General features: G+C 46.2%; 1 long non-coding RNA gene across 1 annotated transcript; it reads left to right on the plus strand.

Moving 5' to 3' along the window:
• The first annotated feature begins 16,789 nt into the window (after positions 1-16,789).
• On the plus strand, positions 16,790-60,247 carry LOC142586941 (uncharacterized). Its single transcript, XR_012829306.1, has 3 exons — positions 16,790-16,896; positions 50,421-50,462; positions 60,086-60,247. It is a non-coding gene; the product is annotated as an uncharacterized LOC142586941 (long non-coding RNA).
• The last annotated feature ends 11,842 nt before the right edge of the window (positions 60,248-72,089 follow it).

The raw sequence follows: 72,089 nt of genomic DNA on the forward strand, positions 1-72,089 counted from the left end.
CCCGGCTGCTGCATGTAATCTAATTCCCGTTTCGGAATCGCCTGACGCTCAGCGATGTGGCACCGCGGACGAACAGCGACGCGTGGACAACGCTTGACAAAGTGCTGGGTTGGATTCTACTTGGGCTGCTGGGGTGCGATTTTGTAGGAATGCCTTTTTTCATGCCAATGACTTTTCGCGTGACGTCATCGATATTGGAAATTGTGTATACATAGGCACGACATTTCTTGGATAGTCCAATCAGAAGCTCCTTTCACTGGCCGGATGTTTCTTTCGTATTCTCTTCTCTTTCTCTGGGACTGTATAGCAAATTTCTTTTGTAAAACGGCACTTAATAAAAGCGGACTTCCATGCTGCGTAAAGTAAATTGATTTTGTTACATTACAACGCAAAAGCTGCCGCAGTCCAAAGAAATGCAAACGCCAGTGCTCTATTTTTGAAGCCGTAGCCACATAGTAGTCGGATGTGCATCCAATCCATGCCGTTGAGCGCACGCAAAATGGCAGCTTTTGTTTACCTGTGAACAGCTGAAAGCCCCTAGCGGGTCTGTCTGAACAGCTGACAGCCCCTTGCGTGCCCGTAGTTGCGGCCCCGCCCCTGTCAGATACTGATTGAGGTGAGTAACTATTGCTCGTGTAGTGTTTGCATTGTCGTGTGGTTTTCGCTGCATGTCTGACGTGTGATAATTTCTTCTTTAGGAAGGGCCAAGAAGAATTATCCGTAGCCCCCGAGGTCTAACTTTGCAACATAGTGGATCGAGAACTGTCAAGGCATTTTCCATAGGGCACCACCATGTCAGAACGATAGCTTCGTCAAAGTTATCGCCGCATCGGTAATACTTCCTGCACTGATACGCTCCGAGAAAGAAGCTGCTACAACCTTAAATGTGAGTAGTGACTTCACCTTTTTTTTTACATTAGGGGTATCAAAAGGCAGAAATGAGTCGTAGTGAGCACTCTATGCAGGCGCTTAGCCTAGACAGAATGTTTGCCTCTAAATTTCTTACAGTGCTGCGGGCCGGCTGAAATTCCCAAGTTGACAAAGAGAAAATGGCAGCAAAAGGGCCGCGGGTGTCGAAAGAGCAGGCGGCTATTCTCGTGCAGTTCATCCAGCAGGACCCATACCTGGCGAGAGCTTCTACAGAGTTCTCACCACGTATGACTGCTGCTCGAAAAAACGAACTGCGGGAGGAGGTGGCGGCGGTGCCTAACCCACAGGGGCCAGCCGTAAAGACCACCAGCCGTTGGCGCAACCATTGGGCCAAGATGGCCCATAAAGCGAAAAAAGAAGCGGCCAGGGCCGCGAGCGAGAAGAGGTGAGCTTCTAATGATGCTGACAGTAACGTCGTTTCACGTTGTTGTTCTTGCCGTGTTTGCAGGGCTACTGGAGGTGGCAAAGTGGGTGGCGTCGACGGCCGCATCCTCGACGTCCTTATGAGGACAGGAGCGGTCCTTGTTTGCCCCCCTGAGTATTTCGCCGATAGCGAGGTGCGTACATTGGATTTAAAGAGTGTTGTTTGTGTGACCTGCTGTGACCTCACAAATTTTCAGCATTACATTACAACACAATATTGCAAAATTTTTAAGCCCTTTTTTGTGCAAGTGACAATATAGGTTACGTACTCTGAGCAGCAACTTGTGTACGTGATGCGCATTGCACACACTGCTCGCAATGTCTGAACACTACTCTGATTGCAGGACGAGATAAGTTCAGAGGAAGCGGCAGGGCCCAGCGGTTCCCGCAGACATCCACCAGCGACAACTGCCTTCGTGGTGTCGGGCACTGCAGCTGTTGCTGGGCCAAGTGGCCTTACACGTAAGGCAGTGACCTAGCTTTTGTAGTAGCATTGTTGTTTGCAGTTGCTGTATGATCTTGCTATGAAGTAAAGTACGTCACTGTGCTGTTATTACCTCTGTGTCCAGCATCCAGCTCTTATTCATGGAGGAGAAATGCAAGACTACAAATGACATGATGTTGTAATAGAGATTCCTTGTGCATGTTATAGGTTACTGCTACCAGCAACTTTCTGTGGCACTTTTGCTCTAACTACCTGTTTTGTGTATCATTATTGTAGCTATGCAGCTATGACATTTCAAAGTGACTGGTTAGGACAATCAATTGGTGTAGGTCGGATAACAGTGAATGAGCAGTCTTTGCTTTTGCCTTGCACGAAGAGCCACCGGCTACTCCCCAGGTGCTGCGGCCAACCACCCAGGTGCCGCGGCCTACCACCCAGGTGCCTCGGCCAACCCCGCAGGTGCCGCAGCCAACCCCCCAGGTGGCGCAGCCTACCCCTCGAGAGCCACGGGCACCCCGTAGACAGCCCAGGCAGCAGGAACTCGATGGTGCTGTGGTGACGGCTGCTGCCGCATATGTTTGCCAGAGCCAGTTGGAGGAAGCCACAGTTCAAGAGGACACCCGCTTCCGCCAACAACTGCGGGAGCAAAACCGGCAGGTGTGTGTAAGGCCACAGATGTATATTTTTCTGCGTATGAAATTGATGAGCATGTGACCTCTCTAAAAATTATATTAATCAGTGAACAAGCATAATGTATGCGTGTAGTCCTGTGGTGATATCTTGTACACATTCGCGTGATATAACATGTGTAAATATCTAAGCTATTATGTGGCAAAAAGAAAAAAGTGGTGTTGAGTTCAAGGAAGCAGATATAGCAATGGAACACATCTTAATGGAATGCGACGGCACAAGTTTGATGGGCCAGAAAGATATTTCCAGTGTTTGAATATACAATGACAAGACAATAGCCTGCAAATGCGGATAAATGCAACACACGAAGGCCTTGTTACTGACCTTCTGTAATTAAACTAATTACACGTCTTTACTAACAGCACCACGAGGCCCACATGGAGAGCCTACGGCACCTCGGGGAGGAGGTGGCGGGAATGCGGGAAGTGCAGTCGCAGCGCCTCGAAGTGCAGCGGCAGCGCCTCGAAGTGGCGCGTCGGTCGCACGAGACCAACGAGCGCCTGCTTCAGCTGCTGCTGGCTGCACTGGGGCATGGTGGCAGCCAAGCCCCTCCCCCCTCTCAGGCCCCACATAATTAAAGGATGCAAAGGTAGCATAGGCAACGAATTTGTAACTTATCTTAAAATTTGCTGATGTATTAATGATATGAAGGGCAAATATTGCTAGTTTGCAAATAAATAATTGCTGAAGTCACCCTTTAATGCAACCATAAGTAGCATAGCCATTGCAGCATAAATTTTTTCTTGAAGGTTTACTTCAGCCATAAGAGCGTGCACACCATCAGGCTCACCTGCAAAAGTGCCTGTAGGCCTGGTGTGTGCGGGCATTCCGACTGTGGCACTGCAATCTTGAGGTGCCTAGTTATTGTCATGTCAATTTAAGCACGACGCCACCCTGCAAGTGTTCTACAATTTAATCCTTGTCATCGAATGATGAAAGTTTCAGGCCTTACTACAATGTCGAAAGCAACCTGTCAATATACACAGCAAAAAAGAAAAAAAAAAGTTATGAAAATTCCTTGCCTATGCTCCTTCTTTTCATTTGTAATGTTTTTTTTTGTTTGTTGCATATTTGTTTGTGTCACTACCTACTGAGCTGGAATTTCTCTTTTCTTGCACATCTGTCTCATTATCAAACATTTTGTTGTCATTCAGTAATGTTTCAGGTTGTGATACATTGCATTTTACCCTTGTGGTGCAATTTGTGTGCAATATTTATGCAGTTTGTCTTACTGAATATCAAAGTATGGTGCTATGGCTCTTTCAGTTTCAGAGCGCCACAACAGCATGTTCCTTTCACATGTAGTGATGTACCTATAGATTTCGCTGTGATAAATATTCGGTTGGCGTGTGATTTAAGCACCTGTTTATTTCTGTTTCTGGTGCAGTTTAAGCCAGTTGTTATTACTGTGTACTTGGCTGTGTACAACAGTTTTCTTAAACGATGCATGTCGTTACCTGTGATATATTATGATGCAAGAACAATGTGATCCAATATTTATTCCAACGTGTCTGTGATATGTTGCATGATGTCTCTACTACTGGGTACTCACACTTCTTCAATGTAGAGACTGTCGCATGTGATGTGTACATAAACAAGTGTACGTTGAAGGCTGAAATACAGAAAGGTGCAGTTTTCCTCTAGTGCTTTTATTTACACATCGCAACCACATTTCTAGTGCTAGCTTGCACTGTACAAATATTACTGTATAACATTGCTGTGTTCTGCTACATACAAGTGAGGTCACTTTGTTGAAATCTATCAACTGCTCGTGCGTGCACACACTTCGCGGGAGCCACAGCGTTTGACGTGTCGGATGACCAGTTGGACGGCATTTTCGTCACTCGAAAGGAACTTTGCCGTTGTTGCGAGACAAAATGGTGGAGGACCTAGAAGCTGCGCGTGCAACAGCACGTTCCATGGAGCGGAAGGTGTGACGTGCACTGTACATCTTGGCTTCTGTGAGCTTCTCTGTGCTAGTAGATTGTGAGGAGACAGGTGCTTATGTCCATCAATGCGTAAGGGGATACGAGTTAGAATCAGGCTGCATGCATCTAGATGACGACAGCAGCAACAAGCAAATTGTGGCAGACACTTTGAATATGTACTTATTTTGAGCTTGCTTTCAATCTCATATGTCACCACTAATGATACTGTTTTACTTACTATAAATGCAGGCTTTACATAACCCTTCAGTACACAACTTTTATGTACCCACCGTGGTTGCTGAGTGGCTATGGTGTTAGGCTGCTGAGCACGAGGGATCGAATCCCGGCCACGGCGGCCGCATTTCGATGCGGGCGAAATGCGAAAACACCCGTGTACTTAGATTTAGGTGCACGTCAAAGAACCCCAGGTGGTCGAAATTTCCGGAGCCCTCCACTACGGCATGCCTCATAATCAGAAAGTGGTTTTGGCATGTAAAACCCCATATTTAAATTTTTTTAACAAGTTTTACATTTCTCAACAAATCATGAATGCTTTGCATTACGCAGACAGCTACTACAACTTAGCACGGGAAATGTATCTGCAATTTCACAGCAAGAAATGCACAATGGAATTAATTAAAACTGTGTGCATGCACCTAGCGATGCCGACGCTGGTGTTGACGTCGCAGCTGCCGCCGCACACTCCTCAGATAACGCATGTGCTGCGCACAGGTAGTGCCAAACATGCCAATGACATTGTCACGAACAGCCCGCCCTCTCAAGTAGTGCATTCTAGAGCCCGTGTTTCGGGGCAGACTGTGTGGCATGGAGTCGCTGTTATTGTCAAGCTCACTACTACTGCCGCTGCTGCTGTCGTCATCGCTGTCATCGCCTGATTCGTCGCCTTCAGAACGGCGAAGGTTGTGCAACACAGCACATGCCGCGACAATGTTGGCTGCACGTTCCGGCTCGTAGAGGAGGGTGCGATATCGCTGAAGACCGCGGAAACGGCTCTTTAAGAGCCCAATACACCTCTCCACTACGGAACGCATGGCGGCATGTGCTGTGTTGTACTGCCCCTCGGCTGTGTGCACTGGAGGATGGCCAGGAACCGGGGTCAGGAGCCACGGCTCCAAGGGGTAGCCACTGTCACCTGCACAAAGATGGAAATCGTACATTGAGTACTCCGCTGACGAGAGGCAAGTTGTCAATTGAAGAAAGCTACAGCATCATTCAACAAAGGTAGACTTCAGGGTTGCAAGTCCCAAGTAAAAGCATGAGTTGAGCATGTCCATAACCGACACAAACTCTTAACCAATTTACAAGTGCACTACTCGGTGCCTGCCACAAACAAGAAATCAACACTTGTTGGTGATATCAGTGACAGTAGCAGCAGTAATGTGTGTTCATTTCTTCTGCTTCTGGCAGTCACTACGTGCAGTGCGCACTAATACGTGTTGCTTTCGTCAGCTCCTCGCATACATATAATGTGCTTGTAACTTAACACTTCGAACATTGCCAATGGTGGCAGTCAATGTCTCCATTTTCTTTTTTTACTCCGGACTTACTCATGTTCTTGTGGTTTGGTTAAAAGTTTGGGTTGGAGCGGACATGGCGTTCTGCGCTGCTGAAGCGTGACTGTGCCAAAAAAAAATGTTTTTCTTTTCTCACCGAGGAGGTATTCCCCGGCATTTACGATGCGCCCCGCATGGAACCGCCGGCGCAACCATGTCGTCCGCCAGCCGAAAGCGTCGTGGTCCGACCCCGGTCGCAGAGGGTCCAAGGCCAAGATTTTCATGTCCGCGTCGCAGATCTTAGGTAAAACGTAAACCAGAGAAAGTGCCCGTTGGCGAGAGCAACGTAACTTTCAAAAAGGATCGCTGAAAACGTGAGTTTTACTTACGAACATGCAATTGAGGGCGTAGTATCCCTTGCGGCACATGAACACAGCCTTGCGCTCACCCTTGGGTGCAATAATGGCTATGAGGCTGCCGTCTACGCATCCGATGACGCCAGGGATAACGCCGCGGCGAAGGAAACCCTCCTTCATGGCTGCCTTTTCCTCAGCTGTCTTTGGAAAATGGACCCACTTGTTGCGGGCCCCTGCGTTCACGACAGCCTCTGCCGCACGTCGCAGGCACTCGCTCACCGTCGACTGCGACACACGGACCGTCTCCTCGCTCCCGACGGACGCTTGGAAGCTCCCGGTAGCAAAGAAGCGCAGCGCACACAACACTTTCCGCTCCACCGACAGTCTCGTCGCTCGCTCAGCTTCTAGTTCCCCCGCCAGTTCCTCGCACAACAACCGCACCGTTCCCTTCGAGAGGCGAAAACGCCGTCGAAAATGGTCATCCGGCATGTCAAACGCGTCGTCTGGCTCTCCCTGTTCACGTCGGCGACGGCGAAGAGCTACGGCCATAGCGTTCAGAGGGGCGGCCATTTTTTTATGCCTTCGGAAACGACTGTGCCTCTGGCCGTGCCAAAAATCCGTGCCTTTTGCTCCGCATAGTGAGTGCGTCAACGTCACGATGACGATTACACTTTTTGCGGGTTCCTGACGTCGCCTGATTGACAGACAAAATGGGCGCGGCCCGGTCATTTGCGACCAATGGCTGCGCAGTGATGGCGGCAAAAGGCATAGAAAAAGTAATAGAATTCCTACAAAATCGCATCCCTGATTTAAATCACAGGGTCTCATGACCTCAGCAAAGCCTTCGGGCATTCTAACGTAAGGACATGATGGGATGAGCATGCGAATGCCATTGGGAGCTACAGCCTACAGAATACCTGGAATGAAGGGGTGCGTCTTGTTGTCAATCAGGCAATGGCCGTGTGTGCTGACATCGAGTTCGACATGAGTCGGACTCGATGTCGGCACACATTCTGCTATATATATTCTGCTCCGACATGTCGGAGCAGAATATAGGCTGATTTAAGCCGGCCAAGATGAAGTCGTAGAGGAATGTGTGGCGCAGGTTGTTATTGAGTGCGGATCTCACACCATACGTCGCGATGGAGGGGGAGTTAGCGGCACGCAGCGTAGGTCCAGGTCCCTTAAAAGTGCGGTCACGCTTGGAGGATGGCAGTACCCTGATCTTATCAGCCATGTATCCAAGGAAGCGTAGGCACGAAATGCAATCCATCAGTAAAAAAGCAGTGCGGTTGTAAGGCGAGATCCCGTGCAACTGTCAGAAATCTGACGTCGCATTTCACGACTACTTGCATGGGGACTTGCACTGGCGGGTGCAATGCTAGAAAGTTCGATGATACGAACAAATAGAGGATCTTCGAACACTGCGCGAGGGGGGTCTGCTCGGAGAAGACGAACGGTGGCTAGCACTTCAGGGGGAGGAGTCCTGCTGCTCATGAGAGGACGTACGTAGGGCGTCAAAGGAAACGGCAAGCTGCTCTATCCGGGCAGCTGGCTGAAGACTGGTGCTTTGTTCTGTGAAGTTCAAGAGAGGTTAACCACCCAAGGAGAAGTCGCGTCATGGATACGAACAGTGAGCAGGGAAAGGCAGTCAAGGGCCAAGTCCCCTCAGCCGGCCAGGACAAGACGGGTGTGCAGCGGCAAGTGCTGTAGGAAGAGCTCCCTCAAAAGCTTACTGTTCTATTCAACGTTGCTTTTACTCAGGAGCTGCCCCTTATTGCTGAGAAGCTGTGAAGAGCGGCGACACCAAACTCCTCGAATTTGAACCGGTGCTACAGGCACGCGCTCTCTAACGCCATGGTGCGATTTAGAATAATATGCTGGTACGGGCGGGGCATCACCCAAAAGTGCAGATATTACTCAGGAGGCAGGTTGAAATATAATGTCGAAACGGAGAAGTTTTCTAGGTGATATGGTGCACATGGAAGATTGCTTCGACCTGGGCGAACTATACTTTCTGGTTCTTGCGCGACAACATGGGCAGGCGGGGCTGGACAGCTCTGACATCTCGCATGCGCGAGGTGGCATCGAGCAGAAGGTTGTGCTGGGTTCTCGCATGCTTAACTGCGTCATATCTTAGGCCAGAGTCAGCACTGTCGCAAACAGGCTTGTCCCAGGGGTGTGCTAGGACGAGTACACCAGCGTACCAGACTTCTAAGACGTCAATGCCTATCTCTTACATGCCTATCAAGCACGCTCCGCCCAATTGAATTTTTGTTGTCTTTAGCAGCCGGCGACAATGCCCCAGCCGAAAGCGCTCATCTTCGCATTCTGGCCTGATGGCCTCGGTGGGAGCACATTATCTTGATTTTATAGGCAAAACTAACCATGCAAAATAAATGAAAATCTAGGAACTGATCATCAGCTGGAGATGCGGAATGAAACCACATCTAAGCACAGCACTTGTACTGTTTAACTTAATAGGCTACCACAGCGCTATACATCTGGCATCTTGAATGGATACTTATCTGCAAAATTTAATCCGTGGCGTCCGCCGCTGACCAATGCATCACAAAAGCAACACTATCATTGCCCGCGACAGGATTAAATTATTTGCGCATTGCATGAAGGCATACCGCATTTACTACATGCCATTTAGGTTTTCTCGTGTTTTCCTGGTTTACCGGCTTTAGATGTATTGGTTTCCTGATTTACTGGTCATGTACGTAATTGTGTCTTCATGGTTGATGTCGGTATGCATGGGGTTGTTTGGGGGTACAAGTACGACCAATTACGCAAGTAAACTTTCATTGTTGTTAGTTAGTACATGTTTTCATTTTTGTTTCTTGCTGTTTCCTTGTTTTGTTGCTCTATCCAGATACCTTTCAATGAAGTATAGTAGCCCTCGAGGTCAATGCATGGGTCAATTTTGGCATTATTGTTTAATAATTCCCACATTCATCGACGCCTGATCTATGTCAGTAAGAATCATGACAAATAAAGAAACGGAAGCGCAATGTGTTTCGTACTAAACTATCCTACTAAAAAAAGTCGCCATTGCCACCCAAAAAGCTGTGAACCCACTCGCTACCTGGACTTAGCTTGACCAGTGCGAGTTGGCCACGATATTTACACATTATTCCCAAATAGTCCTTCAATTTCTCTGTAAATAATGCGTACTAAACACCTTGAAGATATTTACCTTGGGCTGATCATCAAACAAGGTCAGGTGATCGAAATAAGGTCATGTGATCGAAAACATACAATTTGAATCTTCGGTTTGCTGCCCCTGTAACATGACAGTATACACACATTACCTTAGCAGAAACGTTAGGGTGCGCATAGCAGTGTACCTTAACCCTCTTCGGAGCCGCAAACGCAGAACGCTTCATTTGCACCGCTACCGATGTGATAGAGCGTAGTGTCGGCGGAGCGCCAGCATCGCTTCATGGTTTTTACGGCAGAAAGTACTCCGCTTGCCTGGAGGGCCTCAAGAAACCACATGATAGCCGAGCATACGTTGTCGAGCCAGTCAGCACGACAACTTTGATGGGAATGCCTACGGCGTTATTGCACCTCGGGCATCCGTATAAATACCATGGAAATAAAATGATCATGAGCAAACAATTGCTACTCCTCGCTGTACCAGCTGCTAGACAATAACTACCAGCTGCAATTGCAAGTGATATCCACCCCCGTCGTTGTATGTTGCCATTAATCTGGGAAGAATACAGCCACAAAAGGCGCCATGGCTACCATAGAGGAAAACAACAATGGTGCCAGCTTGCATTTGTCCTTATTATCGGCGTAGACGTAAAACTCTCTTGCGTCAATATTCCGCTCAGTATGTTCTCGGTATGCGTACGCGGTACTTATCATAGGGCATGTGCAGCTCTTCTATGACAAATATTACAGCCGATCTTATTATAGCTAGGCTTCCGTTCATGTCTGTTCTGCGTCTGTACACTATCATCATGAGCAATAGCTCATACCCCCCTCATCCCTCTCGTAATGCAGAGGATATATATATACATATATATATATATATATTTATTTTCTCACGAGCTCTGTTATGATCCACGGCTGCCGCGCAGACAACGATGTGGAAAAAAGAAGAGCCCGACTTGAGTCAAGCTGCCTCGGCACCGATGAAAACGCGACAGTCAACCCGATTCATCTAGTTTTGCATTAAACACCTCGTGTGTAACCTTTGGTGGAGCTGTGTGGGGCAACTCCATCGACCTACAACGTACAACATCAGCACAAGAACTACGTCGAAGCCGTCGCCTCGCCGGACTTTCGCCGTCGCGCTCAATCATGGCCACAGAGCACACTACACTCACCAGCAGTGCCTTGGCGAGGCCAGTCCCTATCCAGCACCACCGAGAGCCACGCACGTTCTCGGCGAAGGCAGAGGAAGATGTAGATGACACGCTAACCCATTACGAAAGGGTAAGTCAGTACAATAACTGGAACGCTGCCACTCAGCTTAGGTACGTTGTTTTCTTCTTGGCCGGCACGGCGTTGGTGCGGTACTTCAACCACGCGGACATGCTAACTACATGGCCACGCTTCGTTAAAGAGCTCAAGAAGTGTTTCAGTGACTCGGACGCAAAGAAGAAATGTGCAGAATTCACATTAGCCCAGAGAGCTCAGGTACCCGGCGAGACTGGCACTACCTATATCGAAGAAATTTTGAAGCTGTGCCGAACCGCCAACATCAAAATTATAGAGGAGGATGAAGTGAGGCACGTCGTAAAAGGAATTGCGGAAGACGTGTACAACTTCCTATTGGTAAGGAGAACTTAAACACTGTCTCACAACTGATGCGGCACTGCCGCACGTTCGAGGCACTGCACACGCCGAATTACACCAACGTTTGGACGGCTGGCCAACGTAATGACCATACCAAGTGTTGATATGAGTCCTCCGCACCCAGACCTTTCGTCCGCCATCCGACAGATAGTCAGCGAGGCGCTCCAGCGGCATGACGAACAGGCATGTTATGCGGCGCCACTTTGCAGCTCCTCCGTTTTCCGAGACACTCTCTGGGAACCCCCTTCGGCTAGTTGGGACCACCCGGTGAATGTCGCGGCTCTTAACAACTCCAAAGACGAACCGCATTACGCTACGACCGAACCACCATGCAATGATTCACCCCCACAACGTGTTGATCCACGCCCACGCAACTTTCGTCCACGAAGACCTGCCGCTACCAACGACTTTCAAGGGGAAGAGCTTCGTTACCCCAACCGATGCGTTCCGCAGAATATCCAATCCGCATTCTTAAGTTCGCCCTTTGCCAGTGTGCTACTTCTGTGTGATGCCTGGTCATATGGCTAGGTACTCTAACCGACGCCGAGCATAGAACTACGGACCGTCAATGCCGCCTATGCGGTCTAGCGTTCCCACACTGCGCACTCAATGGCCAGGAGACTCCACATCAGGAAGCCACTTCCGAGAGGACCGATGCGCCGCCCAGGAAACCTACTCTGGACAAGAAAGAACCCGGAACCGCTACCGCTCCCCTGCCTCAGACCTTACTCTGACGCCACCACCAGCCTTCCGAGCCTCCCGATCACCATCACCTCGGCCGCGATTCACGTCACCGTCGCCTCGGCGCCGTTTCGTGTCGCCCCCGCCGGGAAACTAGCCAGCGGGACCGATGGAGGTGAGGTCGCTGAAGAATAAGGTTCATGTACTAATTGATGGAGTCTCCATAATGGCTTTAGTCGACACGGGAGCAACTGTCTCGGCCATGCGTGTGGGGTTTAAAGGCCTTCTGGGACGCAAGGTTATGTTTCGTTGAGACCAGTGCACAAGTTTCCGTGAAGTCAGTGTTGAATCATTATACCCGGTTGGTGTGTGTAACGTGGATATTTCTTTGGATGAGAAAGATTTTAATAGAGTTTACTGTTATTCCTCGCTCCTCGCATAACGTGATTCTGGGTATTGACATTATGCAATTGCGTGGTGCTAATGTTGACTGCCGGACGGGAGAACTCAGTGTCGACACCAGTGTTTCGCCTCTGCTCTTTGAAGGTGCAGCTTGCTCGGGGAGTGTTGTGCGTGTCTGATGACGCAGTTGTGCCCGCTTTATGCGCGCTGCGTGTTGTCGTCGCCTGTTCATCTCCGTCTCCTACCTCGTTCGGTGCTGCAGTGGAACCTGTAAATCGGAATTGCCTCAAGAAAAACGTGTTAGTTCCGCACTGCGTGGTCTCAGTGACTAATGGATGCGCGGGGCTGTGGGCGCTAAACTGTTCCACTGAAGCGGCAGTGCTACCTCAAGGCCTAAAGATTGCGACGTTCCAGGGAGACTCGCCCGCATCGGTGGCAGTACTTACAGAGCTACATGATGGAGGAGCAACCAGTGTATCGAGCCCTGAGAGCTCGAAGAAAGACTCCGTGATTGATAAATCACTCAGTGATCACGAGCGTCAAGTGTTGATGGCCCTGCTTGCGAAACACACCTCGCAATTCGACTTTGCGCATCACGATGCCCCGCCATCAATTCCTGCGTCCAGAACTCGTCACAGCATCAACGCAGGAGCCGCCCAGCCAATCCAACAAAAGCCCTATCCTGTGTCTCCGTCAGAACCCAAGATACTCAGCGGTCAAGTCCAAGAAACGCTATGCACAGGCGTCATTTGAGAATCATCTAGTCCTTGGGCAGCCCCGTGATATTGGGGAAGAAGGAAAACGGTACATGGCGGTTCTGCGTTGATTATCTTCGCCTAAACGCCGTTTCTAAGAAAGATGTATATCCGCTCCCACGAATTGACGACGCCATCGACTGTCGCTTTGCGGCATCTTACTTTCCCTCTATGGATTTGCTGTCAGGTTACTGGCAAATTCCTATACACAAGGACGACACAGAAAAGACAGCATTTGTAACGCCCGACGGAATAATTGAGTTTAACGTGACGCCTTTCGGGTTGTGTAACGCACCCGCAACGTTCGAAAGGTCCATGGACACGATATTACGCGGCCTAAAATGGGAAGTTTGCATGTCCTACTTGAAAGACGTTGTGATCTTCGGGCGAATGTTTAGTGAGCACAACAAACGTTTAGACTTAGCCTTGAACTGTTCGGAGAAAGCGGGTCTTGTACTCAATTAAAAAAAATGCCGCTCTGGGGAACGACAAACTCTTGTGCTAGAACATCTGGTCGCTAAAGAAGGCATCTGTCCAGATCCACAAAAGACTGCGGCCATAGAAGCATTTAGGGCACCCAACTCTGTCAAGTCGTTACGAAGTTTCTTGGGAGACTGCTCTTACTTTCGCTGACTCATTCCCCGGTTGGCTGACTTGGCTCATCCGCTTACACGCCTGCTCCAAAAAGCGTTCCTTTTGAGTGGACTGCAGAATGCGACTCATCGTTTCGCCAGCTCAAGTTCCTGTTGACGTCCCGACCAATTCTTGGCAACTGTGATCTTTTATCATCAACTGAGATTCACACCAATGCCAGTGGCCTAGGCATCGGTGCTATGGTAGTTCAGCGTGTTGGCGACAGTGAGCACGTGATCTCGTACGCCAGCCGGGCCTTGAGCCGGTCCGAACGCAACTACAGGGTCACCGAACAAGAGTGTCTGGCGGTCATCTTCGCAGTGCGACGGTTTCGTTCATACCTCTACGGGCGCCCCTTCACTGGGATAACAGATAATCATTCGCTATGCTGGCTTGGGAATTTTTGGGATCCCTCACGACGACTAGCGCGCTGGGCCCTCCATCTACAGGAATACCATTTCGTTATTCGCTACAATAGTGGCCGGCGACATGCTGACGCTGATTGTCTGTCCCGGATGCCACTTCAAACAACTGAATGTGATGCGGACAACTTTCATGAATACGTCGCTTTTGTGTCCCCGGAATTTCGGGATATGGATACCGTCATATCGCAGCAGCACAAGGACGAGAGCCTACAACCGCTCTTCGCGGCAGCGCAGGAGTCACCTGCAGACAGTCGCTTTCGCCTACGTGATGGTGGCGCACTGTATAAGAAGAGATATTCGATCATCAGTGCACGCTACTTTTAGTTATCCGCAAGAACCTTCGCAGCCAAGTATTATACGTCATGCACGATGACCCAACTTCCGGTCATCTTGGTTCCACGCGTATGCTCTACCGGGCTCAACAACATTTTTACTAGCCTAAGATGCGTAAGGATATAGAATGGTACGTCGCCAGCTGCTCTAAATGCCAGCGCTACAAGCGTCCGCCACAAGCGCCACATGGCCTCCTTCCACCAGTTTCTCCTTCTAGCATCACCTTTTAGCAAGTTCGTATAGATCTTCTGGGCCCTTTCCCGCTATCCTCCAATGGCAATCGTTGGGTTGTCGTATGCGTAGATCCCGTTACCCACTATTGTGATACCGCCGCGTTGCCATCGGCCACAGCTACAGAAGGTTCTATCTTCTTGCTCGCTCACGTTATACTACGGCATGGACCTCCTCGCATAGCAATCAGCGATCGTGGGCGACACAGTTTACCGCGGACGTAGTTGAAGAAACCCTTCGTCTGTGTTCATGTAGCTTCCGCATTCTACGCCCTACCATCCACAAACTAATGGTCTGGTCGAGCGCACAAACAGAACGCTTGCCAATATGCTGTCCATGTACGTCGATTCAGAACACAAGAATTAGAACAGTATCTTGCCTTTCATTACCTATGCCTTCAATACCGCGAGACACGAGACTACTGGTTACTCACCATTTTTGCTTCTTTATGCTTGTCCGCCACGCTACACCCTTAACACCATATTCCCCTACTTCGCTCATGACAACGAATCGATTGATGAGATCCTCTGTCGAGCAGAAGAAGCGCCACGCCTCGCTAGGCTATGCAACCTGGCATCGCAGGACCGAACCAAGATACGCTATGACGAGCGTCACCAACATGTTTACTTCGACCCTGGTGACCTTGTGTGGCTCTGGACGCCGTTGCGGAAGCGTGGCTTGTGCCAGAAGTTTCTCGCCCACTATGTCGACCCCTTCGTTATTCTGGAGCACCTCGGCGAATATCGCATTGCGCGTCTCATGAGCAGTGGACGACGCTCGGCCAAGGCTGAAGTGACACACGTTGTACGTCTGAGGCGTTACAACCCACGAGATGACTGACTCACCCGGCGGGCTTCGTCTGCCAGCGGGGAAATGTCACGGGCTCTGTAGTGATCTACGGCTGCCGTGCAGACAACGGTGTGGAAGAAAGAAGAGCACGACGTGCGCCAAGCTGCCTCGGGACCGATCAAAACGCGCCTATCAACCTGAACAGTCACATGTAACAGCTTCACAGAGTGCAATGGCTCGTGGTTTTTGCTTAATATTTCTGTGTGGTAACTCGGAATTAAACCGGCCCTACGTATATATGTATACAAGTTTACCCGAATAATTGTTCAAACATTCACCGGGCGCGGGCTCTGTGGCGGCAGCGTTAAATGTAACAGCGCGTCCACAGGCCAACGGAACAGTAGTCGGGCTACATTCGCGTCTTATACATGACGTGTCTATGTGATCGCAATATGATTTGCAGCTCTATTGTATCAATGGTAGTCGCATCAACGTCGACATTCGTTGTGATATTTGTTCTCCCAGAATTTTCCCCTGCCCTAAAGTCACAACACTGTTTAGAATTCAACCTGGAAAGCAAATAGCTTTCGTCGCACACCATTATGTCTCCAAGCAAAGGTGCTGGGATCGTTGTGTGTCCAGCACTCATGCATAGGCGAATGGTGAGAGTATCTCAAAACGATCAACGATTTCTTAAAGTGTTGATTGTTAACCAAATTTGACATTTTATCTTTACCGGCACCACCTGACTACTGTATTTAACACAGCCAACCGGCAGCATCATGGTTGAAACATCTTTGCACGCTTTCAGCGCACGCGACGCCAACTTTGGTCATTTGACTGGCAAGAACAGCAAAGCGCTCGTTTTCTCAATCACTGAGGTTTGTTAGGTTTTCCAGGCATAGTTGATAAAGAAACGCCTATTGAGAGGTCCAATAGAAAGAGCCATTTGCCTTCGCGAACATGCTGAACTTCGTGTTCGTACAGTGACACTTGATATTCATAACAGCCATGGTTCGCCTCCAGATAAGGTCGCTTAAAACGCCAAGTGCTGAGCCACCGGTGATGGCAAGTAGGTTTGGCACTAGCCTCATATTTTCTGACATATTAATGCTAGATTTAGTTGGTTGTACACACCATAGTTTTGCTTCGTCTGGCAACGGTGTCCATTTCTTTTTATGAGCGCAAATGGCGAGCGACCTGCTTCCGCCACATCTAGCTCTTCAGCAGAGCGATGATGGCCTGCTTTTCGAAAACTTGATTTGCCTGTATCTGGGATGGTCCTTCCTTTCAAAATTGACTGCTGGAGTTCGCTTATTTTTTGTTCACATGTACTGACTCAAATGGTGCTTCTTGTCCTGATAATGACCTCGCCTTTCTGGAGCACCAAAGCAGAAGATGTAACACTGACTAATAACATGTTAATACTGTGTGTAATGCTGAATTATCTCGCTGATTGTTGAAACATTTTGACCGTGCAACAAAACGCCCTAGTTTTTATCTCAATTGCACATTGCAGTTGGTGGAGGAAGATCAAAACATAAAGGTGAGTAGATATTTTATCATGGCGCAAATTTTACATGAATACAAACCGCCTAAAGAGTGACAAACCACTTCAATAACGGTAAGTTTGCTACAATCTAAAATGTACGCTTCATTTATATTCACAAAGTTGTCCAGCCCATCTAGAGTGCACGTCATATAGCATGGCAAGTGGACAATTTATTATTCTAGTAATGTTCAACGTCTTTCTTTCTTCTGAGAGCGGTGAAAGTGTAATGCCACAATAACATGGTCTAAGTTATACGTCATGTGTTGACCTCCCATTACGATGCCTTATTTTTCCCCACACATTGTGGTTGTATGGCCGTTTATATCGCGGCGCTTCTTGTGTACCATAATATGGTATCTCAGTAGCTGATACGGTTGCGAAATCTTGAAAAAAAACAATTCCGTTCTATTGACGTAATTTACGAAGTATGTCGTAAATTTTCGGACGTACGAGCGTCTTGAATGCTAATAGTTTGACGTGTTGCGGTGCATGACGCAGATGGCGTTTTAGGAATCCAAGTGTTTGGTTAGCAGATGCAGTAATGTGCGTAACATGAGCAGACCAGTCTAAGTCGTATGAAAGGGTGACGCCCAGGTATTTAAATGTGTCCACTTTTTCTAAGGTAGTATTAGTAATATTATACGGTGAGTATAAGGGCTGATGGCGGCAAGTGAAGCACATTACTTTACATTTATTGGCGTTAAGGGTCATTAACCAGTGGTTGCACCAGCCTTGCACTTTGTTAAGGTCATTTTGTAAGATACTGTGGTCAGAGTCATTAGTAATTGTGCGGTAGATGACACAATCATCAGCGAACATACGTATTTGAGAGGAAACATTAAGGGCAAGGTCGTTAATATAAATAAGAAAAAGTAGGGGGCCTAGAACACTACCTTGCGGGACGCCAGAAGTTACAGGGAGGGGTGCGGAGGTGCGATTGTTGACATGCACTGACTGTGATCGGTTAGTGAGAAATTCAATAACCCAATTTAAGACGTCAGGGTGCAGGTTCAGCTGGGAGAGCTTGAGTATTAGGCGTTGGTGAGGTAACTTGTCAAATGCTTTAGCATAATCCAGAAAAATGGCATCGATTTGGGTGTTAGCATCAAGATTAACGTGTAAGTCATGGACGAACATAGCAAGTTGCGTTTCGCACGAGCGACCTTTACGAAAACCGCGTTGGGATGGGTGAAAATAGTTGTTAGCGTCAAGGAAATGCATAATTTGGGTGAAAATGACGTGCTCCGTTATCTTGCAGGGTACGCTGGTTAGGGAAATCGGTCTGTAGTTAAGAGGCAAGTTTTTATTACCTGATTTGTAGATTGGAACGACCTGCCCTTCCTTCCATGTGACGGGGATGCTACAGGAGGATAAAGACTGTGAGAAGATTAATCTAATGTACGATGCGCAGATGAGTTTAGTATTTTTTAACAGTTTAGAGTTGATGCCCTCCGCCCCAGATGACGATGAGAGTTTTAGCTTTTCAATTATTGCCGTTATGCCATGTTCAGTGAATTCGATCGGTGACATAACAGATTGCACAGCTGACGGTGGTATAGGTAACAGAGCATCAGGTTTAGTGGTGAATACTGATGAAAACGCGCGGTTAAATGCATCGGCACACTCTTCTTCGAGGATTACTATATCGTTATGGTCGGCGATAGTGATAGCATTCGGTGGCTTGGGGTTTAGTAATTGCCAGAATTTCTGGGGGTTAGTGTTTAGTACACGAGGCAACTCAAATTGAGGACGACACAACGAGCTATGGAAAGAAGAATGATAGGTGTATCGTTAAGGGATAAGAAAAGTGCAGATTGGGTGAGGGAACAAACGCGAGTTAATGACATCTTAGTTGAAATCAAGAAAAAGAAATGGGCATGGGCAGGACATGTAATGAGGAGGGAAGATAACCGATGGTCATTAAGGGTTACGGACTGGATCCCAAGGGAAGGGAAGCGTAGCAGGGGGCGGCAGAAAGTTAGATGGGCGGATGAGATTAAGAAGTTTGCAGGGACGGCATGGCCACAATTAGTACATGACCGGGGTTGTTGGAGATGTATGGGAGAGGCCTTTGCCCTGCAGTGGGCGTAACCAGGCTGATGATGATGATGATGATGATGATGACACGAGGCAACGTGTCATGGAAAAAAGAGTGTTTTTCGCGGCCTATAGCCGAGAGATAAACTTTCTCTGCCTCGTAATATTTGTCCCAGGCCACCGCACAATTGGTTTGCTTTGCCGACCGAAAAAATCGTTTCTTCCTGTTTTCTAGAGTTGATAATTTTTTTGTGAACCAAGGTTTATTGCTGTTAGTCGGTACTGAAACAACTGGAATGTGGTTATTAGCAAGGTCGGCGATTTTTTGTTGGAAGATCGACCAATTTGCTTGAAGTGTGCGGTTGTTGAATTCATCACTGAAAGTGCGGTAGAAGGACATTAGTTCGTTGTTAATGGCTTCGTAGTTGCCTTTATCGTATAGGCGTATTATTTTATTCCACGGTTCTCGTTTTGGAAAGCTAAAGTTAAAGACAGTGTGGATTACTTTATGGTCGCTAAATGCCGGGAGATACGATATCGAAGATAGGCTAGACGGATTGTTAGTTAATACGAGATCTAAAATGTTGGCCGAGTCATTCACCACGCGTGTTGGTTCTAAGACTAGCTGGGTCAAGTTGAAATTAAAGCAGACTTCAAGGAAATCATTTTCGGTTGTATTATGTGACGAAGGTGGATAGTTATCCCAACTGATATTAGGGAAATTAAAGTCTCCAAAGAGCAAAATCTGAGCGTTAGTGTATTTTTTCATTAGTACATCTAGGACGCGGTTGAGCTTGTCAGTGAAGCTAGTGTCTGCTCGCGGGGGGCGGTAGCAAACGCCAAGTAAAATAGTTTGCGGGGTTGCACGAAAGAGTAGCCATAATATTTCAAGGTCACTTGGGTTGTGAACAACGGAGCAGGGCATCGTATTACTAACGGCGATGAGCACCCCGCCGCCTCTAGAGTGCTGGCGATCGTTACGGAAGACATGGAAACCGGGTAGGTCATCCATGACCTCCGCGTCGGATACGTCAGCGGTTAGCCAGGTTTCTGTAAGTATCAACAAGTTACATCCAGATGATAAGACCAGATTAGATACAACGTCACGTTTGGAAAGGAAGCTACGTATGTTAGAGTATATTGCTGAAATAGTACTGTTAGGGCGGGTTGTCGTTATCGAACCGTGTGTTGGATGACGGTGATGCAGCGATTGCTATTGGATTTCTTTTACACATTTTGTAGGTTCGTCGTACATGTACTTAGCAGATCCTATGAACAGAGTTTTGTAGCGTAATGAAAATGCAGCTGACTTGGTCCTTGCAAAAGCCAAAAGATGTTTCCGGGCATTCTGCACAGTACGAGAGTAGTCTTCGCGAATGCTATAGTTAGTGCCTTTCAACTTGCGGCCGTTAGACAGAATTTTTTCTTTTGTTTTATAAAAAGGAACTTTACGATTATAGGACGGTTTCGGTTATCAGAATGGCGGCCGAGACGATGCGCACGTTCAATCGCCTCAGGATGCACGGTTATGTTTAATTGGTCGGCGCAAAGCCGAATGATTTCTTCCTCTGCCTGGGCGGCGGATCTAGACGCACTTGGGTCGGGGATACCGAAGAAGACAAGGTTGTTGCGGCGGGCTTGGTTTTCTGCGTCATCGATGCGCGCTTCTATATCGGAGATTGCCCGTGTCGTCACGGCCGCAGAAGTCTTAAATGTTTCAACCTATCGCTGCAGGTCCTCGATGTGTTGACAGTGGCTCTCGACGGCATGCATTCTTCTGTTTAGTTCAGAAATCGAATTGTTAGTCTCGACTAGTCCGCTTTTTAAACCTTGAATCTCGTTAATTAACTGCGATTGCCCAGCGGATAGCTTCTTTAGTTCAGTTAGTATAGCGTTAGTGTCAGGGCCGGGGTTAGTTTCTATGTCGCCCGACAGTAGCAGCAAAGAGCGCGAGACATGAATACAATTCATTGCGATGGCAAACAGACACTGGGGGCTCGGCAGCAGTACCAAAACATAGTTGCTTGATTTCTTAGCGTATAGACTATAACACTGACTAACCTGCATGTTAAACAGCAGCAGTTTAGTGGACTGTATCGTGGCACAGCCACCGAGCCCACAGGTTGGCGCGTGAAGGCGTTGGGCTTTTATAGGCGATCTGCCAGATGTTGCTGACGCAGGCAGCTCCCTGGTGGTAGGGCCGATCACGCTCGTCACAGGCGGCGCTAGTAGAAGCGTAGGGGGCGCTAGCGTGACTCGGCGATAGACAGCAGGGGCACGGCCAAGGCACGGTTCCAGGCAGATTGGAGTTGATTGTGGGACAGCCGAGATGGTAGCGGGCAGAGCTGCGCCGATCAGTGCGATGATGAGCACCTGCATGTTAAACAGCAGTGGTTTAGTGGACTGTATCGTGGCACAGCCACCGAACCCACATCATGGCCATTCCGGCTTTGTCAGCCTACTATCCTCAAACCCGCCGTGGTTCCTCAGTGGCTATGGTGTGGGGCTGCTGAGCTCGAGGTCGCGGGATCGAATCCCGGCCATGGCGGCCGCATTTCGATGTGGACGAAATGCGAAAACACCCATGTACTTAAATTGAGTTGTATGTTAAAGAACCCCAGGTGGTCGAAATTTCCGCAGTCCTCCACTACGGCGTGCCTCAGGAAGTGGTTTTGGCACGTAAGACCCCATAAATTTTTTTTACTATCCTCAAGCATTGTCGTCAGGTCGTTGTCGTCATGCAGTCCTCACGCATGCGTTGTCACATAACCATCGTGTAGCTGGTCTTATCGCTTGATTGTCATCATTCGATCACCGTTACTTAACTATCATCATGCCATTTCCCTGACGACATGATGATCACACGCTCGTCGTCACACCATTGTCATGCTGTAGCCCTCGTCACACTGTCGTTTACCATATCTTAACTCGATTAACTCTATTCCTTTTTCGTCATGACGTAGTGTGGTCGTCATTCTATGGCATCCCTGCAGTCACTCAATCGTAATTTAGCTGCCATTGGCATGCTGTTATCTTCATTGCTTCGTCTTCAGACACTTGCTATTATCTATTCGTTGTCAGATCGCAGTAGTCATGCCCTCTTTATCCGGTCAGCGTCATAAATGCAGCCTCCATCTCTCGTCATGTCGTCACCATCAATAAAGACTTCCAGTGTTCTCAGGGAAAGAGCCCATGCAGGTTTCATATGCTGGATTGGTTCAGTGCGCCTTAACGTCGCTTCGTCTGTCAGCCATGTCCGTCGTCCACCATTGTTACTCATTTTCTTCTGGCACTGCTTGCGTGGCTCCTATTGTTGGTGCTGTAAAAGCTGATGAAAACCGTTTCATTAATACAAGACTATTGTGAGAGTGCCATTAGGGCTTATTTTTATCTGTTCGCTTCTCTGACTGACAGGCTTTCTTTTTCAATGGAAGCTTAAGCTCACATGTCATACTCTTCGCGATATTTAATGAGGCAGCTGAGGAAGAAGTGTGGTTTATGCTCATGGCAAACTTGAAATTTTCAAATCATGTGTTTTGAGCACTTTTATCAATTTAAACTGAAACTTCAATAGACTCTTTTTTCGACTTTCCCGTTGCTGCAGGCTACGGGTTATTCTCTTGCCGATCACCGCTTAACGAATAGCTTGGTCCTAATTAAAGTAATGCCGCTGTCACGCCGCCATCCCCGTGGAATTCCCATGCCTGCTGGCTGCTGTCCTGCACGCTTAGCCGATAACGAATAGCGTACCTGCAAACGCCAGATATCGCACAAGTTAGACCACCCAGCCTTTCCGGTACCGGTTTTATTGCACACACTTTATATACTATTACACGCAGAGACAAAGAAACAGCGCGCACTTTAGATCCTATAGATGAGATGAATATTTACAATTATTATTAGGGTTATAATTAAATTCGAGTGCTGATTGCCGTGTTATAGTTTGTTAACGAAGCTTCCCCTCAAGTCTAAATATTGAAAGGCAGTTTGTCGTGTGCGTATCATGGACACGCATGCTTATATCGCCTTCCGTTTCCCTACCACGGTTGCGCTTTAAAACCACGGCGCTGCAATATTGCTTTCCTCTCCTTCCTTCTTCTCCGCCCTTAAACTCGCTCTATTAGTCCTATTAGGGTTATTATAATTACCCGAAGGTATCTCGCCCTCGCCAGCAGCAGTACTTGAGATAGCTATTCCGGCGGCTAGCTTCCCACGCTATGCGTGCCGCCCTCGCACCTGTTTAAGCTTTTTCCTTGACGCTATAGAGCTATACAATGTCCGCGCAACCTTGAGCGATCGGAAAGCGCGTTCTCCACCCTTGGCCGGCGGAGAGGGGAGGCTTCGTTCCGGGCGCGAAGCTCTCAACATCTCAGCAAGGTGCCTGGTGGTGGTCTCGTGCTGACGATGCCCTCTCGGTGAGCGCATATTTCCCCCCCTCATCTTTTAAGAGATTCAATACATACAAGCATTTGTCTCGCAAACAAGATTTATTTCAAGAGAATTTTCCTCGTCTCAATAATTTCTCTCGTCGAATTTGAGTGCTGATTGCCGTGTTATAGTTTGTTAACGGAGCTTTCCCTCAAGTCTAAATATTTTAAGGCAGTTTGTCGTGTGCGTATCATGGCCACGCACGCTTATATCGCCTTTCGTTTCTCTACCACGGTTGTGCTTTAAAACCACGGCGCTGCAAGTTTCCTTCAAAGACTTTCCTTTCCTTCCCTCTTCTCCGCCCTTAAACTGGCTCTCTTAACTACTACACGCCGAGACAAAGAAACAGCGCGGAATTTGGATCCTATTGATGAGATGAATATTTACAATTATTATTAGGGTTACAATTATATTCGAGTGCTGATTGCCGTGTTATAGTTTGTTAACGAAGCTTCCCCTCAAGTCTAAATATTGTAAGGCAGTTTGTCGTGTGCGTATCATGGACACGCATGCTTATATCGCCTTCCGTTTCCCTACCACGGTTGCGCTTTAAAATCACGGCGCTGCAATATGGCTTTCCTCTCCTTCCTTCTCTGCCCTTAAACTGGCTCTATTAGTCCTATTAGGGTTATTATAATTACACGAAGGTATCTCGCCCTCGCCAGCAGCAGTACTTGAGACAGCTATTCCGGCGGCTAGCTTCCCACGCTATGCGTGCCGCCCTCGCACCTGTTTAAGCTTTTTCCTAGACGCTAGAGCTATACAATATCCGCGCAACCTTGAGCGATCGGAAAGCGCGTTCTCCACCCTTGGCCGGCGGAGAGGGGAGGCTTCGTTCCGGCCGCGAAGCTCTCCACATCTCAGCAAGGTGCCTGGTGGTGGTCTTGTGCTGACGATGCCCTCTCGGTGAGCGCATATTCCCCCCCCCCCGTCATCTTTTAAGAGATTCAATACATACAAGCATTTGTCTCGCAAACCAGATTTATTTCAAGAGAATTTTCCTCGTCTCAATAATTTCTCTCGTCGTATTTGAGTGCTGATTGCCGTGTTATAGTTTGTTAACGGAGCTTTCCCTCAAGTCTACATATTTTAAGGCAGTTTGTGGTGTGCGTATCATGGCCACGCACGCTTATATCGCCTTTCCGTTTCTCTACCATGGTTGCGCATTAAAACCACGGCGCTGCAAGTTTGCTTCAAAGACTTTCCTTTCCTTCCCTTTTCTCCGCCCTTAAACTGGCTCTCTTAACTACTACACGCAGAGACAAAGAAACAGTGCGCACTTTAGATCCTATAGATGAGATGAATATTTACAATTATTATTAGGGTTATAATTATATTCGAGTGCTGATTGCCGTGTAATAGTTTGTTAACGAAGCTTCCCCTCAAGTCTAAATATTGTAAGGCAGTTTGTCCTGTGCGTATCATGGACACGCATGCTTATATCGCCTTCCGTTTCCCTACCACGGTTGCGCTTTAAAACCACGGCGCTGCAATATTGCTTTCCTCTCCTTCCTTCTTCCACGCCCTTAAACTGGCTCTATTAGTCCTATTAGGGTTATTATAATTACACGAAGGTATCTCGCCCTCGCCAGCAGCAGTACTTGAGACAGCTATTCCGGCGGCTAGCTTCCTACGCTATGCGTGCCGCCCTCGCACCTGTTTAAGCTTTTTCCTAGACGCTAGAGCTATACAATATCCGCGCAACCTTGAGCGATCGGAAAGCGCGTTCTCCACCCTTGGCCGGCGGAGAGGGGGGGCTTCGTTCCGGCCGCGAAGCTCTCCACATCTCAGCAAGGTGCCTGCCCAGGCAGCACACCAGCATTGGTCCAACCATGGCCCAATGCTGGCAGAAATTGGTACCAATGTTGGACCAATGTTGGCATATTGGCAAAGTGCAACCCTATCCAATGCTGGCCCAGCGTTAAAGCCAAGATTGGACCAATGTTATGCCAATGCAGCAGCCATTGTGCTGCCAGCGTAGGACCAGCGTTAAAGCCAAGATTGGACCAATGTTATGCCAATGCAGCAGCCATCGTAGGACCAGCGTTAAAGCCAAGATTGGACCAATGTTATGCCAATGCAGCAGCCATCGTGCTGCTAGCGTAGGACCAGTGTTGAGCCATATCGTTGCCATTATTAATGCCGGCTTTGAGCCAATGCCCTTTGCATGACGAATATTCTAGATACGCTGGCTTTAGAGCACGCACACATTCTTACCGCAAACCTTTTGCTAGCGGCATTTTTTGTAGCAATTGTCCCCTTACCGTCTTCCTCAATAGTAGCTAGGAAAGCTCGACAAAAAGATGTCAAGAAGCAGAAGTCATATATGCTTGCAAATAATAATAAAAGAATACTGAAATTGACGTTTATGACAGTTTATTTGCGAATAAATTTTCACAAGCAGGCATTTTCCGTGGACCTAGATGGGTGACACTCGGTTATCTTCAAACAGTTTATTTACAGGTACAGCCCTCAGGATAGGAATTAGGCAAGGTGCCGAGGACGGTGGGCTGGCCAGGGGTTTCAGGGCAGGGAGCTGACGTCGGTAGGCAGGTTGGACAGTGCTTGGATGACGGCGGGCTGATCAGGCCCCCGAGGACCACGATAACGGGGTGGTTTCGTTGATATTGCTACCATATCCCATAGCGACTTCACCATTACTTGGAGGAAATGCTTGCACTGTAAAATAAAAAGAAACATTATCAGAGATGTTGGTATGACAAATGTATGTGGCAGCGTTTTCATTTGAAAAATCGCCATACTGCAACAATATTATAAGTCTGAGCAGAGAGTTCGAATGGGTGAATCAAGAAACTTTCTTGCAAGAGATTTGTCAGGTAACACTTCTTAATATTTCGACATATTAGGCATATCTTGTACAAGGTGTAACGTAATATTTAGAACAGACACAAAATGCGCAGGATCCGTCCGCCTTGTTTTCACCCCACACCTAGTCATCGTAGCACTTTATAATGAAAAAATTGCAGCAAAACCTGCTACAGCACAAAAAGCCTAGTTTCAGACTGCGTAGCCACAATGCGGCCTTCGTGCAAAATTTTTAATGTGGAAACCGACAAGTTCCGTCAGGAAACACTAGTAAAAGAGGCATTTATTATACGAAAAGAAAGAAATACTGTCGGCTGGAAATGATGCTTGACCTATAACAGTGAGAAGAAGCGTGGTTCCTCGGTATCACTAGCAGGATCAGGCCGCGCGCGTGGCTTGATAAAATCATAGTCCTGGAATGTGGGTGAAATTCACAGAGATTTAACGTGGTTCTACTCCGGGCACTATTCATAGGCTGCAAATAAAAAGAGCTATGTAATTACAGGCACTCTACATTAGCCAGGCCTGCTTCAGTAATATATATACTACGTGATATTGCTTGGGTGATATTGCTCCTTATAAAACTTAAAACATGCGCAAAACAAGTGCACTCACCATTGTAAGATCCATGCTTCTGTGTATCCGAGTTCATCCCACATCGAAGACGGTGGCCACGAGCGCCGACTTTTTTTCTAATTGTTGTTTCCCCTATATTAATTCTAACACTCACAAAAATTCGTGGCCACATTGCTGCGTATTTCAAGATGTAGGCTTCTCAGTAGGAACGACGACCGCAAGCGAGCATTTTTCACGAGAGGAGTGCGCTGGCAAGAACGGACAAGACGGCAAGCACTCGGGCGATGTTGCACCCAGTCGGCGTGCTAGCGACGCATAGAAGGAAAGAGTGAAAGGAAAGGGTAAACGAAGAATTCGGCGTAAACGCCACTTTCCCCCGCTGGACCTAGCCCGACCGCGTTTTGGGGTGACAGCGACGGAGGGCGACAAGGAGGACAATAGTGCCCCCGCCGCTTTCCCCGTGCTTCCGAGAGCACCCAATTCGACACAGCAGTTTATGGCTGTCTGAACGCTTGACTGATAGCATTGACCAGGCTCACGTGGGTGCGTGGGGGAGAGGCAAGTCGGGGCTGAAGGACGGAAAGCTAGGCCGAAAAAAAAAATCCGGAATGCGCCGTGCCTACTAAAGGCAAAGACAAGAGGTTGTTGACACGCAAATGCCAAAACGTGCACTTTTTTTTTCTGTCAGGGGCATTCATACAAGGAGCTTACTACACATGCACGAACAAACAAATATATTAGAATAGGAGCATGATGATTATGTCGCCGCAACATGCCATGCATGCTAAACAAACAAACAAAAGTTTCACTAATACATATGCGCTCCATCTCGATGCAATATAAAACGGTTCCATCAGCTCTGAGGCACTGTAATTCTCGATTCTCCTAAGAATCCTGACGCACCAAAGCCGCGGAGCGTACATGCAAAATATACAATGCGCAGGCAAATTCGCAATACCGTTGCTTCTTATGGAAAGCTCATGTTCTTATTCACGATCAATAAAGCAGCGGCTAAATTTATGCGACTTCCCCTGCTTGCTACGTGGTACACTGGCTTTTCTCTTTAGGGGACGCATTTCGGTAAAGGAGAAGTGCAAAAATGGCGGTGTACCATTCATGGAGTTGACATGGGAGAACATATTTCTGGTTCCTGCGTAGTGTGCCTGTGATCAGTGCGTTAGTTTTCAAAACACGTTGTTCAATCTCAGGAAGTCGTAGAGCACTAAAAGCCGACAAGGCGAAAATTGGCTTATTACGGGCCAATGTCCTCCAAAGAAAGCCAACTAGTAACCCATATTGGCAAATCCATACGAAAGTCGGTCCAATAATTCCCGCCTTGTTGAACGGCAGTGCCAATATTGTTTACTGACTGTGTATTGTGGGCCAACATTGGATCTCTATCAGAATGGCACAGCCAATATTGTTTACTGACTGTGTAATGTGGGCCAACGTTGGATCTCTATCAGAATGGCACAGCCAATATTGTTTACTGACTGTGTAATGTGGGCCAACGTTGGATCTCTATCAGAATGGCACAGCCAATATTGGCGCCACACTGTTAACCTTAGGCCATCATTGGGCCAGGAATCAGAATGGCACTGCCAATATTGGAACCACGCTGTCAATCTTAGGCCGTCATTGGGCCAAGAAGTGCCAATATGTTTCCAAAGTTGGCCCAACCTGACGTGCCGCCTGGGTGGTGGTGGTCTCGTGCTGACGATGCCCTCTCGGTGAGCGCATATTTCCCGCCCTCATCTTTTAAGAGATTCAATACATACAAGCATTTGTCCCGCAAACCAGATTTATTTCAAGGGAATTTTCCTCGTCTCAATTATTTCTCTCGTCGTACTCGAGTGCTGATTGCCGTGTTATAGTTTGTTAACGGAGCTTTCCCTCAAGTCTACATATTTTAAGGCAGTTTGTGGTGTGCGTATCATGGCCACGCACGCTTATATCGCCTTTCCGTTTCTCTACCACGGTTGCGCATTAAAACCACGGCGCTGCAAGTTTGCTTCAAAGACTTTCCTTTCCTTCCCTCTTCTCCGCCCTTAAACTGGCTCTCTTAACTACTACACGCAGAGACAAAGAAGCAGCGCGCACTTTAGATCCTATAGATGAGATGAATATTTACAATTATTAGTAGGGTTATAATTATATTCGAGTGCTGATTGCCGTGTTATAGTTTGTTAACGAAGCTTCCCCTCAAGTCTAAATATTGTAAGGCAGTTTGTCGTGTGCGTATCATGGACACGCATGCTTATATCGCCTTCCGTTTCCCTACCACGGTTGCGCTTTAAAACCACGGCGCTGCAATATTGTTTTCCTCTCCTTCCTTCTTCTCCGCCCTTAAACTAGCTCTATTAGTCCTATTAGGGTTATTATAATTACACGAAGCTATCTCGCCCTCGCTAGCAGCAGTACTTGAGATAGCTATTCCGGCGGCTAGCTTCCCACGCTATGCGCGCCGCCCTCGCACCTGTTTAAGCTTTTTCCTAGACGCTAGAGCTATACAATGTCCGCGCAACCTTGAGCTATCGTGAAGCGCATTCTCCACCCTTGACCGGCGGAGAGGGGAGGCTTCGTTCCGGCCACGAAGCTCTCCACATCTCAGCAAGGTGCCTGGTGGTGGTCTCGTGCTGACGATGCCCTCTCGGTGAGCGCATATCCCCCCCCCTCATCTTTTAAGAGATTCAATACATACAAGCATTTGTCTCGCAAACAAGATTTATTTCAAGAGAATTTTCCTCGTCTCAATAATTTCTCTCGTCGTATTTGAGTGCTGATTGCCGTGTTATAGTTTGTTAACGGAGCTTTCCCTCAAGTCTAAATATTTTAAGGCAGTTTGTCGTGTGCGTATCATGGCCACGCACGCTTATATCGCCTTTACGTTTCTCTACCACGGTTGCGCTTTAAAACCACGGCGCTGCAAGTTTGCTTCAAAGACTTTCCTTTCCTTCCCTCTTCTCCGCCCTTAAACTGGCTCTCTTAACTACTACACGCAGAGACAAAGAAACAGCGCGCACTTTAGATCCTATAGATGAGATGAATATTTACAATTATTATTAGCGTTATAATTATATTCGAGTGCTGATTGCCGTGTTATAGTTTGTTAACGAAGCTTTCCCTCAAGTCTAAATATTGTAAGGCAGTTTGTCGTGTGCGTATAATGGACACGCATGCTTATATCGCCTTCCGTTTCCCTACCACGGTTGCCCTTTAAAACCACGGCGCTGCAATATTGCTTTCCTCTCCTTCCTTCTTCTCCGCCCTTAAACTAGCTCTATTAGTCCTATTAGGGTTATTATAATTACACGAAGGTATCTCGCCCTCGCCAGCAGCAGTACTTGAGATAGCTATTCCGGCGGCTAGCTTCCCACGCTATGCGTGCCGCCCTCGCACCTGTTTAAGCTTTTTCCTAGACGCTAGAGCTATACAATGTCCGCGCAACCTTGAGCGATCGGAAAGCGCGTTCTCCACCCTTGGCCGGCGGAGAGGGGAGGCTTCGTTCCGGCCACGAAGCTCTCCACATCTCAGCAAGGTGCCTGGTGGTGGTCTTGTGCTGACGATGCCCTCTCGGTGAGCGCATATTCCCCCCCCCCCGTCATCTTTTAAGAGATGCAATACATACGAGCATTTGTCTCGCAAACCAGATTTATTTCAAGAGAATTTTCCTCGTCTCAATAATTTCTCTCGTCGTATTTGAGTGCTGATTGCCGTGTTATAGTTTGTTAACGGAGCTTTCCCTCAAGTCTAAATATTTTAAGGCAGTTTGTCGTGTGCGTACCATGGCCACGCACGCTTATATCGCCTTTCCGTATCTCTACCACGGTTGTGCTTTAAAACCACGGCGCTGCAAGTTTGCTTCAAAGACTTTCCTTTCCTTCCCTCTTCTCCGCCCTTAAATTGGCTCTCTTAACTACTACACGCAGAGACAAAGAAACAGCGCGCACGTTAGATCATATAGAGGAGATGAATATTTACAATTATTGTTAGGGTTATAATTATATTCGAGTGCTGATTGCCGTGTTATAGTTTGTTAACGAAGCTTCCCCTCAAGTCTAAATATTGTAAGGCAGTTTGTTGTGTGCTTATCATGCACACGCATGCTTATATCGCCTTCCGTTTCCCTACCACGGTTGCGCTTTAAAACCACGGCGCTGCAATATTGCTTTCCTCTCCTTCCTTCTTCTCCGCCCTTAAACTAGCTCTATTAGTCCTATTAGGGTTAATATAATTACACGAAGTTATCTCGCCCTCGCCAGCAGCAGTACTTCAGATAGCTATTCCGGCGGCTAGCTTCCCACGTTATGCGTGCCGCCCTCGCACCTGTTTAAGCTTTTTCCTAGACGCTAGAGCTATACAATGTCCGCGCAACCTTGAGCGATCGGAAAGCGCGTTCTCCACCCTTGGCCGGCGGAGAGGGGTGGCTTCGTTCCGGCCACGAAGCTCTCCACATCTCAGCAAGGTGCCTGGTGGTGGTCTTGTGCTGACGATGCCCTCTCGGTGAGCGCATATTCCCCCCCCCCCGTCATCGTTTAAGAGATGCAATACATACAAGCATTTGTCTCGCAAACCAGATTTATTTCAAGAGAATTTTTCTCGTCTCAATAATTTCTCTCGTCGTATTTGAGTGCTGATTGCCGTGTTATAGTTTGTTAACGGAGCTTTCCCTCAAGTCTAAATATTTTAAGGCAGTTTGTCGTGTGCGTACCATGGCCACGCACGCTTATATCGCCTTTCCGTATCTCTACCACGGTTGTGCTTTAAAACCACGGCGCTGCAAGTTTGCTTCAAAGACTTTCCTTTCCTTCCCTCTTCTCCGCCCTTAAATTGGCTCTCTTAACTACTACACGCAGAGACAAAGAAACAGCGCGCACGTTAGATCATATAGAGGAGATGAATATTTACAATTATTGTTAGGGTTATAATTATATTCGAGTGCTGATTGCCGTGTTATAGTTTGTTAACGAAGCTTCCCCTCAAGTCTAAATATTGTAAGGCAGTTTGTCGCGTGCGTATCATGGACACGCATGCTTATATCGCCTTCCGTTTCCCTACCACGGTTGCGCTTTAAAACCACGGCGCTGCAATATTGCTTTCCTCTCCTTCCTTCTTCTCCGCCCTTAAACTGGCTCTATTAGTCCTATTAGGGTTAATATAATTACACGAAGTTATCTCGCCCTCGCCAGCAGCAGTACTTCAGATAGCTATTCCGGCGGCTAGCTTCCCACGTTATGCGTGCCGCCCTCGCACCTGTTTAAGCTTTTTCCTAGACGCTAGAGCTATACAATGTCCGCGCAACCTTGAGCGATCGGAAAGCGCGTTCTCCACCCTTGGCCGGCGGAGAGGGGAGGCTTCGTTCCGGCCACGAAGCTCTCCACATCTCAGCAAGGTGCCTGGTGGTGGTCTTGTGCTGACGATGCCCTCTCGGTGAGCGCATATTCCCCCCCCCCCGTCATCTTTTAAGAGATGCAATACATACAAGCATTTGTCTCGCAAACCAGATTTATTTCAAGAGAATTTTCCTCGTCTCAATAATTTCTCTCGTCGTATTTGAGTGCTGATTGCCGTGTTATAGTTTGTTAACGGAGCTTTCCCTCAAGTCTAAATATTTTAAGGCAGTTTGTCGTGTGCGTACCATGGCCACGCACGCTTATATCGCCTTTCCGTATCTCTACCACGGTTGTGCTTTAAAACCACGGCGCTGCAAGTTTGCTTCAAAGACTTTCCTTTCCTTGCCTCTTCTCCGCCCTTAAACTGGCTCTCTTAACTACTACACGCAGAGACAAAGAAACAGCGCGCACGTTAGATCATATAGAGGAGATGAATATTTACAATTATTGTTAGGGTTATAATTATATTCGAGTGCTGATTGCCGTGTTATAGTTTGTTAAGGAAGCTTCCCCTCAAGTCTAAATATTGTAAGGCAGTTTGTTGTGTGCTTATCATGGACACGCATGCTTATATCGCCTTCCGTTTCCCTACCACGGTTGCGCTTTAAAACCACGGCGCTGCAATATTGCTTTCCTCTCCTTCCTTCTTCTCCGCCCTTAAACTAGCTCTATTAGTCCTATTAGGGTTAATATAATTACACGAAGTTATCTCGCCCTCGCCAGCAGCAGTACTTCAGATAGCTATTCCGGCGGCTAGCTTCCCACGTTATGCGTGCCGCCCTCGCACCTGTTTAAGCTTTTTCCTAGACGCTAGAGCTATACAATGTCCGCGCAACCTTGAGCGATCGGAAGCGCGTTCTCCACCCTTGGCCGGCGGAGAGGGGTGGCTTCGTTCCGGCCACGAAGCTCTCCACATCTCAGCAAGGTGCCTGGTGGTGGTCTTGTGCTGACGATGCCCTCTCGGTGAGCGCATATCCCCCCCCGTCATCTTTTAAGAGATTCAATACATACAAGCACTTGTCTCGCAAACCAGATTTATTTCAAGAGAATTTTCCTCGTCTCAATAATTTCTCTCGTCGTATTTGAGTGCTGATTTCCGTGTTATAGTTTGTTAACGGAGCTTTCCCTCAAGTCTAAATATTTTAAGGCAGTTTGTCGTGTGCGTACCATGGCCACGCACGCTTATATCGCCTTTCCGTATCTCTACCACGGTTGTGCTTTAAAACCACGGCGCTGCAAGTTTGCTTCAAAGACTTTCCTTTCCTTCCCTCTTCTCCGCCCTTAAACTGGCTCTCTTTACTACTACACGCAGAGACAAAGAAACAGCGCGCACGTTAGATCATATAGAGGAGATGAATATTTACAATTATTATTAGGGTTATAATTATATTCGAGTGCTGATTGCCGTGTTATAGTTTGTTAACGAAGCTTCCCCTCAAGTCTAAATATTGTAAGGCAGTTTGTCGCGTGCGTAGCATGGACACGCATGCTTATATCGCCTTCCGTTTCCCTACCACGGTTGCGCTTTAAAACCACGGCGCTGCAATATTGCTTTCCTCTCGGTCCTTCTTCTCCGCCCTTAAACTGGCTCTATTAGTCCTATTAGGGTTATTATAATTACACGAAGGTATCTCGCCCTCGCCAGCAGCAGTACTTGAGATAGCTATTCCGGCGGCTAGCTTCCCACGCTATGCGTGCCGCCCTCGCACCTGTTTAAGCTTTTTCCTAGACGCTAGAGCTATACAATGTCCGCGCAACCTTGAGCGATAGGAAAGCGCGTTCTCCACCCTTGGCCGGCGGAGAGGGGAGGCTTCGTTCCGGCCGCGAAGCTCTCCACATCTCAGCAAGGTGCCTGGTGGTGGTCTCGTGCTGATGATGCCCTCTCGGTGAGCGCATATCCCCCCCCGTCATCTTTTAAGAGATTCAATACATACAAGCACTTGTCTCGCAAACCAGATTTATTTCAAGAGAATTTTCCTCGTCTCAATAATTTCTCTCGTCGTATTTGAGTGCTGATTTCCGTGTTATAGTTTGTTAACGGAGCTTTCCCTCAAGTCTAAATATTTTAAGGCAGTTTGTCGTGTGCGTACCATGGCCACGCACGCTTATATCGCCTTTCCGTATCTCTACCACGGTTGTGCTTTAAAACCACGGCGCTGCAAGTTTGCTTCAAAGACTTTCCTTTCCTTCCTTCTTCTCCGCCCTTAAACTGGCTCTCTTAACTACTACACGCAGAGACAAAGAAGCTGCGCGCACTTTAGATCCTATAGATGAGATGAATATTTACAATTATTGTTAGGGTTATAATTATATTCGAGTGCTGATTGCCGTGTTATAGTTTGTTAACGAAGCTTCCCCTCAAGTCTAAATATTGTAAGGCAGTTTGTCGTGTGCGTATCATGGACACGCATGCTTATATCGCCTTCCGTTTCCCTACCACGGTTGCGCTTTAAAACCACGGCGCTGCAATATTGCTTTCCTCTCCTTCCTTCTTCTCCGCCCTTAAACTGGCTCTATTAGTCCTACTAGGGTTATTATAATTACACGAAGTTATCTCGCCCTCGCCAGCAGCAGTATTTGAGATAGCTATGCCGGCGGCTAGGTTCCCACGCTATGCCTGCCGCCCTCGCACCTGTTTAAGCTTTTTCGTAGACGCTAGAGCTATAGAATGTCCGCGCAACCTTGAGCGATCGGAAAGCGCGTTCTCCACCCTTGGCCGGCGGAGTGGGGAGGCTTCGTTCCGGCCGCGAAGCTCTCCACATCTCAGCAAGGTGCCTGGTGGTGGTCTCGTGCTGACGCTGCCCTCTCGGTGAGCGCATATTTCCCCACCTCATCTTTTAAGAGATTCAATACATACAAGCATTTGTCTCGCAAACCAGATTTATTTCAAGGGAATTTTCCTCGTCTCAATAATTTCTCTCGTCGTATTTGAGTGCTGATTGCCGTGTTATAGTTTGTTAACGGAGCTTTCCCTCAAGTCGAAATATTTTAAGGCAGCTTTTCGTGTGCGTATCATGGCCACGCACGCTTATATCGCCTTTCCGTTTCTCTACCACGGTTGCGCTTTAAAACCACGGCGCTGCAAGTTTGCTTCAACGACTTTCCTTTCCTTCCCTCTTCTCCGCCCTTAAACTGGCTCTCTTAACTACTACACGCAGAGACAAAGAAACAGCGCGCACTTTAGATCCTATAGATGAGATGAATATTTACAATTATTGTTAGGGTTATAATTATATTCGAGGGCTGATTGCCGTGTTATAGTTTGTTAACGAAGCTTCCCCTCAAGTCTAAATATTGTAAGGCAGTTTGTCGCGTGCGTATCATGGACACGCATGCTTATATCGCCTTCCGTTTCCCTACCACGGTTGCGCTTTAAAACCACGGCGCTGCAATATTGCTTTCCTCTCCGTCCTTCTTCTCCGCCCTTAAACTGGCTCTATTAGTCCTATTAGGGTTATTATAATTACACGAAGGTATCTCGCCCTCGCCAGCAGCAGTACTTGAGATAGCTATTCCGGCGGCTAGCTTCCCACGCTATGCGTGCCGCCCTCGCACCTGTTTAAGCTTTTTCCTAGACGCTAGAGCTATACAATATCCGCGCAACCTTGAGCGATCGGAAAGCGCGTTCTCCACCCTTGGCCGGCGGAGAGGGGAGGCTTCGTTCCGGCCGCGAAGCTCTCCACATCTCAGCAAGGTGCCTGGTGGTGGTCTCGTGCTGACGATGCCCTCTCGGTGAGCGCATATTTCCCCCCTCATCTTTTAAGAGATTCAATACATACGAGCATTTGTCTCGCAAAGCAGATTTATTTCAAGGGAATTTTCCTCGTCTCAATAATTTCTCTCATCGTATTTGAGTGCTGATTGCCGTGTTATAGTTTGTTATCGGAGCTTTCCCTCAAGTCTAAATATTTTCAGGCAGTTTGTCGTGTGCGTATCATGGCCACGCACGCTTATACCGCCTTTCCGTTTCTCTACCACGGTTGTGCTTTAAAACCACGGCGCTGCAAGTTTGCTTCAAAGACTTTCCTTTCCTTCCTTCTTCTCCGCCCTTAAACTGGCTCTCTTAACTACTACACGCAGAGACAAAGAAACAGCGCGCACTTTAGATCCTATAGATGAGATGAATATTTACAATTATTGTTAGGGTTATAATTATATTCGAGTGCTGATTGCCGTGTTATAGTTTGTTAACGAAGCTTCCCCTCAAGTCTAAATATTGTAAGGCAGTTTGTCGTGTGCGTATCATGGACACGCATGCTTATATCGCCTTCCGTTTCCCTACCACGGTTGCGCTTTAAAACCACGGCACTGCAATAATGCTTTCCTCTCCTTCCTTCTTCTCCGCCCTTAAACTGGCTCTATTAGTCCTACTAGGGTTATTATAATTACACGAAGTTATCTCGCCCTCGCCAGCAGCAGTATTTGAGATAGCTATGCCGGCGGCTAGGTTCCCACGCTATGCCTGCCCCCCTCGCACCTGTTTAAGCTTTTTCGTAGACGCTAGAGCTATAGAATGTCCGCGCAACCTTGAGCGATCGGAAGGCGCGTTCTCCACCCTTGGCCGGCGGAGAGGGGAGGCTTCGTTCCGGCCGCGAAGCTCTCCACATCTCAGCAAGGTGCCTGGTGGTGGTCTCGTGCTGACGCTGCCCTCTCGGTGAGCTCATATTTTCCCCCCCTCATCTTTTAAGAGATTCAATACATACGAGCATTTGTCTCGCAAAGCAGATTTATTTCAAGGGAATTTTCCTCGTCTCAATAATTTCTCTCGTCGTATTTGAGTGCTGATTGCCGTGTTATAGTTTGTTAACGGAGCTTTCCCTCAAGTCTCAATATTTTCAGGCAGTTTGTCGTGTGCGTATCATGGCCACGCACGCTTATACCGCCTTTCCGTTTCTCTACCACGGTTGTGCTTTAAAACCACGGCGCTGCAAGTTTGCTTCAAAGACTTTCCTTTCCTTCCTTCTTCTCCGCACTTAAACTGGCTCTCTTAACTACTACACGCAGAGACAAAGAAACAGCGCGCACTTTAGATCCTATAGATGAGATGAATATTTACAATTATTGTTAGGGTTATAATTATATTCGAGTGCTGATGGCCGTGTTATAGTTTGTTAACGAAGCTTCCCCTCAAGTCTAAATATTGTAAGGCAGTTTGTCGTGTGCGTATCATGGACACGCATGCTTATATCGCCTTCCGTTTCCCTACCACGGTTGCGCTTTAAAACCACGGCGCTGCAATATTGCTTTCCTCTCCTTCCTTCTTCTCCGCCCTTAAACTGGCTCTATTAGTCCTACTAGGGTTATTATAATTACACGAAGTTATCTCGCCCTCGCCAGCAGCAGTATTTGAGATAGCTATTCCGGCGGCTAGCTTCCCTCGCTATGCGTGCCGCCCTCGCACCTGTTTAAGGTTTTTCCTAGACGCTAGAGCTATACAATGCCCGCGCAACCTTGAGCGATCGGAAAGCGCGTTCTCCACCCTTAGCCGGCGGAGAGGGGAGGCTTCGTTCCGGCCACGAAGCTCTCCACATCTCAGCAAGTTGCCTGGTGGTGGTATTGTGCTGACGATGCCCTCTCGGTGAGCGCATATTCCCCCCCCTCCTCATCTTTTAAGAGATTCAATACATACAAGCATTTGTCTCGCAAACCAGATTTATTTCAAGAGAATTTTCCTCGTCTCAATAATTTCTCTCGTCGTATTTGAGTGCTGATTGCCGTGTTATAGTTTGTTAACGGAGCTTTCCCTCAAGTCTAAATATTTTAAGGCAGTTTGTCGTGTGCGTATCATGGCCACGCACGCTTATATCGCCTTTACGTTTCTCTACCACGGTTGCGCTTTAAAACCACGGCGCTGCAAGTTTGCTTCAAAGACATTCCTTTCCTTCCCTCTTCTCCGCCCTTAAACTGGCTCTCTTAAATACTACACGCAGAGACAAAGAAACAGCGCGCACCTTAGATCCTATAGATGAGATGAATATTTACAATTATTATTAGGGTTATAATTATATTCGAGTGCTCATTGCCGTGTTATAGTTTGTTAACGAAGCTTCCCCTCAAGTCTAAATATTGTGAGGCAGTTTGTCGCGTGCGTATGATGGACACGCATGCTTATATCGCCTTCCGTTTCCCTACCACGGTTGCGCTTTAAAACCACTGCGCTGCAATATTGCTTTCCTCTCCTTCCTTCTTCTCCGCCCTTAAACAGGCTCTATTTGTCCTATTAGGGTTATTATAATTGCACGAAGGTATCTCGCCCTCGCCAGCAGCAGTACTTGAGATAGCTATTCCGGCGGCTAGCTTCCAAAGCTGTGCGTGCCATCTCAGTAAGGTGCCTGGTGGTGGTCTGGTGCTGACGATGCCCTCTCGGTGAGCGCATATTTCCCCCCTCATCTTTTAAGAGATTCAATACATACAAGCATTTGTCTCGCAAACCAGATTTATTTCAAGGGAATTTTCCACGTGCCTAGTGCTGATTGCCGTGTTATAGTTTGTTAACGAAGCTTCCCCTCAAGTCTAAATATTTTAAGGCAGTTTTCCTAGTCTCTAAAGCCGCTCGAGTTCACGCTGCTGCTCTGGCGGCCATTTTTCCAAGAAATTATGCCTTCCAACAACTCGGAATCCACCAAAAATCGACCGTCGCGGACAACATCAGTCCCTTTCCACATAAGTATGAGGCTCGGAGCAGGAGCTATGGCGCTTGAAAGTAACCGCTGGCTTGACGTACCAACCGACTGAGCTACCTTTCCGGGCAACATTGAAGGATCATGAGTTCAAATCACTTGTTATGTTCCTTTTTTCCCCCATTTTTTTCTTTCTTTTTATTGTCTTTTCCTTCATTTTATCACTGTACGGAAACCCTCCTAAAAAATTATATATCCTCAATTATGTGTGGCCACACATGTGCAGGTCATAAATACCAGGTTCTCTAGCCGAGTGCCATCCATGCGGTATAACCGACCTCAGATTGGTCCACCTTGACTGATCAAATAGGGCACCACTGCAGGTTAAATGAGGCGTACAACTCCTGCGGGACCCGCCGTGGTTGCTCAGTGGTGATGGTGTTAGACTGCTGAGCACGAGGTCGCGGGATCGGACCCCGGCCACGGCGGCCGCATTTCGATGAGGGCGAAATGCGAACACACCCGTGTACTTAGAATTAGGTGCACGTTAAAGAACCCCAGGTGTCGAAATTTTCGGAGTCCTCCACTACGGCGTGCATAATCAGAAAGTGGTTTTGTCACGCAAAACCCCATAATTCAATTTTTAATTGAACTCCTGCGGGGGCGGTAGTGGATCCGTCTCCAGTGCAAGAGGACCGTGATTCAAATCCCGGTGCCGCGCAATTATCCACCGGAAAATACAAAAAAAACCGTGTGTTGAGAAAATTGCAGAAACAGGCCTGGAGTGCGGCCTGATCCTGGTGACCCGAACCGGGAACGCACTCTCTCACCAGAGCAGGATTGGCCACCCTGGTGCAGTACTTGGCCACAACCATCTATATGAATACAACAATCAAACCCCGGCCCTCAGTCCCCAGCAGCCGCGAAGCAACTGACCACGGTGGCGGTCAGATCTGTGACGCTGCAGAGGGTGCTAAGAATACCTGGCTCCGGACAGGCCGCCATTGGAATCTGAACCTGGCAACGTTTAACGTTAGAACGCTATCTAGTGAGGCGAGTCTAGCAGTGTTATTGGAGGAATTAGAGGGTAGTAAATGGCATATAATAGGGCTCAGTGAGGTTAGGAGGACAAAAGAAGCATATACAGTGCTAAAAAGCGGGCGTGTACTGTGTTACCGGGGCTTAGCGGAGAGACGAGAACTAGGAGTCGGATTCCTGATTAATAAGGAAATAGCTGGTAACATACAGGAATTCTATAGCATGAACGAGAGGGTGGCAGGTCTTGTTGTGAAACTTAATAAGATGTACAAATTGAAAGTGGTACAAGTCTATGCCCCTACATGCAGTCATGATGACCAGGAAGTCGAAACCTTTTATGAAGACGTGGAATCGGCGATGGGTAAAGTCAAAACAAAATACACTATACTGATGGGCGACTTCAATGCCAGGGTAGGCAAGAAGCAGGCTGGAGACAAGTCAGTGGGGGAATATGGCATAGGCTCTAGGAATAGCAGAGGAGAATTATTAGTAGAGTTTGCAGAACAGAATAATATGCGGATAATGAACACCTTTTTCCTCAAGCGGGTTAGTCGAAAGTGGACGTGGAGGAGCCCGAATGGTGAGACTAGAAATGAAATAGACTTCATACTCTGCGCGAACCCTGGCATCATACAAGATCTAGACGTGCTCGGCAAGGTACGCTGCGGTGACCATAGGATAGTAAGAACTCGAATTAGCCTAGACTTGAGGAGGGAACGGAAGAAACTGGTACACATGAAGCCAATCAATGAGTTAGGGGTAAGAGGGAAACTAGAGGAATTCCGGATCAAGCTACAGAACAGGTATTCGGCTTTAACTCAGGAAGAGGACCTTAGTGTTGAAGCAATGAACGACAATCTCATGGGCATCATTAAGGAGTGCGCAATAGAAGTCGGTGGTAACGCCGTTAGACAGGAAACCAATAAGCTATCGCGGGAAACGAAAGATCTGATGAAGAAACGCCAATGTATGAAAGCCTCTAACCCAACAGCTAGAATAGAACGGGCAGAATTTTCGAAGTTAATCAACAAGCGTAAGACAGCGGACATCAGGAACTATAATATGGATAGAATTGAACAGGCTCTCAGGAACGGAGGAAGCCTAAAAACAGTGAAGAAGAAACTAGGAATAGGCAAGAATCAGATGTGTGCGTTAAGAGACAAAGCCGGCAATATCGTTACTAATATGGATGAGATAGTTCCAGTGGCTGAGGAGTTCTATAGAGATTTATACAGTACCAGTGGCACCCACGACGATAGTGGAAGAGAAAATAGCCTAGAGGAATTCGAAATCCCACAGGTAACGCCGGGAGAAGTAAAGAAAGCCTTGGGAGCTATGCAAAGGGGGAAGGCAGCTGGGGAGGATCAGGTAACAGCAGATCTGTTGAAGGATGGTGGTCAGATTGTTCTAGAGAAACTGACCCCCCTGTATACGCAATGCCTCATAACCTCGAGCGTACCGGAGTCTTGGAAGAACGCTAACAGAATCCTAATCCATAAGAAAGGGGACGCCAAAGACTTGAAAAACTATAGACCGATCAGCTTACTGTCCGTTGTCTACAAACTATTTACTAAGGTAATCGCAAATAGGATCAGGAACGCCTTAGACTTCTGTCAACCAAAGGACCAGGCAGGATTCCGTAAAGGCTACTCACAATAGACCATGTTCACACTATCAATCAAGTGATAGAGAAGAGTGCAGAATATAACCAACCCTTATATATAGCTTTCATTGATTACGAGAAAGCGTTTGATTCAGTCGAAACCTCAGCAGTCATGGAGGCATTACGGAATCAGGGTGTAGATGAGCCATATGTAAAGATACTGGAAGATATCTATAGCGGCTCCACAGCCACCGTAGTCCTCCACAAATAAAGCAACAAAATCCCTATAAAGAAAGGCGTCAGACAGGGAGATACGATATCTCCAATGCTATTCACAGCATGTTTACAGGAGGTATTCAGAGGCCTGGAGTGGGAAGAATTGGGGATAAAAGTTGATGGAGAATACCTTAGCAACTTGCGATTCGCTGATGATATTGCCTTACTTAGTAACTCAGGAGACCAATTGCAATGCATGCTCACTGACCTGGAGAGGCAAAGCAGAGGGGTGGGTCTGAAAATGAATCTGCAGATAACTAAAGTATTGTTTAACGGTCCCGGAAGAGAACAGCAGTTTACAATAGGTAGCGAAGCACTGGAAGTGGTAAGGGAATACATCTACTTAGGGCAGGTAGTGACCACGGATCCGGATCATGAGACTGAAATAACCAGAAGAATAAGAATGGGCTGGGGTGCGTTTGGCAGGCATTCTCAAATCATGAACAGCAGGTTGCCACTATCCCTCAAAAGGAAAGTGTATAACAGCTGTGTGTTACCAGTACTCACATATGGGGCAGAAACCTGGAGGCTTACGAAAAGGGTTCTGCTGAAATTGAGGACGACGCAACGAGCTATGGAAAGAAGAATGATGGGTGTAACGTTAAGGGATAAGACAAAAGCAGATTGGGTGAGGCAACAAACGCGGGTAAACGACATCTTAGTTGAAATCAAGAAAAAGAAATGGGCATGGGCCGGACATGTAATGAGGAGGGAAGATAACCGATGGTCACTAAGGGTTACGGACTGGATTCCAAGGGAAGGGATGCGTAGCAGGGGGCGGCAGAAAGTTAGGTGGGCGGATGACATTAAGACGTTTGCAGGGAAAACATGGCCACAATTAGTACATGACCGGGGTAGTTGGAGAAGTATGGGAGAGGCCTTTGCCCTGCAGTGGGCGTAACTAGGCTGATGATGAACGTGTCTCAAGGTACCGCACTTGCTGCTCACAACGGATTGAGTCACAAGCACCGATTATGGAGTAAATTAAGGCAACCTGCAGTGCCAAATTATTCACTTTAGCATGAACGCCATTTCTCACAGTAACATGTCATTCTCACCCGGTCGTCGTTATTCTTCACACCACTCGACCTGATGCTGGCTGCCCATGCTTGTCACAGTTTTGTGCACTGCTTAGCTATATTGCTTTAGGTCCCAAAGCAATAAAGCTTTCGTTTGGTTTCAGAAAAGTTCATTGTGAATGTAAATTGAAATAAATAGTAATTAAAAAAAGTAGGCAAATCATTTTTGTGCCTTTAAGAAATCGTGATCTTTCACTTGCTGTCAATTCATCGTCAGCTTTCCCATTTTTAAGCACTGTCACTGCCTTGTCATATCATAGTAACCAGGATGTCATCTTCGAGCCGTGGTCATAACGCGTTCACCATAATGTAATCGTCGTGATGTCATTCTCGTTATGGCGTCGTCATTGCAGTGATGTTATGCCGAAGTTTTCTTGTATCGTGGATATTTTGTCGTAATGATTCCCATGTCGCCATCCCATTGTCTTCATGCCCTTGCCGCAATGACAGCTCCATCATTCCAATCATCAGGCCATCGTCTTCATACCTTCCGCATCATTGCAGCAATGTCACGTTATTGTTACTCCGTCATTAAAACACCAAGTCGCCATACTATCTTCATAAGCCCAGCGTCATCACCAAGCGTAGTTACTCCGTGAAACGGCATCATTGCACGCACGATATGACATCGTCATCATCTCCTGGTTGCCATGCAGGCGCTCTCCACCACTGTTTTCGTACCACCATCACTGCGCCAGCGTCGTCATCACGTGGTTGACATGCCTTTGTCACACTATCGCCTTCACTCTAGGGCCGTCGTCGCATGCTCATCATACCGTCGTCATTCCTACAGAGTCATCACCCTATGGTCCTTACGCCATTGTCGTCGCACTACCTTCGTTATGCATCATCGTAAATGTAGCGTTGTCATTCCATGGTTGTCATGCAGTCTACGTTAACCCACCATCGCGATACCACCGTCACCACACCAGCGTCGGGTTCCATGATGTACGCGACTCATCGTCCTCATACCGTCGTCGCGTCTTGAGTGGTGTTCTATTGGCTATCATGCTGTCAACGTCGTCACACTATCGTCGCCATACTGATTCACCTTTCCAAGTAACCTGGTAATCGAAATGAAGATCATAGCTGCTGACATCGCAGTATCCTGCCTGGTAAACAACATGCATGCATTGACAGAAAAACGAAGAAACCAAGCCTTCGAAGACGCGTACACACGATGAGAGAAAGAGACAACCACACACGCTGGAACTGGCAACAGCTTGGTTTGAAAAGAAAAGAAAATGAACATGCGCATTCGCCATATAAATCCAAGGCAGTTGGTAAAAAAATCCTGAAAACTTCAAAAAAAACATAGGTGAATAACGTTCTAACCGCGTCATTTTTCCAAAAAAGCCAGTTCTTTGCAAGACAGCGATACGCAGGGTGTGCTAGCGCCCTGAGTGTGACCGTGTTTTCGATTTGGTAAGCTTCAATTACTCCCCTCTCGCGTTTCATGGCTCCCCTACCAATAATGTGCGCGTTTTCATGAACAGGATGGCAAGAAGAACTTCGGCAGCGAGTGGGCAAATATGCCCTTCCGCCTGACGTCACAGACGTTTTATGTTCTTTGAAGCTAACATTGACACAGCGTCGTGTCTGTCCAATGTACACTACCACACGACAACGGTAGGCTATAAATGACAGTGGTGGAACACTCTGAATTTCGAAAAAATTCCCAATAGTGCAGAAGCTCTTATGCTTCTGGTTTTCAATCCTGGCACACTCTTGAAAGCCTACATGGCGCCGAGAACACAACTTGTACACCGTGTCTAGTGGCAACTTTTTCACGTAGCGTGAAAGCTTGTGGATATGAGGAGTAACTTCCACTCGCTTACGATCTTCATTTCCACGTGCAATTATCGTGTCATCTGTTTCTTTTTTGAACCTGCTCAATTTCGTTTCTGCTAACAGCTTTAATATATTATCAGGGAAACCAGCCGCCTTTAGACGCTGGATATCCTGATCAAAACTTTGCTGCATTGAATGGTGACAGCTTTTCCTCAGTTCATTATTAAAACGCAGTACTACCATGCCTCGCTTCTCTAGTTCTTCATATGATGACTCAAAAGGAAGGAGCGCCTTTTAGTGCGGGAGGTATGCATCCAACAAACGTGTCCAGTGTTAGGAAAGGTCAGTTTCAAGTCTAAAAAACCTTTTTGCATTATGTGAAATCAGTTCGTTGACGAAATTTAGAGCTTTGCTGCATGCCTTGAATGAGTTAGAAATTTCACATTATGCCATATCTAGGTTCGCGCAGTTCTTAAGGTTTGGGAAGATAAAAAATATTATCGACATACTCAGGAACTTTACCACCCTATTGTCAAGCAACCAGCAACCTAAAGCATTCTCAAATTTAGATCCGAAATATTTTACAGAATACAGTTGCCACGTTAGACCAAAGACAATTTCCATTATCTTGCACATACAAAGTTTCAGTAAATTCAATGAGCATCGACGACAAGTACATAGTAAAAGGAGCAGGAACAAGCAAAAAAAGACGCCAGAAGCGTTCTGGAACGGGACTTCCCCATTTTGTTCAATAAGCTCACGAATCGTTATGAACACTTCGGCATGTGGCGCGGAATAGAAAAGTTCTTCAATACCTACGGAGGATGCTGTGTTTGCAACAGGCTGTTCACGAAAAATGTCCAGGACACAGTCCGAAGACGTGACGGCAAAACGGTCTGATCTAACTAGCGTATTGAGCCAGCGTTGAAGGTACAGTCCTACCTGTTGGTGCCAAGTCCCTTTCTCCGGCACAATGGCTGTAAGAGGGCAACCAACTTTGTGGGTTTCCGTTGCAAAGAAGACTGTCAGCCTGTCTGTTTCTGTGTTGCGCATTTCCTTTCCAAACTTTTCTAGGCTGATCTCCTTGAGAAGCTTTATAGCCTCCGTCTTGACTTTTGGGGGTTTTTTGTTTAATCTTCTGAAATTCCAATCAGCCGCTTGCATTGCTTTTTCCCGAGAACAATCCGCATGGTAGCACCATAAAACCGCCTTCTTTATCTGCTTGTAGAAGGCTGAGGTTATGGTCACGGATATAGCGAATGACTGGGCGTAGTAGTTCACCGCGTTTCCGTGGTCTTTCCCCTGCTATCAAAAGGGAATCCACTTCCTCGCATATACAGCGTTTCCTTTCCACCAACAGCGCCTTGTTCGCTATATGATGGACCATCGCCAAAAGACCTGACGGAGGCGCAGAGCGCGCCAGGCTGAATTTTCGTCCCTTAGCAAGTAGCTGGTGAATATCAGATGGTACGGACGGAACCTGCAAGTATCGCACTGGTCTACGAACTCACCTGGAAGACTGCTTGCGTGGCAGATGCGATCGCAGGGTATTCCGATAGACCTCCTTGGCTGGGCTGCCAGGCGCCGGTGTTGCAGTAATGTGTCCAGCGAGTCCTCTTGTCCATTTAAACAAAGTAACTTTATCCAGTCTTGCAGAAGATAAAGCTCTCTTAAGACTTCACACCTCAAAATTCTACATGTATGTCACTAATGCTTAAGCGAAGGCTCAAGAAAGTCAGACATGCTAATAACCCCTGGAGGAGGTGAATCAGTCCTGATACACCGTCTTAAAAAGTGTGCATTGCAGTACGTGAGGGCAATTGCTGCAACGCATGCTGTCAGTAGCTTTTTTTCGAACCCACACGTAAGAAGATGCCCATTCTAGAAGAAACATAACGTTGACGAGTCTTGTTCAAGCTATGTACCCACAGGCCCAGCATCATACTCTTCTACGTATGCAATGTTTTTCTGCGAAACAAGAAGAAGGGCGTATAAACTATAAATGCAACAAGAATTGTTATTTCATGAAAGGACGCCGAAAGCAAAGCACCTCCTTTTTATATTCACCTACCTAAATAAACGCTTTCTTTGTTTGTCCTTCGATTTTTCCGCTACTGCTGGTTGCTGTACTCCCGAATAGCTCTTGACGAATGCGTTAGTCGTACTTAAATAATCAGTTCGCACCAGCCGTCGTTGCCATACCATTCTTATACCTGCCGGTTCTCGGAAGCGGAAGGAAACACCGGCTACCCTTCTGATCAGTGCTACTTGGGATGACAGGTGAGGCACGTAAACGCGGACGCGAACTTCAGCATTTACATGTCGCAGTCAAGCAGCAGTCGTCGTTAGTTTGTAACATTTATTCCCTTTCAGTATATGGTCACCATTCATATGTTTACTTTTCACAGTTATTCCTCCGCCGTCTTTCCTTTGTGGCTGCCACTAAGTGCTATATTGTGATCATCGCGCCATAATATTCCCGTTGTCGTCACATCGTCAACGTAATTCTATCGGCACCAGTCTGTCATCGTCACTCTATAAGCTTCATGCCATTTTTTTCATTTTTTTTCGTCACCAGAGATTTGCCGTCCTGCTGTCCTGGTGGCTCCAGCGTTGTCATATTGATTCTGCTTTATTCAACTCATTTTAGACTTGCCTTTGCTTCTTTTTTTTATTCGTCGTCGTTGCTTCACCATTGTCAAATCACCATAATGATCCCTCCTTAAACATTCAGCTCCGTTATCTCACTGTTGCACTTCGGGTATCCTCATTTTACATAAGTCATTTCCTTGGTGACACAACCAGCGTTATGCCATCGTCTGCACGCCATGAGCATAAATCTAGCCTCTGTGCCACGTTTTCATGGCATCATATTTGTCAGGCGAAGTACAATACACCGACGCCATTCTACTGTCGCTAAGCCAACATCATCAGATTGACGTCGTCATGCTACTTTCATCAATGCGTGTTCTTCATATCATAGTTCTGTGTACATTTTGTTATAATTATCCACATTATCGTCATGCCATCGTCGTCATAGCAGTCATTCAATTTAAATTGTCATTCTAGTGTAGTCACGGCATTGTTTTGGTCGTTACCTTCGTCTTACTTTCGACGTCTCGATTATTATCGATAATATCTCGATTATTCCAGCATGAGCTTAATGTTGTCATCACGCTGTCGTAGTGACCCCGCCATCACTGTACCATGGCCGTCACTCCAGCATCGTTTTTGCATGGTGGCCATGATGTCGTGACCACATCGCCATCATCAATCCGTCACCTTTATCCTATTGTCACCAACACTGCATTGTCGTCACGCTGTCGGGTTTTAGATGGCCATTTTTTGCGAAGTGGTTACAATGTTGTCGTCTGCAGTTCATCGACGTCATGTGTGGTGCGTGCATGATCAAGCGAATGCTTATGTTGAGGGCATTGATTCACAGTTAAAATGCGTACAACAGGATTTGGCGGTCTCTACCTGTCACTGCGGAATCTTAGAATGGAGCACAGGAAGCGGACAAAAGGATGAAAGAGAAAGGAGATATATTATTATCGGTGGTAGCGGACACTCGAGCAGAAGATGGAGGCAAACCTTCAGAAAGAGCTCAACAGAATTAAGACAGCGCTTGTTCTGCACGACCACAATCGATAACACGATGAGAAAAGTTGAATTCTCAGTCTATAATGATGGCATGAGAGAAGCGGGGAAGAAAAATGATGTCATTGCGGTATCAACTAACATTTATAGTGACAACGATGGCGCATACTCCTAGAGGTTCAATTGGGTGAGCCCTTGCTGTACGTAGTGAAATAGTAGAAAAGGCACTGCGACTTTTTGAAGAGTACAGCGAAGCTGCTCGACGATCACTGAAGCGGTGGCGCTCGTGTCGACAAGTGCGTGAACGCCGACACCTTCGGATAAACTTCAGTGATGTTCGCAGAAAAAAAACGTGGCTTTAAGCAGTTATATATGGTCGCGGTACTTGCCTCTGGAACTTCGCCTTTTAGTTTTCCTCCTGCATGGCTAAAGGGCGACAGAAAATGGGGACAGCGATTTTTGTGGCGACTTCAACTGATGAGCGTTCAAGCTTCGGCGTATAGGAAAGGACAAATCGAAGTGCGTAACTGCTGGAGCATAGTGGGAGTGAGAGTCAGGAGCCTTAAGGTCGGGCAGAGTCGGGGGGCTACAATGACATCGGCGGCGAAATCCTGCCACGTGGCTTGCAAACTCACACGGGACGTCTATGCGCAATTCGTTTCGTACACTACATGGATCTCTGAAGCGTGCTGGTTTAATGAAGCCCTCGGATAGTTGAGCACCGGGGCGAGAGCTAACACTGCTCAGGTAATGCAGGTGTAAGGGTTCAACTGCCTCATCGTCATCCTCTTCGAAAGAGTGCATACTGATCACGATCCCCCAGTGCAGTTCTTCTAAACGCGCCACCTACCCAGTACAATTATGGTACACCCTGCAATACTGTCGGGTTGCTGTCCTTGTGAGGTGGTTTAAATTTGTCTGAGCACCGGAGAAACTTAAGGAAACATTTCCCTCAGTGTAGACCGGCACATTCTAAGGGCGCATACTGAGTTAACAAAGTTTGCGTCTAAGATTTTCAGTGATGAGCGCCACACCTACTGGCTCATACCGTGTGACCCAGGTTGGCGTCAAGGAAGCTCATTGAAGACTAGCGGAGAATGGCGCATACGCAGCGCTCCGAAGTGGCGTCAAAATTTAAAGGGCACTTACTTATCCCCACGTAGATGGATGCGAAACCGTTGCGACCACTGAGCGATGTCTATGTTGTTTTATTCGTTAACTACAAAACCGCAACGTTTAGACGCCTATATGGCGACATTTCTTTACGTACTTGGATTAGAAGCCATGGCACATATGCACAGATATTCACAAAACACCATTCTTTGGACAAGTTTGGGATCACGCCAACTTGGGTATTAATTACCTTCTCTTTAGCTAACACGAAAGGTCGTGCATTCGTAGCCTTTTGGACCATGGCACGGTCACGGCAAAGCCGGAGTTTTAACTTGGCCTCAAATAAGACCAACGAGCGTGGGTCCAATTGCCACCGATGGTAGTGGGTTTGTTGCCTTTTCGGGCCCTGGCGTGGTGACACCAACGCCGTAGTTTCTGCTTCATGGGATATATACTGCTTTCGCATTAAACAGTTTTACTTCTAGGACATTATGTTGTGCTTTCCAAACACCTGAATAAAGCTTTCAGTATGACCTTGCAGTCACATTAGAAAAACAGTAGCCAACACATGCTTGGATACCTTTTCTGCATTGAAAGGAAGCTTTGTTGCATGTAGCATCCAAAAAGGCGCGTTGGATCCGCTCCAATGTTGTTGTTGTTCAAGAATGCAGCTCTCCACTAATATTCGATTGAACTTTCAATATTACTTCAATTCGCCGAGTAAAATTTCCAGACATTAGTAAATGTCCACGAAGGATAAGGTCAGCATTTATTAAAACAATGCTAACATATTATTATAAATGTTTTCGTGTCGTCAGACACCCGATGCGATTGCTTAGCACCTCCTGTGTTGCTCCGCTATGCGCGAGGTCGGGGGACCAAATCGCGGTGGCAGCGGCTGCATTTCGATGAGGGCGAAGCCCATAATTCCCCGTGTCAAATGCATTCGGGGCATGGGACATGTCCCCTGGTGGTGAAAATTCTTCCCTAGTCTCTGCGCATGGCGTTCCTCAATAAAATCATGGTTTTGGAACCCCAGAGTTAAGTTGAATTTAGTGTCATGAGATCAACTAAATAGGCAACTGTTTTTATTTGACTGAGCTGAGCGTTTAATAATGTTAACAATATGTGTTTGCAGAATTACCAGGATATACAGGATACCTTCCACCAGATCCAATAGGTAAAGTAATAATTCATATATTTATCTAAAGCTATTTAAGGAACTATTTGGCCGTTTGCGTATTCTGTTCCACGCGGATGCGATGTCCGAGGAAATTCTGTTCTGCAAACCTGTTTCGTTCCTAAACAATACTTTCATCATCCAACAAAGGCTAACAGATGATTGTGGTCGTACAGTAAAGAGGTCTTGAAATGAGGAAAATATAAGTATCTCATTGCCGTTTCTTTTTATCACAACAGTATACATTGTAAAATGCATCGAGCTAATACTTGAAGAAGTACTGACGCGTCATCAACCAATAAACCTTATAACAAAAGTGTTCAGGCAAATAATCCTAATTCAACAGTTGAAATCTGATTTCTGGTCAGTTTACAACCACTTTCAATCATGCAAGAGTTCACGCTGCTAATTACTGCAACTTGACAAATGCCGGCCAATAGCTGCTAGAAAATCGAAACAAGCGGCGGAGCGCGCAAATATCATGCCCATGGCGGAGGAACACGACTGACATGAATACGCCTCACCATTGGGCAACTTGTGGAGTATTAGGTAATTTTTTATTTCGCAGTGCGACCTATTAATAAGTAGTTGGAGGTATTTCAGAGTGTATGCCTCTGGCGATAAGAACAGCGTTCCACAAATACCTAGATCTTCCGTGTATTTCATCACGGAAGATCTAGGTATTTGCCCATCATACTGCCCATTAAACTTTTCCCTGGAAAGTAAAACCTTAAGCTGGACCACACTAATGGGTTTCGCAACCCCATATTTCGCTTCTCATTTTCCCACAGCAATTCTGTCTCCAGCGTTTCAATACTGTGAGCGAACTTCGCTTTTTAGATCAAAGCAGAAAAACATGCGGTGAACTAAGACTACCAAAAAGTACTTAAAATGCACCTGAAAGTGAAAAAAGTTTTTTTTTCGGTTCAATAAATCATGAATCACATCTTTCAAAACTTCTCTAAAACATCTAACCTCCGTTTCTACGATGCCGCTGTTACTCAGGTTTACAAGGTTGCATATGATGCGTTATTGGCACGTAAACATGGACCAAAACATTGCTTTTCCAAAATTCAGCGTGATATTTGGGGTCTAGTGCGTAACACTTCAGGCACAAATGAAATCGCTCCCAGTAGTCAGATTTGTGGACACTTATACGAAAGTACTTCATAGCTTCAGTATGAAACATTATTCCCTCTATTCCTCCTTAAGGTTCTTACATTTTTGTAATGTTAAAGAGCGAATTAGGAAACAAAATAAGGATAAATATTTGCTAAATTGCTTTTTCACAGTGTAGTTTATGTTTCTTATTTGTCAGCACCTATTCTATGCCCGGTTTTCTAGCGAACAGTTTCAAAACGTCTTAAAAATTACCTGCGGCAGATAGCACGATTATATAAAATCCATTAGATATGCTTCTTGAAGAGAAGGGCATTACTTGCAGAAAAAATTCAAATCCACAATCAACTATGTAGCAGAAACTTCCTCATTACTTTTTTAACTAGTTTCTTTATGGCACATATTGCAGCTTGCACATTCTAGCCTGGGAGATCGCAAGATGGATCCCATTAGAACGAATTCTCAGAATGACTCCAGTTTCGAGATAATTATAGCCGAACTTTGCGGAGAAGCGCGTCAGCGTTCCGGTTACATTTGTTCTTCATTTAACTGAAGAAATTTCGCTCAGGAAGTTATTTCAAGTAAAGTGCATTTTTACCACAAGTTTGATTGCTCATAACTCGTAAATTGTGTCATCCACACAATATTTTTTGCAAGTGGATATGCCTTGCAGTTTTACGCGCTGGAAGTTCTGAATCAAACATGTGCCTCAAGGGAATTAGTTTAAAACCTCATTAGTATATTTGGGGTAATTGTTCAATTACGCATTTCAATGTTTTGGGCATGTAAGGTTCGCCTTTCTGAGTTGACCAGCTCACGGACTAGAATTGTGCTATCGACCACAGGCGGTTTTTATGCGTTCGCTCAAACACCCCCCCATATGTAAAGAATGGTACCTGAAATGTCCGAACCGCAGCTAAAGTAGAACTTCCGAGAGTACACACGCTCAATCCTCCTCTGTTGTAACACTTTAAATATGCATGTAATCCTTCAGTCTTGAGGACGTAGAACGGCCGGCCAAATGACGTTGTCAGTGCTGAGTCAGTAGCTTCATGTTTGACACCTATAGAGTCGCAATTTCTATCGTCCATGGAGCAGGCCACCGACGCAGTAGTGCTTCGTGGGCACACATAATGCGATGCCGTTGTTGTGCGCATATACTCCGCGGTTCTGTTTCAATGATTGTTTTATTTATATTGTTGCTAGTATATTGACACGCGGACTTCTTTTTCTTTTCGGGTGAGCGCTTCTTACCGTCTAAGAAAAGGTATCGCTCAGCGCAGGACGCGCCCGCATGAATTGGAAGTTTCTCGAATGTTATCGGTGGTTCTGTTGTCGCCGAATTTTGTGTGATATGATTGCATGTGCTACGCTAATTGTGCAGAACTTTCCTGAAGATACGCGGGTACCACCGATTACGCTAGAACTTTCGATGAGTCATGTATAAAAGCCGACACGCTTGACCGACAGATAAGATTTTTCAACGATCGCCGATTGTGTTCGCCGCTATCGCCATTCCTTGAGTGTATCCTGTTTTTGAGGGAACAGCTTCGCCCAAGAAACGCTAATTTTGTCACTCCCAGTTTTAATGCTTTCTTTGCCGTCACAACTAAATCAGAATATTTTACGTATGTACGAGTTATTCTGCTTCCGTGTATGACGGCAGTGTAGTACCTGATGCTATGGTTTTTTCAGTGCTGCAAAATTTTTTCTTATATTGTTGTGAGTCGAGTTACTTTTATTTGCAATTTTGTATACGCTGAATTTAAATACTCCTAAGTACATTTCCTGGTATTTTATCGCTCATCGCTTTCCTAATTTGGTGGCATTGTATTGGGGCAATCTTTTCCTTGAACAGCTTTTCATCTTCCATCTCCTTGCCTCAATATGCTTGAAAAGACCTTCGGTATACAAATAAAAAAATATATATTTTTTAGCAGGCCGGTTAACTGCGAGAACATTTTTATTCTTATTGTAAAGAATGGACGTGCACATAGCATCATGTTTTACACTTCAAACCGCCAGTTGAAAAGGCGGTGCGGCGACTTCATGCAACCAGCCAAAATAATTTTAAAATTATGTCATACATTTTAATAACAGTTCAGACAAGCTTTTTTATAAAGTTTTAGATTTGGTTAATACCCAGGTACTGATTGCTCAGGCTAAATAATAAGAAGTTATCGACCTGAGTTGTATCGCTACTCAGTGCAACTCGGGTAATAGCGTAGCGCGTAGCATAATTAGTAGCCACTGCTATGCATTTGTTTCCCAGGACGCGTGTTGCAAATGCGCCATGCAGATCTAGTCTAATGTGAAAGAATGGTCCTTTGGGTGTTTCAATTGGTCGAAAATAACGAGCACGTAGTAGCGGGGTTGGGTTGCAACGTTGTCATGATACAAAAGTGGGCATGTGACGCTGGGCGGAGCGTGTATGACCTGGCAAAAAAAAAGCAGCGCTGGACACGCACGCAGGTGCGAGACACATCAAGGTGTCTGGGAGAGGGCGCATCATGAAGTTGGGCGAGGAGGCTGAGTCGTAAGTTTGCCGGCAAGACAATAAAGGGGTCACATGCATCTAGTTGACGATTGTGAAGGTATAGGCTATGGTACCTTCCTGTGCGGAAAATTTCTGAATGGATGCGTCATTAGGCCAGGATTCAAAGCGATTGATGATTTCGTGCAACGAAGGCTCATGGACTTGTTATTCTCCGTTGTCAATGAGGTCTGACCCGGAAGAAGTTGAGTTTTTGGTGTCCACACCAGAGTTTCCAGGGTTGTGGACCATATACCTGCACAGACAATCTGCATCCAGGTGGCCCATATTGTAGACAACCAAATATTAAAATTTGTGTATGCGCGTCAACGTCAACGTGGCCATGAGACGGCCATGGTCACGTTGACGTTTGGCTAGTATAGCACCGAGTTCATGGCCTCTTGCATCGGTACAGAGCTCGGTAGGCACAGCCGGGCAAGAGTGGGCAAGTATCGAATGATTCGTGAGCAAGCTGATGAGGGGCGAGACCGCAGAAGCCTCTTACAGGCCCCATGAACAAGAAGAGTTGACAATTGGGCTAGTTGGTCGTCCATATTTGAAGAGGTAGCTTAGCGCAAATAAAACCACGGACACAAGGAAGACAGACAAGGAGAAGCGCTTGTCCTTGTCTGTCTTCCTTGTGTCCGTGGTTTTATTTGCGCTAAGCTACCTCTTCCCATGAACAAGGCACGTGCTGCCTGAAAAGATTGTTGAGTGGCTTCGCTATATCCGCAAAATTCCTTCACCAATGGCGGAAGTATGAACACAGCCCTGAAAAGCTGTCTTATTTTGCAGACCGCGAAACATGGAAGTTCTTGACTGCGGAGATTTTTCCAAGGTCTCATTGCGCAGAATTCGCGTCTACGAGATGGCCAAGCGCTTTGATTTGGCGGCAGCCAAAGCGATATTTCGATGATTTCCGCTGCAGTACGGGCCTGTGAAAATTCCATTTTGTGAAGGCGGATGACCAGCGAAGGTGTTTAGCATATAGGCGTGTTGCTCCTCGGGAGTACCAAATATATGCAGCCTACACATTACGACGAAAGAAAAGTGACATTCAAAAATGGAGAATGACAACTTGTTTTTTTTTTTGTTATTAGCTACTTTCGCGTGGACCGCGGGACCGCCGCCCCGAGGAGCTGGAGGCCACAATTAACGAGAGATGTTCCGACGGTAGTGCCACTAGAGGAGGAGGAGCAACATTTATTAAAAGAAAGAAAGGGCAAGCAGGTGTCTTTCTCCTTGTGCGGGAGGCGCCCTGAGTCCAGGGCTCCTGCGGCTCTTGCTGTCTGTCGGGCCCACCGCACCAGTTGCTGCTGGTTACGAGGGTCCGAACTAGTCAGCACGGCGTTCCACTGGTCGGGTGTGGGGTTGAGTATTTGCGGGGCCGCCTTCACGTTGGGGCACGCCCATGTGGTGTGATATAGGGAGGCGTAATCACTAGAAAGGGGACATTTGTATGAATTGAGTGCAGGGTGTATTGCGTGTAGTCTGCTTCAATGTGGGCATGTGTTGGTCTGTAGGGGCGGTATAACGTAAAAGTATTCCAATATGTTTTGATTCCAATCTCCTGACGTCAAGTTTGCGCAACCGCGGACGCAAGCATCGGGCGGTCACCCGCAGGCTCCTCTCAACAAACCAATCAAATTCTCCCCTTCTTCAGAGGAGACCACTTTTGTTCGCTTGAAAAACGAATAACATTGCCAGCGCTGAGCGGTTGTCTTATCTAATTGGTTCACAAGAGGCGAGGAACATGCTCAAGTGGAGAGGGATTCCATGCGGCCGAGCCACTGCACTGAATATCGATAACTGGATAAAGAGGGTGGTGCCGGCGTCTGCGATTGGTCCACTTTCTCTTACTTAGCTTGCGGTGGCTCGTTGACAATTGCGGCCGCATGCAACGGAAGTTTAAAAATGACGCTAAAACGGATACTCAGGTCGCAAAGGTGCTGAAAATTCCCGAAAACGTTATACGGCCACGCAGAAAGCTTTATTACACGCAAACCCGTGCTCTCCGGCAGGGGCCAGTAGGCAGTGCCGAAGCGATCGGTGGCAGTCATCTTTTATTCCTTTCGAAACGGGGCAGCCTGCGGCTATTCAGAAGAAAATTCAGTTTTGTTTGGCATATTAATGCATATTTAACGCGTACACGTCACTTTGACGCGGTGAGTTTTCGCGGTATTAGGACGTCGCGTGAGAGGCAGGTGAAGTGGGTGCAGCCCAAAAACTTTTGACCAATACCCGAGGGCTAATGGCAAAATGGCGTCGAATCAGAAATAAATATTTTTCTTTTGTTCGGTCAAATCGTCCATAATCACGGTGTAACATCATATCAGATGGGGAGCTATCGCTGTTTTCGTGACGTGGCGTGAAAGACAGGTGAAGTGGGGGTGGTCCAAAAAAGTTTCTGACCAATCGCGGTGGGCTGGTAGCAGAATTGGAATAGAAAAATTTGGAACAGTTTTACATTATAGCGCCCTAGTTGTCGCCATGTTACGGCGTCTTCACGTGAGAGGATGTAGTGTGGAGGTAGGTATTGTCGTCTGTTCAATCTGTGGTGTTGTATTATGGCGTTGTATTTAAAGGTACGGGCTCCATGGATGCTGCCGTATCCCTCTCTTGTACGCCCGGGAGGTATGAGCTCGGGCAATAGCGTGCGCACGCTGATTTCCAAGGAGGTACTCGTGTCCTAGAGTCCACACTATTTCAAAATCCGGGAATTGGGAGGCTTGTCTGAGGAGTCGGTGGGCGATTGAAGATATTCTGGCTCTCGCGTATATACGGCAAGCGGCCTGGGAGTCAGTAATAATTGTGACGTAGTCGTTGGTCAGACTAGAGGTGAAGGCCAAGGCGATGGCTGTCTCCTCCGCTACGAGGCCGCTGGCAGTGCGGACCGTCGTCGAGACCACCTCTTGTAGGTTATAGTCGACAACGCTGGTCGTCATGGCTGCTTTTTGGGAGTACTGCGCGGCATCTGTGTATAGTGTGGCGGAGGGTCTGCCATATTTTGTCTGTAGAGTTCTCGCACGAGCTTGGCGACGATCGGCATGATGTTCCGGGTGCATGCTTCTGGGAGTGGGGGCTACCTTGATGTGCTCCCGGAATTTGGGGGCCAGATGAATTGCTTGTTCGTGGACTTTGCCGTGTGTGAGGTAGCCTAGGCGTGCTATGACTGTTCTTCCTGTTGGCTTGAGGGCTAGTAGTTCTCGTTGGCTTGTGAGGTGGGCGTCTGTTAGTTCTCTTATAGTATTATGGACTCCTAGGGCTTCAAGCGTAAGTGTCGCCGTTCCTGGTGGTAGGCCGAGCGTTTGCTTGTAGGCTTTCCAAAGAAGTACGTCTAATTAATCTATCTTTTGGGAGTGAGGGGCAAGTACGGGGCAGCGTAGGCAATGCGGCTGATTATCAGGGCCTGGACGAGCCACCAGAGGAGAGCGAACGAAATTAGATGCGCAAGCGCTTAGAACGGCGACCAAGATAGGGCGGTGCAAATGCAGACAGGGTCAAAGCCGGTCGCATAGCGGCAAATTTTTGAGCAACCTTTACTATCTACCTGGGAGTTTACTAATTTTGGGAATTGCACCTATTGATAACTAATGTAATCAAAATGCATATTTGAAGGACGCCAACGATAAACTCTGGAAGAAAACGACGACGAGCGCGTGAAAAGTGGCACGAGCGCGTTCCCGCGTGATATGAGTATTTGCTGACGCAGAAGAAAAACGCTCGGAACGCTGGCGCCTTTACTGTCCAGCTCTCTTTTTTCCCGCAAGACTTGTGCGCTCCCCTTTGCAAAAATCAAGGGCCCTATAACGTAAAACTATTCCAATATGTTTTTATTCCAATGTTTTGACACGAAATTGGCGCAACCACCGGACACAAGCATCGCGCGATGATCCGCACGGTTGTCTGAACAGATCTATCAAGCACTCTCCTTGTTCATAGCAGGTCACTTTCATTGCTTGAAGAACGAATAACAATGCCTACACTGAGCGGCTTGTCTTATCTAATTGGCTGACAAGAGGCGAGGTGCACCCTCAAGTGGAGATGGATTCGATGGGGCATAGCGAGTGCACTGAAAATCGATAACCGGATTACGAGGGTGGTGCCGGCGTCTGCGATTGGTTTTAGCTTGGTCACTTTGCTTGCGGTGGCTGGTCGAAAATCACGGCGGCATGTAACGGAAGCCTAAGAATGACACTAAAACGGATCTTCAGCAAAGAAGCGTTGGCAGAACGATGTCGTAAACATACCCATAGTGCTGGGAAACGTTACATGGCTATGCAGAAAGCCTCATTGTACACAAATAAACACATGCTTTCCGGCAGGTGCGAGTATCCAGTGCCTGAGTGATCGGCGGCAGCCATCTTTCATTTCGTTCGGAACGAGGCAGCCTGCGGCTACTAAAAGAATGCATTTTTTTGACACAATAATGCGCCTTTAGCTCGTAAACATCTCTTTAACGCGGTCAGTTTTTGCGGTATTGTGACGTCGCGTGACAGACAGGCGAAGGGGGCCCAGGCCGAAAACGTTTGATCAATGGCAGAGTATTATGGCGAAAAAGGCGTCGAGTAAGGAACAATAATTTTTCTCCCGTTCACTGTAATCATGCATAATCAGTGGCATACATCCTATCACATGGGGCGTATCGCGATTTTCTACACTTCCCGTGAAAGACAGGCGAAAGGAAGGTGTTGGCCCGAAATTTTTTTGACCAATCATGGATGACTGATCGCAGAATAGGAATAGAAAAGTTTGAAATAGCTTTACATTATAGCGCCCCAGGATTCCTTTCCTTCTGGTGTTACCTGCTATTCCTAGCATTAAATTAGGCACCGGGAGTCAGGTGGGTGCTTGAAAACAGCGTAATTTCAAACAGCGATGTCAAAGCCTGATCACTTAGCGCCAAATGGGTTTATTCAAACGCCGCTCTTAGCACGTGCTACGTAACAAGTGAAGCACGTTGTACCGATGCTGCGTTTAAACCCAGTTCCCTCCGTGAAGCAGTCCGGTTCTCTACCCCCTTGTTTATAGACTACTCAGTAATTCAAGTAGGCTGGAACGATATTGGGCAGGTTAATGAGTGCATGCGGACCTACCCTAAGACTGGTAAAATTCTTAAATAATGCTAAATACCTATATAACGCTATTCGTATTACCAAGATATCCGTAAGAAAGCCCTTGAAGCTCCTTAGCAGGGCTCTGGTGTGGCTTTTTTCTTTCTTGGTCGACGCCCTCAATGCAAGAATTACGGCTGTAGTATGCGTCAACCTGCATTTTCTGGAGCACTTAGAATACCTACGCATAAATATAATATCATATATCTCTTACTTAGGTGGCGAACGAATACGGTGCATTGTGCAAAACTCATTCCGATTTTATAAATAATGGAAGTCCAGGGAGTTATGGCAGTCACCTACCATAAATGCGCATGCTCTGCAGGCTAACTGATGTGAAGGCAAAGTTAAAGTATATTTATCTCCACAAACATTGCACCATGTCTGTTCTGCTACAGCACACATTGCGATGAGAGCAAAATATCCGCCCTAAAAGTTATTATAGGCCATGTTAGAGGAACAAAGTGGCGAGGATGAAGTCCACTTATCGCTTTTGTTTGGATAACACCTTTTTTTAGTAAATGGTATCCTGTTTAATATTTCGCGGCCTAATCTTGGGTGATATCGCTTAGCACCATGAGTTGTTTGTATGCCTCAGCTGAGGACTGTTTTTTTAGTTTCTTTCCGTAGTCCTTATCTATATGTCATAGGATCAACACCATAAAGCGCACCTCATCACAGTGGAAGAACATTTACGAAAACAAATACATCATAATTGTCGTCCTCACACCTGAATAGTAACCCCGTCTAAGTTTTCTGCCTCCTTCGAAGGTTCCCTAAGAAGCAATGAAGTACAATTCCAATGAAAAAGTAACAGTTAAACTTACCCATTAATTCGTCCTTGACATTTTTTCCAGCTTCTTCTCCCTGCGCTAATTATACGCTAACAATGTCGTGCAAAGAGGCTAACGGTGGTTATCACTACCACAGGCCACATAGGATGTGCTTAAAAAGTGACCAATCTCACTGTGGCAATCATCCAAATGTTTTTCCAAGTTGCCAGGAATGCTCTAGGAGGTGCAATGGTGAGTAGCCAACTGGTTATTTTCAGTAATAGTATCCTACGGACAATTTTTCTCCAATGACCTAAACGTCTGCTGAATATAATTCCGCAAGTATTGCTGCTGAAACCCCGTTTTCCTTTACAGTACTGTATGTTTTACACCAACATTTTTCATAATTTATTGTCATATTTGTATGTGGCTAGGGCCAATATGGCTTCAGTACACTTAAAGAAGAAACAATAAAACAAACTAATAAATAGAAAAAGTAGCGCTTCCTCTCTAGATTGATGTCCCTGCTGTTTTACAACACTGATGTGGCATGTTGCGTTGTAATTTGTGATGATACTTCCCTGTTTATTTTAAGCTACACCGAGGTTTTCCTGAACCTCATTTAATCTTAATCTACACAATTCGTACCAACGCAGAAGGGGCTGACACAATTCTATGTGTTTAAAAGCGTATTGATGCAACGTCTGCATTAAGAACGTTGTCGGTTAACGAACTATTTCTAGCTACACCAGTGCTCTCGTTCACTGAATCAATACACACTCTATTCAACCTGTGATCGAGCGAGGAAAACGAACTATCAGTTGGAACCCAGCTGTAGAAACAAAAAAAATAAAAATTGCCGCAGAAATCATCTCACGAAAACGTTAGATAGCAATGATAGCATTTATTCGATATAGCTACACAGCGTTATCGGCACCGTCGAAACGAGTTATGAACCAAGTAATGCAGCGGAACTACTCTTTCACGCTTCCCTAAGTACGATCAGTGCCATCTAACGCCCCCACCGGGAAGCCAGTGCTATGCGTTCGAAATACCTAGCGGGTCGCTGCATGCGAACGCTGTTAAACGCGCAATGTGGCAACCAGGCTCATGTGTCGCGCTTTACTGTGGACCCGCTTTGCCATCTGGTGGTACTGTCGAGAAGTGCATGAGTGGTATCCCTAGCTGGCGAGAGGTTCATTTAAGAGCAGCCCATACCAAATGAATTCATGGCGCCGCTGAATAAAGCGCTTTATGAAAGGCGTTCTTTGGCACGTCGCACATAACCGGTGCAGTTGTGCGCAGACTGATAATGCGTGGGCTTGTTGTCCTTGATGAACCTTTGTGACGTGGGTTTGATTCCGTTCAGCATCAGATATATTAAAGTGATTCCTTCCGTCATTGAAGTGCGGCACATTCACAGTGTTGCTTACCTAATTCCAATAGGTGGCGTCAAGTATGTTCACTGTAGAGCGGCACACACATACTGGCACATACACAGTGACCCTCGTTGGCATCAAAGAAGTTCATTGAGGAACAACCAAGGCCGAGTGGCTCATTCACAGTGCTTTACGTCGGCACTGAGGATTATGCTAAATATGAAAATTATGCCAATTTTTACTCACTTCTTTCATACCGCACTTTAGTTTGGGGTATTGCAACCACCACCAACTCTAACAAACTGGAGCGGCTCCAAAAGAAGGTACTAAGAATCTTTGAGAACTTTAATGTACACCCGAGCCTATTACTCACTGGTCCCGTATTCATTGAAAACAGCTACATAGAATACATTCATACATACAAAAATAACCAGGGGAAATCGCGTGAAATACCTGAAGGTCGCTCTAGTGCTAAAGCGTTATTTCAACCATTTTTCAGTCTTCGACCGTAATAAGCTTTGAATACGGAATGGTGGAGGCACAGGTTTTATTCTAATATCGTCTAAAAGGATTTCTTAATAGAAATTATATCAGACATGGAAACGTGAGCAAACAAACTGTGTTCTCAATAAAACGATTAGGCAATCATGCAAAAAGAAAGACCGCAATCGCATTTGCTAAGCAACGTCTAGACACGGAGTTCGAGATGGGCCAGGAAATGCACAGTTTATTTTTTTACTGCCACATACACATCTTTCCTAACGCCGTCGCAACGGTGCTAATTGGTCTTTAGCATTTCTTGCCACCAGGTAGGTAATATTTAAAGTTAAATGCGAAAGTATTTAGCGCGCCCTCTAGTAGTAAGGATTTTTGACTCAAGAGTCGTAATATCGTAATATCCGCTGGAAATTTTATATTTATAGAACTTTAAAAAACGAAACAACAGTATCCGGTAGTACCTTTCTATTTTCGTATTGTAATATTTTGGCGTTTTTTTATTTATCTGAATGACTTCTCTTTATTATTTATAAAATTTAAGATCAGTATAATATTTCGTGCATAGATGTGGGTAAAAAAACACGAAAACACGATTTGACGAGCATATTTACATCTAGAGCGCTGCTTTAGCAAGTGCGTTCCGCAATTAGCATATGCGCTACTGTTATCCGCAAGCAAATAATAAGATGTGCTTTATTATATACCTCGGCATCAAGCGCCTCACAGTGCATGTTCGCATTTGTAATGAGGCTGCCAGTTATTCTCGATAAAATCAGGTATAGAAGATATTGAATTACAGACTTTTACAAGAATTGGTAGGCCTTTTATTTATCCAATTTCATTGAAACTGGGTCCCGTACATTTATGGTTATTCTCGCGTCCATATCTCTGCATTGTCATTTATTATAGGCGGAAAAACAGGGAACCAGCAGCAAAATGTTGGTGTTGAATATGATTATTATTTCCCCTTGTATCCAACACTTGTATCAAACAGAAACTGTTATGCCAAAATGCAGGGAAAACAGCAACATATCTGCTTCGAGAATAAAAAAAGAAACCTTCTACAGCATACACACACCATGCTAAATTCATAATGTATACTTGCATGCATTTTCTCGCAATGCTGTAAAGATGCGTTGTTAATGCGATGCCACGTGGGAACCCTCCCCCCCTCCCTTTGAGATTTACGGCATTATTTACTCAACCTTAAGCACGGACGTAAACTTTAGGATGAATATACGTGCAAAAAAAAGATTAATACTGTGAAGTAGCAGTATTAGCTATGTTAAACGATTTTCTCATTTTGGCGATGAATACGGCAAAGACATAATGCACCACAGAAGAAACTACAACATTGTTGTTTTGGCAAGACCCTTCCCAAATAGCCTAATATGAAAAGCAGTGTCTTATAGGCTTACATACGAAGGAAAACGTATCTGTGCTAAGAAAAGTACGCCGGGCATTATTAGTTTTTATTATGAAGAGATGATATATTTAAAAAAAGACACTTCCAAATATTTCTTACCACACGTACTATTTCAAGTTGCGTGGTATTTCTCGCATGAAAGGAGGACACTAATGTTATACTAAACATTTTGACGGCATTGCATATCGTCAAAGGAAACGAATAGGTGTTTTATCGGATCTATATTGCATTTTCGTTTTCAAGGTAAGTAACATAGATAACATTCCTATGTAGCCAATAAATTTGCATATAGAGCGCGATCAACTGAACCAATAGGTATGCTACTCGTGGCTGTATAAAATACACTGTTAGATTTTTTTTCATTGTTCAGCGATGATTTTTGGATCTTTATACATGATACCATAATTACTTGGACACGATTACTGGTCCGCCAACAATTTTTGCAAAGATAACGTTTCATATGCTGTAGAAAAAGCTGTTTTTTCATCTTTTACCGCTCTAAACAAGTCAAAACGCTTTTTCCACGCTTAATATACTGAATATTGAACATTGTCTATGTTTGGTGCAGCTAAACATCAACTTCATTTAAATAATTTCTAACAAAGTGAAACCTTAATTTTATTGCAGTCAGTGTCTGCAGCGAAGAAATAACCAAGCCTCCATTCAAATTGCCACAAATCAGCCCATTTGGAAGATGATGTTGTCCTCCCATGAATAAAGCACACAGTTACATATCTGCACTTTGTACCCTCTCTGTTATGTTCCAACATCTGTGAAATATAGTATGGTTTACACATTTCGAGTCTGTGAAATATGGCCAAGGATGCAAGTAGAGATGAATATGATGAGGCGGACGAAGAAACGATGTAGAAATGTCCACATATAACGATGATAATAATGTACGGACGATAAATATGTATACACCAAGCACGCAGACAAGAAACTACATTGCCTGAAGGCTTACACCAATAAAATAGAGTTTTCCAGCTGACTCGCAACAATGTTTTCTTTTATACTAAGACCTGCTGTATGTCATCAGTAGCATACTAAAAGTTATCCCAGAACTCGCTCTCTTATCGCTCTATGAGGGTCGGTCCTAGAGCGAATTCTCCGCAGGGGCGGCGGGGTCAGCAGCCCTTTGGTGCGTTCTGAAACGACGTACCCGAGCACATAAGGGTTAGACCCTCCCGCGCGTAGCCATGCATCGCTGAGCCGTGTCTGGGGAAAGGGCGATCCAGCGGCTTGAGCCGATGCCGGGTGTTCGGACCTTTAAAGCCCCTTGTTGGTGGCATCACGCCTCCTTCTCCTGTGTTGTAGATAGACGACAACTCCGTACTAACCCACCTGGAGGAAATCGGCAATCGCCTTTTCATCTACTCCTCCCAATCTTCTTCTTTCTCTCTCGCATTTTCATCGTTCATGTCTTCTCTTCACGTCTCACTTCCGAACTTCCCGTCGGCGAGGGTTAACCTTATATGGCTAGCCAGTCTTGGTTATGCTGTATTTGCCTATAACAGCGATGTGCGGCTGACGTTGGCAAGGCTCCCCTTGCAGGAACTTCTGTCACGTCTTCCTCTTGTGCTCCATGGTGCGTGGTTGGCATCGCTGCCGGAAACGCCATCTATACTTATGCAGAATAGTTTCCCTAAACTCCCTGATTGCCATCAGAAACGAAGACGCTTCGAAGATGTGTTACAGTTTATCGGACGCCAAGTCCACAACTTCCCCCGTTTAGATATAGTTCAGTCTGAAAAACTAAACAAACCAGTGCTCACCAGTTTACAGTTGATTGTTTCAAAGTCTGAATCTTGCGAGAACTCTCCCCACTGTGTAAACTGTGATGGGGAGCACGACACGTACACAATATCATGCCTATCCTGGACAAAATAAAAAAAGAAATTGTGAGGATAAAGGTAAAGGAGAATATTTTATTCAAAGAAGAACGCAGGCGGTTATCTATCTGCCATAGAGCAGCTTTGCCGAAGTGGCGCTTCAGGGGCCCGGTGGCTCTCCAGCACACACCCAGGGAGGCGACAGTGCCACCATTAACGCCCCCCCTTCCTCGGCTGCTACAGCTAGCACGAGAGCTCAAATACATTGCTCGGAAGAGCGTGTGTCCAGTGCCTCGCAAGAAGCAATGGGCACAGCAACCAACCAGACGGCGCCGCCAGCGCTTAAGGAGCGCCTAGGGAGACCGATCGCCCCAAAAAGACAAACCTCGTGTAGCGGAACCTCGAAAGGGCCCATGAGCCTTGTCTCTTAAACACACAGCAGATTGCTACAACCTTTCGGGATCTGCATCACCGCGCTGTCAGCACGTCCACACGGGAATAATTGCACCAATGGAATAAATGGCACATCGAACTTCAGCGTCCCAAAGCCATGTAATGAAAGGCCGAGTATCTCATATGTCCAAGCGCGGATTCAACCTACCTTACGAGAGCTGACGGCGGTCCCAACTGGTTTGTCTTGAGAAGAAATATGAAGTGATACGCATCTCTGTTGGTTACCGCCGTCTTAAAAGCATATCTCGCTAAAACAGTTACCCTTCTTTAAAAATTGATGACGCACATGGCTCCCTATAGGACATAGACATTTTAAGTTGTCGACAGGTGTAATGGCTATGAGCACATCCGCATGGCGGCAGACAACCAATCTAACATACCTTATAATAGGACCAGCCCGGATGGCTGCTATAGATTTCAAGGCATTCCTCGATTTAGCGGATGGATGATGGATAATCACAAATTATGTGGAAAACTCCAAATTTGTTCTTTTCAACCACACTTTTTCACGATGACATGGTTCACTCTAATATGGCAATGGGTATCTACTGCTCTTTAAATATACTTTTTGACTCTTACTTGAATCTCGGTTATTAAATTGAGGTTTCTCATTCGTTTTGCCAGACCGCCATTTTACTGTCTGATTTTTGAGGGTAGCTAGTGTTTGATTAGTTAACAGCACGCATCTCATTTGTGCGTACGGATATTTTACTTACATTCCTGAACTCTGTGGTATACAGACAATAAACATCTACACGACCTATTTATGCATCTTTGGTATTTATATTTTCTAGCCGCAACAACATGTTCACTCTGAAAGAACAATGTAGCTATTCGCTCTGCTCTGCAAGTGTGATGCTTTCATGCAAAGTTAAATGTTTTTATTTGTGACGAGAATTACCACGTCTTATGTCGCAGCGATAGTCTTCATGGTCAAGAAACAGTGCAGACACCATTTATTTCTGGTCCGACGTGAAGACCTACTGACTTTGGCGTTACACTGGTAAGCCCGAGCGTGTCTGTTCAAATCTCGGCCGCGGCAGCCCTATTTCTATTGAGAAGAAATGCAAAAATGTCCCTGTATTGTGCATTGGGTGCCCCTTAGGGAACCGCATTCCTTCACATTATTTCGGAGCCTCCCACTACGGTGTTCCTCGTAGTCATACCGTGGTTGCCGCACGTAAAACTGCAGGATTTGTTTTATTTTAGAAACTTCTTGCTGTACGTCATCAATGATTATTGAAGTACACTACAGATGTGAATCAAGCTGGCCTTTTGGAGGTAGGACAAGGACGCCCCAGTTGCCTATGTGCCGACTTGCATATGTCACTGTACTGTTCTAAGGCGCACATATGCCTAATTCGCATAAAGTCACCTACATTCCCGAGGCGGTATTTAATGTACGGACGTGTATTTGCACATTTCATTGCGGATAAGTAGCTCACACGTAAATCGTAGCTTTGTTTCATTTAGCTCGCAGTAGGAATTTGGCATGGAAATGCGGAAAGAAAGCGCTTGAATGAAAATGAACAGCTTGTCTTTCAGAACTCCATCACATGCATACACAGTCACCTTCATTTCCATTTCGGACCTGGCTGTTGGATTCGGAACATTGCAATATGAGTCGGTTTCACTCATAAGCGCTCCTTCAGTAAAATAAGCGGTCTGTCAGTAAAATTTATTTTTCAGGTGCGGAGACGTGGAACTGGGACACTTGCGCAATGAAAGAAAATCTGGCGAACATCAAGTCCAATGAAAGAAAACTCTTGCGGATGTCAGTTCTGCTGCTGTGAAGCGTGTCAATCTTGTTTGTACAGGTGACCGTTTACAATTCTTTTTGACCCCGTACTAGGAGTAAACGCACTTCATAGGCAAATAAGAGTGGCGGATACCACGATAAATTAATAACAGTACAATTGCGCAAAACATGAACAAGGTGAATGGAAGAGCCAACGTTTCGACAAGTGGACAAAAGAAAAAGGGGGGGGGGGCATACGCCAAGAAATCAAACACTGAGAAATCAAACACTTCGTTTGATTTCTTGGCGTATCCCCCCCTTTCTTTTTCCAGCCAGCGTGTCAGACGCCCTTGACACGCCGGCTTACGCGCGTGCGTTGACAAACCGGGGTGGGGGGTGCCCTGGCTTTGACCTTGTCCACAACGTTCCTTTACTCTCAATTCGACACGCTAACACATTTTTCCTCGTTTCCGCATCCTCCCGCCTCACACCCTCTCCCCTTTAGAAGAACTCCACCTATATATACAGCGGCGAGGAAAGCATACGTCGCCTTGAAGAACACAAGTCCACTTGTCGAATCGTTGGCTCCTGCATTCACCTTGTTCAAGTTTTGGTAATCGTCTTGAATTTCCATCTCCGGCATTCCCCGTCTTAACAGCACAATTGAAATATGTACATTCTCCTTCGTACTATCTAGTTCTCTTTTCGAAGCGTTCTTTTCCCGAAAGAGGATTGCTGGCAGCAGGAGGCAATGTCTGCGTAAACGTCATCTAAGCAATTGATTTATGACTTTCATACTACTGCATATGATTAGGTTTGTTGTACTTGAAAATTTGAATTTTCCGCTTACTCGTAGAAGGTTTTTTTTTTTACTGTAAACCAGCTGCTACTTGCACAGCCATTGTATAGATTTAGCACTGCCGTCCGTGTCATAACGACAAGATGCTGCACTCGTCATGAAGAAGGATGAGATACCTACAGGGAGCGTAGAAAAACAGTGTCCTCAAATTAATGTCGCGCTTTGATTGGTTGTTTGCGAACTGCATCATAAACTACGTCATAAAGCCAGGCCAAGATGGAAGTATTACAATTACAAATTGTGCACGCAAGGCCAAATGCAAGTGCTGTCCCCCTAGGTGTATCTACTATCACCTTCACTATCACGTACTTTGATATAGAGTTAGGCAGACAATTTTGCTCATATTCAAGACGATATTGCATAGTATAGGGCATCATTTCATGCTCAATATTTCAATACTTTCAAAATCACACACCTATGCGATCACCCATCCTTCCTTGAGCATACAGTGTATGCTGCTAACGTCGTGATAATAAAAGTATGGCTAGTTTGTTGATTTCATTTCTGCAGTAGCGCAGAAGCTGTTTTTCTGATCATAATATTAGGACAAAAATTTAGATTTCAAATCTTACATTTATCTTCAGCTTTCCTGCTCAAGTGAGAACGAGTGAGAAGCTCACCACAACTCTAACTAGGCCGATTTTGGGCCGTAGATTTGCTTTGGAATAAGGAAAGTGGATTTGGTGCTAAGTTTTAACTTGCGTCTTAAGTTGGCATAAATACTTTAAGGTTTTAAACCGCCTGTGAAGCAATTGAAACACAATCAAAACGGACAAATCGAACAGAAGACCCGGTACCATTTGTGCTTCCTAGGGTCCCGCCTATTGTTCGTTGCATATATTGTATTGTGTGCTACACTTACTTCACCTCATGTCGCCCGACTTTCGCAAGACCCAGTACTCATTGGCAAGGCTACCTAAAAATTGTGCAGCAACTCCTCTACATGTTATCTGAGTATACGTGTGCATTGTGCAACTTGCAATGTCCACACAACCCGGTGTCATCATCAATGTTACTGAACTTGATTTGACCCGTATATACGCTTATCAACTCTCATCGGTCCTTCGCTGATCATGTTCCATAGCGAACGTGGTAAGGCAGGTTTAAGTAAGATACACTTCATAGTGGCACTTGAACCCAAGACCGCTGATGTAAATAAAGTGATGGTAATTTGCTGAAGTTAATTAGTATAAAGGTAATTAGGATACTCGAACCCTCGACCTTTGATGAGAGTCGAACCAACGAAGTGAGGTGTTAATTAGGGTGAGTGAAAAGTAATTTAGCGCAACTGTTGCAAAATCCCCACTACATTTGCTGTGGAGGGTATGTACGGCCCTATTGGTTCGAATGTTCGTTCTGAAGCGTATAATGTTCTGCGTTGTATGGGTGATTTCAATGAATACATGCACTGTTCGCTTCACCTTCCTGAGTCCTTCTAGCTTCTGCCTTACGTGCGCATGAGCAATTCAGTGTCTCACTTGATCGACAAATTTCTTACAGGGTAGGCATAGAAATGATTACGCATGGAAAAGAAATGTGTTTTCATGTTGATATAATATTTATGGGTGGGCGCTGAAGATCGGCTATAGCTATGTTTGTCGTTCCGCATGCTATTGGGTGATCAGCTTCCCTAAGGGTATTGTTACGGTTAGGCAGCGGCTCAGAATATGCACGTGCGTCAGGCGACCGGTGTTGAGTCGCTTTTGGATGCTGCTTCCGATTTCAGCACTCATCACGGTCACGCGAATACTAGCTGTGGGTGGACGTAAAGTGCGGTTTTCCGCTGGCGGAGAGAATCGCAAAGACTCAGCATAATCTGCACGTTTGCGGGAATCAATAACGCCATATCAGAGAAGCTTCTTGCACCGTCTTTCTTCTATAAGCACTATTATAGGGCGCGATTTCATGGTGCTTGAGAGCTACGTGACAGTAACTGTCATTCGTGTGCTGTTCAGAAGGCTTAAATGAGACTCTGCGCCGAGGTTGGTACTGCTGCTTCTAAAGACAAAAGAATGTGGATTCTGGCCTTTTCTCAGGCCGGTACCTTTTTCGTGTAGCGTTTTTGCCTATGCGAGATTTTCGCCTATACGATTTTCGCCTAAAAGGGAACACGTCTATTTGATGTCGGCGAACTTCAAAGTGCAGCTTGTCTCGGAAATGTTTATAGCACTTTCAAGTTGAGTGTACCAACGTTTGAAGAGTGCATTACTCTACAGAGGCAGTTAATTTCATTGAAAATGTTTCATACACTTATTAACTAAAATGATTATTTACTTGAAAGTGTACCCGAAATATCAGTAAAACTTTAATGTCGACTTTTTGAACACGAAAATTTTTATTGGAATTTGAAATATTAGCAAGCACTATATCGAACTGCTGACTTTTAATCTTAAAGTGGTATGTCTAATCTGATGCTTGGCGCGGATGTAGTGGGAGAATGGTTTATGTTAGCCTACGAACTTGGAGCGGCATCTAAACAATCGAAATTTTAGATTATGTCAAGACCTCCTTGCTCAAATTTACCACTTCACCCACCCAGGTCTTCAAGGTATGCGCGTTAGTCGTAATAGCTGTCAATGGTACACACTCAGTATTTGGACCAGCTATTTCGCATAGTTCTCTACGTTACGTGCACTAAGGTGAGTATACCAATGCGCGGTATGTTATCACAACTTTCTTTCATGCTTCCCTCGTGGGCTTTTAGCACTAATAACATTTTTGAACCTCAACAATGTTTGCGTATTTGTGGTGTCTTTCTTTTATGCCATCTCTTCCCTGCAAAATGTCCTATTGACGTGAGTTGCTACTGGAGCGAGAGCGTTCAGGTCCCCAAAACTAAAAATAACCGAGCAGGTTTTACTTTTGAATGCGACAGCTTTTTTTTTTGTCATTCTCTACGCAATCTCGCTGGACAGTATATTTGGCCTCTACAATATGACCCGGTAGCCGATGTAAAATTACAACAAATTTAAAAGGAGTCTCATACGCGGATCTTAGCATCGTTGCTTAGCACCAGACAAAACTTTTCCCCTTAACTGCATGTCATTACAAAATGCAGTTGTGCTTTACAAGAACTGAGGCTAAAGTACCAGCAATCGTAAAATTGAGACACGCGAACAGCGTCATGTCATAAAGGCATTCACTGCGGATGTCTCACCACTCACACAGTACGCACGTTACCAACTTTTACCTAAAACAATTTTGCTCATCGTTGGGTTTCTGCATGTGTAACGTACGTGCTATATTTACAGAGATCACTGACTTTTTAAGAAATTTTCACATTCTTACGGGCATGTCACATGGTGGCCTTTGTAGTCTCTTAATGCACCCCGCCAACAGCTGCGGCCGGCGAACAGTTGGAAGGGGCATGTAATACGTGCTAGTAAGGAGGGAATGCCCAAACGAAGCCCATTTTGTTTCTCTTTAGAATAAAACGGGAAGAAAAGCGAACTATGTGAGGACTTAGTGCTGGACGTGTGTATAATATTCGCCGTCCTCGAACAAAAATGCATTAGCCGTTGCAAAATCAAATAAATCCACACACCATGCGCCGCAGCCAACACTCCAAACACAGTGATGTGTTACTAGAGCTCCACTAAGAACAAGTCGGTGCCCGTAATAACTACTGTTAGTTCAACAGGGACATTTTCATCATGGGATCTTATGGTTATCTGAGATCACTAACGAGCTACTCGGAGATCATTAACGAGCTACTAATATGTACAGCAAGGATGGTGGGGCTATATATCTTGTGTTTGCTTGAAGAATGCAGCTATGGAAAATGTTTAAATGTGTATCGAACTTTCACATTCAATGTCCGTTGACTGCCGTCATATGCACGAAAAATGACAGACTGAAAGTCGTTTAAATTTTTGTGTGTGTCAGTTCAACAGTGTGTGTGTG

Source organism: Dermacentor variabilis, chromosome 7 (assembly GCF_050947875.1).
Source record: "Dermacentor variabilis isolate Ectoservices chromosome 7, ASM5094787v1, whole genome shotgun sequence".
NCBI lineage: Eukaryota > Metazoa > Arthropoda > Arachnida > Ixodida > Ixodidae > Dermacentor > Dermacentor variabilis.